The sequence below is a fragment of the Macaca fascicularis genome, chromosome Y (assembly GCF_037993035.2).
Source record: "Macaca fascicularis isolate 582-1 chromosome Y, T2T-MFA8v1.1".
NCBI classification, from domain to species: domain Eukaryota; kingdom Metazoa; phylum Chordata; class Mammalia; order Primates; family Cercopithecidae; genus Macaca; species Macaca fascicularis.
This window is the reverse complement of record NC_132903.1, coordinates 2,394,496-2,456,335: the sequence shown is the minus strand read 5'-3', so window position 1 is coordinate 2,456,335 and position 61,840 is coordinate 2,394,496. Positions and strand designations below refer to the sequence as shown.

The 61,840-nt window shown below is 42.1% G+C and overlaps 1 protein-coding gene and 1 pseudogene across 3 annotated transcripts; one reads left to right on the top strand and one right to left on the bottom strand.

The window, feature by feature from the left end:
- Positions 1–5,328: 5,328 nt before the first annotated feature.
- LOC141409503 (heat shock transcription factor, Y-linked-like) lies at positions 5,329–7,118 on the top strand (annotated as a pseudogene).
- A 19,231-nt stretch (positions 7,119–26,349) lies between these two features.
- Positions 26,350–51,423, bottom strand: RPS4Y1 (ribosomal protein S4 Y-linked 1). 3 transcript variants are annotated; one of them, XM_074030422.1, is made up of 7 exons: positions 51,282–51,423; positions 50,669–50,746; positions 48,666–48,846; positions 47,216–47,313; positions 38,341–38,512; positions 27,734–27,891; positions 26,350–26,512 (listed from the first exon to the last, which is right to left on the bottom strand). In XM_074030422.1, exons 1-7 carry the CDS (start codon positions 51,282–51,284, stop codon positions 26,411–26,413), a joined length of 792 nt encoding a protein of 263 aa, XP_073886523.1. In that variant the 5' UTR covers positions 51,285–51,423; the 3' UTR covers positions 26,350–26,410. The 3 variants fall into 3 exon arrangements, with proteins under 3 accessions (XP_073886523.1, XP_073886524.1, XP_073886525.1); XM_074030423.1 differs by having other exon boundaries at positions 50,940–51,298; XM_074030424.1 differs by lacking the exon at positions 27,734–27,891 and having other exon boundaries at positions 51,282–51,361.
- Positions 51,424–61,840: the final 10,417 nt, after the last annotated feature.

Below are 61,840 nucleotides of genomic sequence, written 5' to 3'. Positions count from 1 at the left end.
ATAATTACTTGCTTGGTTGGTGAGTTTTTAGGCTCTAAGTTTTTGGGGTGCAATTCAAGTTGGGCTTGTGTATGGAATGAGATCAGGGCCTAATAAAAAGGAGCATCTATACAGGAGCTCAAATGGGCTGTACCCTGTAGCATTCCAAGGAACGGGCTGAATTCTGAGAAGGGAAAGTGGTAAAAGTGTTGTCCAGTCTTTTTTAAATTGGTGACTGAGCTTGCTGAGGTGTTTTTAACAGACCATTATCTGTTTTACCTTTCCTGAAGATTGAGAACGGTAAAGGATATAAAGGTTTCACTGAATACCAAGAGCCTGAAAAACTGCGTGGGTAATTTGACTAGTAAAGGCTGGTCCATTATCAGACTGTATAGAGGTGGAAGGTCAAACCGAGGAACTGTGTCTGACAGAAGGGAAGATATGACCATGGTGACCTTCTCAGACCCTGTGGGAAGGGCCTCTACCTATCCATTGAAAGTGTCTACCTAGACCAAGAGGTATTTTAGTTTCCTGACTAAAGGCATGTGAGTAAAGTCAATTTGCCCATCCTGGGCTGGGGGCAAAACCTCCAGTTTGATGTGTAGGGAAGGGAGGGGGCCTGAGAAATTCCTGAGTAGTAGTAGAATAGCAGATGGAACACTGAGAAGTGATTTCCTTGAGGATAGATTTCTACTATGGAAAGGAAATGAGAGGTTCTACAAGGTGGGCTAGCAGCTTATAACTTACATGCAAGAGGTTATGAAATGACGACAGAATAGAATGGGCCTGTGAGGCTGGAAGGAGATATTTTCCTTGGTCCAAGAACCATTTGCCTTGTGTGGGAAGAGATTGATAGGTGGAAGTTTCAGATGGGGAGTAGGTGGGAGTGACCGATGTGAAGGAGGAAAACTGCCATGAGGAATACAAGTTGGAATGCTAGCTGCTTTTTTAGCTAACTTATCAGCATAAGCATTGTCCTCAGCGATGGGATCTGATGCCTTTTGATGGCTGCTTTTTTAGCTAATTTATCAGAAAAAGCGTTGTCTTGAGGGTGGGGGAAAGAAAATAGATTTTGGAAGTTATGAGAACTGTAGAGAGTGAGTTGAGCATAGCTTGTGATTTTTTAGAGACTCTAACAGTATTAAAGCAGGGGCAGCTGCTGCACGCAGACATGAGGGCTAGGCTAACACAGGAAGGTCAAGTTATTTGGAGAGAAAGGCTACAGGACATGGTCCCAGCTCTTGTGTAAGAATTCTGACCGCACTAACCATGCCTAGGAATTGGAAAGTTGTTGTTTTGTAGAAGAGATTGGGGTTTGGGAGATTAGCCAGACATGATCAGCAGGGACATGTGTTTTTATGAGAATTATGTCGAGGGATAGGTAACAGATAAGGAAGAAATCTGGGCTTGACTGAAGTAATGGGGGCTGTCTGAAACTTTGTGGCATGTGACTGATGTGAAGGAGGAAAACTGCCATGAGGAATAGAAGTTGGAACGCTAGCTGCTTTTTTAGCTAACTTTTAGTAATAGGGGTTGTCTGAAGCCTAAAAGCATGTGAGTAAAGTCAATTTGCCCATCCTGGGCCAGGGGCAAAACCTCCAGCAGTACAGCCCAGGTAATTTGCTGAGCCTGTTGGGTGCCAGGGTCAGTCCAAGTGAAAGTGAAGATAGGATGAAGGGTGCAAAGGAATAGTAAAGAAAAGTATGTTTAAGATCTAGAACAGAATAATGGGTTGTGGAGGGAGATATGGAGGGTAGGAGAGTATATGGCTTTGGCACCCCGGGGTGGATAGGCAAAACAATTTGGTTGATAAGGTGCAGATCCTGAACTAACTTGCAAGCCTTGTCTGGTTTTAGGACAGGTGGGGGAATTGTAAAAGGAGTTTACAGGCTTTAAAAGGCCATGGTCTAACAGGTTGGTGATAACAGGCTTTAATCCTTTTAAATCCTGCTGTGGGATGGGATATTGGCATTGATGGGGTAAGGGTGATTTTTAATGAGATGGTAAGGGGTAGATGATCAGTCGCCAAGAAGGGAGTAGAGGTATCCTATACTTGTGGGTTAAGGTGGGGGCGATACAAGCGGAGGATACTTTGAACTGGGGGAAAAGGCGACAACGAGGGGGGGCGATACAAGCGGAGGAGGCTTTGAACTGGGGGAAAAGGCGACAACGAGGTGTGCCACGTGAAGGAAGCTTTGAACTGGGGGAAAAGGTGGCGAAGAGGTGTGACTATAGCCTAGGAATCGTCAGGGAAGCAGATAATTTAGCTAAAATGTGTCAGCCTAATAAGGGAATTGGGCAGGTGGGGATAACTAAAATGGAGTGCATTAAGAATGTTGTCAAAGTTGGCACCAGAGTTGGGGAGTTTTAAGAGGTTTAGAACCCTGGCTGTCAATACCCACAACAGTTATAGAGGCAATGGGAAACAGACTCTTGAAAAGAAGGTAATGTGGAGTTGGTAGCCTCCGTATTGATTAAGAAGGGGATGAACTTACTCTCCACTGTGACACTTACCCAGAGCGTCTGTGATGGTCCTGTAGGCTTCCAAGGCAATTGGGCAGTGTCAGCCTTCAGCTGCTAAGCTGAGATCTGGGAAGAAGTCAGTCAAGAGCCTTGGGCCAGAGTTCCAGAGGCTCTGGAAGTGGCTGCCAGGTGAGTTGAACAATCTAATTTTTAGTGGGGTCCCACACAGATGGGACATGGCTTAGGAGGAATCCTGGACTGCAGATATTCCTTGGCCTCATTGCCAGATTTCTGGCACTTGTAGCAAGCTCCTGGGGGAGGCAGTCCTGGAGGAACACCTGGCTGCTGTGGTTCAGGCATTTGGAAGTTCTTGTGCGCTGAAGATGTGGCTGGGGTTTGTCTCACAGTGGAAGCAAGGAATTGCAACTCATAAATACATTGCTACTTGGCTGCCTCTACTTTATTATGGTACACCCTGAAGGCGGGTTAATTAAGTTCTGTTGTGGGTTTGAGGGCCAGAATTTCATTTTGGGGGCTTTATTTAATGTCAGGAGCAGATTGGGTAACAAAATGTACATTAAGATGGCCTTTTGACCTTTTAGGGTCTAGGGCTGTAAAGCGTCTCAGGATTGCCACCAAATGAGCCATGAAATGGGCTGGGTTTTTCATATTTGATGAAAAAGAGCCTAAACGCTAACTGATTTGGGAGAAGTCGGATAAAGAAAAAGGAGCATTAACCTTGACTATGTCTTTAGCTGAAGTCACCTTTTTAAGAGGAAATTGCTGGGCATGTTGGGTAGAGCTAGTCATGGAACAAAACTGGAAGCCAGACTGGGTGTGAGGAGGGAAGGTGATAAAAGGATTATAGGGTGGGGGAGTGGAGGCTGAGGAAAAATTGGGACCTAGCTCGGCCTTTATCATATTTGGGTAGGTAAAGGGAAATTACAGTCAAAGGGGGGTTGTTCTCTGGAGGGCAGGAGTGGGGGGTCACAAGGTGCTCAGTGGGGGAGCTTTCTGTGCCAGGATGAGCCAGGAAAGGGAATTTCACAAGGTAACATCATCACTTAAGGCAAGGACCAGTCATTTTCATTTGTTTTGGGGTGGAATGTCATCAGTTAAGGCAGGGGCAGGGTGTTTTCACCTCTTTTGTGACTCTTCAGTTACTTCAGGCCATCTGGGCCTATACGTGCAAGTCACAGGGGATGCAATGGCTTGGCTTGGGCTCAGAGGCCTGACAGTCAAATCTAAAAGGAGCCAAGAATCAAACCCTAAAATGGGAAAATGTTGTAATTGTGGAAAAACGACATTTTAAAAAGGAATGCCGCCAGACCTCAAGACAGAAAGGATCTTACAATGCATTGTCCCACCCAGCAGAAAAAGTGCCAGGACTTTGTCCTCACTGTAACAAAGGATAACTGGGCTAATCAGTGCCACTCAAGATTTCATCAGAATGGCACCCCGCTGTCGGGAAACGAGATGGGGGCCGGGACCCAGGCCCCTCAAACAATAAGGGCATTCCCAGTTCAGCCCTCAACACTGTTTCAGGCTTGAGTTCCTAAAGGCACATTGATTCCCCCACCCCAGGAACACCAGGAAGTGCAAGATTAGATCTACCCCCCAAGAATCAAGTTAGTTGTGGGATACAAACCCATCAAAGTTCCCACTGGTTTTTGGGGACTTTTACCAACAGGATACACAGGACTAAATTTAGGCAAAAGCCATCTTAACTTACAGGGCATTACTGTAGTCCCAGAAGTTGTTGACTCTGATTATGAAGGAGAAATTCAAGTAGTTTTTTTTTTGCTGTTGTTGTTGTTGTTGAGACGGAGCCTTGCTCTGTCACCCAGGCTGGAGTGCAGTGGTGTGATCTTGGCTCACTGCAAGCTCCACCTCCTGGGTTCACGCCATTCTCCTGCCTTAGCCTCCTGAGTAGCTGGGACTACAGGTGCCCGCCACCACGCCCGGCTAATTTTTTGTTTTTTTTAGTAGAGATGGGGTTTCACTGTGTTAGCCAGGGTGGTCTGGATCTCCTGACCTCGTGATCTGCCTGCCTCAGCCTCCCAAAGTGCTGGGATTACAAGTGTGACTCACTGCACCTGGCCCTTAATTTTTTATAGCAAGTTTCACATAATATAAAATTATTTTAAAGTGTACAATTCAATGGAATTTCATATGCTTATGATGTTGTACAATTATCACCCCACTCTAGTTCTTAAACATTTCTATCACCCAATAGGAAACCTCTTATCTACTAAACAGTTCTTTGTATTCCCCCGCCCCTCCCCAGCAACCGGTAACCTACTTTTTATCTCTAAGGCCATGCATTTTTTTGTTTTGTTGTGTTGTGTTTTGTTTTGAGAGTCTTGCTCTGTCACCAGGCTGGAGTGCAGTGGTGTGATCTTGGCTCACCAGTCTCCACCTCCCAGGTTCAAGCGATTCCCCTGCCTTAGCCACCTGAGTGCATGCCACCATGCTCAGCTAATTTTTTGTATCTTAGTAGAGACAGGATTTTTAACATATAGGTTCTACACTGCATCAATTTCCAATCCAACATGCCAAACTGACACACCTTTTAAATCTTTGTTATTGTTGTTTTTTTGCATTGTCCAATTACCAGGCCCTACACTCCTGGCACCAATATAGTATGAGTGTGTGTGTAACGAAGAAAATCACTTTTATTTCAGGGATTGAGGACATTATTCATTTATTTCCTTGTTTACTTAAAAGATTCTGCAGGAATGAGATTCTGGAGATCACATTGTGTAAGTAGTAAGTTCACATTTTGTTTTTACTGGATACATTTCTGGGAAGAATTTTCATTTCTCATACTTGGCTGAATTTTTTACATATGTTACTAGGAGACCAAAGTCCTCTTGTGATGTCATTGCTACTCAGATTAGGAACCACTGTGATGATATAGATTACTTTACCTGCCTAGGCCTTCTGAAGCAGCTTTGGAAGCTGCAGTCTTGAAAACCATGCGGCCTGGAAGAGTAGCTAAAGAAATATTTACTTGAGATGGCACGTGTTTCCTCAGAAACTCCCAAAGATGAATTAACTGGTTCAGAAGCCTCCCCTAGGTCTCCATTGTGTGAAAACACATTCCCTGGCGACTCAGACTTAAGGTCAATGATTGAAGAAAATGCTTGTCAGGTTTTGTCACAAGGATCCTTGATAAAAAGGCCACGTTGCACAGTTTGTGTCTCTGAGCCAGATAAAGATAATGATTTTCTTTCCCTGACGTTTCCCAAAAAACTTTGGAAAATAATTGAAAGTGACCAATTCAAGTCTATTTCATAAGATGAGAATGGAACTTGCATGTGATTAATGAAGAACTCTTCAAGAAAGAAATTTTGGAAAGAAGAGCTCCTTACAGAATATTGGAAACTGACAGTATGAAAAGTTTAGTTCAACAGCTCAACCTCTATGTATTTAGTAAAATTCGACAGAATTTTCAAACTTCTGCTTCTTTGGCCAACTTTCTGAAGAAGAAAAACAAGTCTCTGTTTCAAGCAAGGTATTCAAAATATTTTCAGTTACCACTTTATGTAGAGTATATATATGATTTTATTTTATACATCAGTAAACACACTAATATATGCAGTAAGACCCGATTTCAAAAATTATGTGAAATATTAAGGTTAAAATTATTTAATTTTTTGAAATCATTGAGGGCAGCTTAAGCATTAAACTTTCAGCGTGTGAAAAAACTTTGCCAACAACTTTGAATCTTATCAGTGAACTACAAATAAAGATACCAAAGCCACTAGTGAAATGTCACTGTCAATCTATAACGTGTTTTCACTTGAGGGCTTTACTAATTGAATGCTTTTTTCCCAAAAAGTGCATTCTTAAAAATAGTCAACAATGTGCATTTATTAGTTGATAACATTAACTTTGTGTGGTACAACAGAAATCTGAGACTTTACACGTCAGATTTGTGATAGTCGCTTGCCTCTTGGTTAAAATGGCACTAAATCAACTTCTCCTTTGGTTTTAGTTACAGTTCTCATAATCCAAATTTCAAACGTGACTGTCCCCAACTTTCAGTAAGAATGAAAAGTTGGGATTAAAAATCCTTCTCCTGTGTCTACTTTATTTGCTGAAGATTTCAACAAGAAGCACTTCAGGGCAGGGGGTAACATGGGTAATTGTAATTCTGGCTTAGCTGCTAAACCTAGTGAAGAAAGTTTATTTCCACCCTCTACAAATTTAAATATGCCTCTAACAAGGAAATATTGTGTCAGCTAGAGAACTGCTAGTTCAACTGACCCAATCAGAAGCGGTTTTCCTCCTCCATCTTCAACTTCAGTTGGACTGTCAGACCAAATTGCCACAGATCAACATTTAAATCAATTGACCAACATTCATATGCACTCTCATAGCACCTACATGCAAACAAATGGACATATGTGAATTTTGTTATCACCACCACTTCTCAATACCATATCACACCTCCCTTACAGAATAGTTTTTGGGGGCTGACCGTGGAACCATCTATTTTTCCAACCAGATATTTTGAGGTATCAGTCAGTGAGGCTCCTTATCCTAACCTGCTACCAGCAGGCAACCAGTGGTTCCAAATGCCTATGACATTTGATACATCGGCTGCCTGTCTTTCCAGGCCATCTCATCAATCATCTTCACTGGACAAACATCACCCTAATTACAACTGATCTTCCACCAAAGAGGTAACAGATTAGGCAGGACAACAGGGACTGAAATTTGCATTGATAAAAAATTTTTAGGCCGGGCGCGGTGGCTCAAGCCTGTAATCCCAGCACTTTGGGAGGCCGAGACGGGCGGATCACGAGGTCAGGAGATCGAGACCATCCTGGTTAACACGGTGAAACCCCGTCTCTACTAAAACATACAAAAAACTAGCCGGCGGAGGTGGCGGACGCCTGTAGTCCCAGCTACTCGGGAGGCGGAGGCAGGAGAATGGCGTGAACCCAGGAGGCGGAGCTTGCAGTGAGCTGAGATCCGGCCACTGCACTCCAGCCTGGGTGACAGCGCGAGACTCCGTCTCAAAAAAAAAATTTTTTTTTAAATTCCTGTAATTCTATTAAACAATAAAATTACATATTTACATTTATGGTTGCTTTTCCCTTATTTCTAAAAACTAGGTGAAGAGGAAAATGGTGCTTTATTTCAGTGGTGGGCTATTGTACAATTTTTAAAACCTATATGGCCTTTTTGATCATTTGACAGGAAATCTGACATGTCTCTTTGTAAGTTTATTTAGTTCTCTAAAGACGAAAAAAAAAATAAAGTGCTTTAGTCCATTCACTGCTGCAACAACAGAATACCATTGACTGGGTAATTTGTAAAAAGACTCATTATACTCATGTTTCTGGAGGCTGGGGAAGTCCAAGGGGCTGCATCTGGTGAGGCCTTCTTTCTATGTTACAACATGGCAGGAGCGCATCATATGGTAAAAGACGTGAAAAACAGAAAATAAGGGCCAAACTCATCCTTTGATCCAAAGTCCACTCGCACAATAACTTATTCTCAACATAATGCCATCAATCCAGTCATGATAGGTTGCACCCTCACAGCTAGTCATTTCTTAAAGGTCCCATCTCCCAACACTATTACAATGGCCACAGAATTTCAGTGTGATATGTGGAGGGGGCATTCAAAACCATGGCATTGAGCAAAGGCAAAAAAAGGAAGTGGAGTTAGGAAAAGGTAATAAGCAACTTCTCAAAATCTGGCCTAAATCAAATGAGGGTCTAAATTAGGATGGCACAAAGGAGGGAACAGATGCACACACACACCTACACACACATGCACATACAAAAACTCCAGAGAAAGGTTAATACATATTATTTACTCAGTATTTTCTGTTACATTTCCCTAGTTATTTTAAACTTGGATTTTAGATGGCAAAGATCATCTTCATTATAGTTCGTACCTAGCCAGCTCAGTAAATGTATCACCATTATTTGTGTCATCACTTGAGTAACAAACTTCACATATTATACTCATGGACTGCATCACTGTCAGGACATGCTGGAATTTCACAGCTGGCATCAGCAATAGCCATTTTTGACGTTCTGTCAAAGCATTCCAGCAGGTTTGTGCCTTTAATTACCTCCCGCAAGAGGCCACCTTTCACATTTTCCAATGCACATTTTATTTTATTTTTATTTATTTATTTTTTGAGATAGTCTCACGGTGTCATCAGGCCAGAGTGCACTGGAGTGATCTCAGTTCACTGCATCCTCCACCTCTGGGTTCAAGTGATTCTCATGCCTCAGCCTCCCAAGTAGCTAGGGTTACAGAGGTGCAGAACTATGCTGGGCTAATTTTTGTATTTTTATTAGAGATGGGGTTTTGCCATGTTGGCCAGGCTCTCCTGACCTTAGGTGATCCACTCGCCTTTGCCTCCCAAAGTGCTGTGATAACAGCCATGAATCACCACACCTAGCCTCTAATGCACACTTTCATCACACTGGTTTCATGCTCCACCCAAATACTCAATTTCTTGGGTTGGCATTTAATACCTTCTAGATTCTAAGCCCAGGTCCTCAGGATGGCTGAATAAATCACTTCAACATCTGACATTCAGCTTCATGTCTTTCTGTTTTTCTGTAGCAAGATTCAAACAAACCACTTTCAGCCACGCCCTTTCCCATATTGTACCTTTTGCCCCATTTCTTTCCTGGACATAAAAGGCCCTCTCTCTCTTTGCCTACTTAAGACTCCTAGAGCACAGATATCACTCCTTCCAGGAGATGTTTCTTATCTATCACATTAATTTTCTTATCCGTCTTGGACACCCAGCAGAGACCTAACAGTGTCTGATATATGTATGTATGTTTATATATGTGTGTGTGTGTAAATCAGTTAATATTGACTATGGACTGAAACCCATTAAAATCTACTTTCATTGTCAAAAACAAACATTCATGGTGTTCAGGCATTAATTTTCCTCGTTGCTCTTCTCCACAACCTTTAAGGGGTAGGCCAAAGCAGTTTTCACTAGAGTTGGAACAATTTTGACTTACTGAAACTACTGTCACTGGTTATCAATTCCACTATCATGCTTTCTTTTTAGCTTCCAGTTATCTGACCACTATGCAAATCTGCATACTTTCAGCAATACCACCATAAAGGCTTCTTTCCTTTTATCTCACTGAAATGTGCTGATTTCCCCCTGCCTCTTCTAAAATTTCTTTTCTATCGTCTGCTTTAACTGCCAGATCCTTGCCTGAAAGAACTAGCTGCATACTTACCATGTCTTCCTTTATTTGCGGCAGGGATTCCCAGTTGTTGTGCTGAAATGGATTACACTGGGGATCCCAGCTATGCAACAGTTCAGAAGCAGAATTCACAGTAGATTTTGTATACTATAAATCTGCTGGTGTCACAAGCTAAAACCTGACAAGATTCATCACTCAGTTTTCTGGGAAAGCTGAAGTTGAGATGGTGTATGGATTTGTAGAGTCAGATTTCTCAGGCTGGAAACTTACTGCTGCCACTTGACCATGTACATATATTTTCAAATTGTGCCTAAGTAGGAAAAGTTTGGAATGAATAATCCATGATCTATACAGGGAATCCTGATTCCTTATGCTGGCATACTATGACACAAAACAATGGCCATTTCACCTATGTCCACATGCCATTAAAACATAATACCACTTTTTAGTTTTCTTTTTTGTTATTTTTTTTTTTTTTTGAGATGTGTAGCAGGACATGCAGCACACAAAACTCCTCAGACATCAAGTTAAAGAAGGAAGGGATTTATTTGGACGGGGACATCGGCAAGACTTCTGTCTCAAGAGCTGAGCTCCCCTAGTGGGCAATTCCTGTCCCTTTTAATGGCTCACAACTCTTAAGAGGGTGCGTGTGAGAGGGTCGTGATTGACTGAGCAAGCAGGGAGTACCTGAATGGGGGCTGCATGCACCGGTAATTAGATCAGAACAAAACAAGATAGGGATTTTCACAGTGCATTTCTATACGATGTCTATAATCTATAGATAACATAACCCATTAGGTCAGGGGTCGATCTTTAACTACCAGGCCCAGGGTGTGGCGCTGGACTGTCTGCTTGTGGATTTCATTTCTGCCTTTTAGTTTTTACTTCTTCTTTCTTTGGAGGCAGAAATTGGGCATAAGATGATATAAAGGGTGGTCTCCTCCCTTATTCCCCCCTTTTGAGGCTCTCACTCATTAGTGGGAGTTCTCACTTTCATCCTCACTACCCATGTCTTCTTGTATGAGAGATCAATAGTGATTCATATAGTACACTTGTGCTAAGCATTTTGGTGAACTAAGGTAGCGATGAAGCTTTTAATTGTTTGAAGAAGTACAGGTAGCAAACAAGGGAGTAGTAGGCAGGTTCCTATTACTATTATAACTCTTTTTATAAGAGTTTTAAATTCTCCTAACGCTAGGAACCATTTTCTAAACATGGCCCCAGGATCAAATCCATGCCACACTTGCACGGGCACATGTGCCAGTTTTGTCATATCTCTGTCTTCAACTACTTGCCCTTGATTATCTATGTGTAGGCAGCTATTAGTAAGGTTAAATTTCCTACAGACCTCTTCTTCAGCTGCTATCAAGTAGTTGAGACCTAATCTATTTTGATAGAATTTCTCATCTGACTTTCTTCCTGGGCCAGAATAGTCAAGGCTCTGCTGGTTTTATTAGTGATTCTTTTTTTTTTTTTTTAAGACGGAGTCTTGCTCTGTGCCCCAGGCTGCAGTGCAGTGGCGCAATCTCGGCTCACTGCAAGCTCCGCCCCCCAGGTTCACGTCATTCTCCTGCCTCAGCCTCCTGAGTAGCTGGGACTACAGGCGCCCACCACCATGCCCGGTTAGTGTTTTGTATTTTTTAGTAGAGACGGCGTTTCACGGTGTTAGCCAGGATGGTCTCGATCTCCTGACCTCGTGATCCGCCCGCCTCGGCCTCCCAAAGTGCTGGGATTACAGGCTTGGGCCACTGCGCCTGGCCCATTAGTGATTATTTCTAAGACAGCTTGTAACCGTGTGATTCGGTTGATCATGTAAATGGCGGTCCAGTATCCCCACGAGCCGTCTTGTGCCTAAGCAGCAGGCCTATAATTTGTATGATTCTCTCAGGGGGCTATTTATCATTTTTTCAATTTCTTATAGCTATACTTCTCTTTTTGCGGGAAGCATAGACAGGGAAGCCCAGGAGTTCGCCTGCTTTTATGGGCAGTGGGAAGAAAGATGGTTTAACAGTGCCAATAACACAATGACCTGCCCACTGGTCAGGTAATTTGGCATAAGCTCTATGCCCACATATCCAGTATAATCCAGTGAGGGCTGTCCAGTCCCGGTGGAAGTCCAGGTGGGTCCACATTTGGAGTGGGACAACCTTGGGAATTTACTAAATGGATTCCTCTCTGTGATTTGAACTCCACCAAGTGACTGTTTTTGTGGTACCATTATACAGTTTCTGTCTCAGACAACTAAGTCATCCTACGGGGTGAGTGAATTATTTTCCTTCGCTAGCTATGCAATATTGTCCAATAATTGAGGCTTTTAGGACCCAGAAATTATCAGGGTGATTCTTCTGAGCCAGGAATTCATCAGGAACTGGATCCATAGGTACTAATTCTTGGCCTTCCCATGGCCGTTGATCTCCCATTACAATTCCTCCACATACATAACAGGAAGTGACATTGAGAGACTAGGCTACATGCTCGATTAATTGCAAAAACAAATTTCTTGATTTTCCTGGAATTTCTGGTACTGGCACTTTTAGTTTATCATAGAAGGTTTGAAATACTGGCTCAGGAGAGCATTTATAAACTTTTTCTCAAACCACGACATTTACTTGAAGATCCAGTCTCGCTCCATCAATTTTTAGGGTCACACGTTCCCCTTTTTTTCCAGTGAGGATCAAGGGGATTGGTTATTACTAGCTCTAAGGGGCTACACTGTCCCTTAGTATAAGAATGGCCATTTTTTTCCTTTCTGAAGGTGGACTGGATCCTTTCCTTTTTTTTTTTTTTTTAATCCAAGTGGCCTAAATCACACAAGATCAGTATTTACATTTATTTCCACACAGTCTTAATTTATGACAGATGTACTTATTTTCTGCCATATAGCCTCTTTTCTAATTAAGAGAACTACACCTTATTCCTAACTTATTACTATTAATGACAGCACACGCATCAAATTTTAAGGTCACTTGTTTGGGAACCCCTTTTTCTTCTGTTTTGGCTAACACTTTACTCGTATCGTTTATGAGCCCCCACCAGTCCTCAGTCCTTAATCTTATTTTAAAAACTGTGGTCATGGGAGGCTCAGATGGGTCATAACACACATCGGGTTGGTCATTTCCTGGGCTACATACCTTGTATAGAATAACATTATACAAAAAGTTCTTTTTAGAATTCCAGTACATTTATAATAACCATAAAATAATAGGACCGTAGCAACCTTTCGTCCTACCTCAGTGACTTGACGTATACACTGGGAACAGCCCACAGTCTGAGGAAGGTCAGTTGAAGTCCTTACTGCACAAGTCCAAATTTTAAGAAAAATGAGTCCCATGATGAGTTTCCTCATGCTTCGGCTGTGCATGCTCCAGTCAGCTTCCGGATGTGACTGGAGCAGGGCTTGTCATCTTCTTCAGAGTCACTTTGCAAGGACTGGTGAAGCTGCTCCCATCCACATACTACTCACAACCTACTGATGTTTAAGGATGGTATTAGAGGTTGGGCCTGCTAGAATAAACTGAGTCCAACACCTCTACATAGTTATGTTCAATTGGGCTCTCTGATACCAGGAGCAAGTTCGTGGGGTTTAGGATGTTGCAAACTTTAGTGGTTATGTGGGGATTTTCACATAGCAAGCTTTAGTACTCGGTTAATCTAGCATTTGTTAACCAATGATGTCCTCTGGTATTTATTAAAGTTACCACAGCATAGGGGGGCTTTATATTCAGTTTTGCCTAGGGTTAGTTTACCTGCTTCTTGTGCTAACAGGGTCATTGCTGCCAGGGCCCTTAGACCTAGGGGCCAGTCTTTGGAAACCCTGTCTAGTTGTTTTGAGAGATAGGCCACTAGCCTTGGCCAGGATCCCACAGTCTGGGTTAAAACTTCAACTGCCATTTTTTTCTTTCTGACACACAGAGTGTAAAGAGTTTTGTGAGGTCAGCTAGCCTCAGGGCTGGGGCCAACATGAGTTTTTCTTTTAACTCATGAAAAGCTCGTTGCTGTTGGTTGTAATAGATGTAGTTTATTTAATCTACATTTTTATTGTCACCCACCAAAATAATTGACTTACATCCTGCAGCTATTTGATTTCCAGCTTTAAATTGATCTGGTATTCCTTGTGGGACTCCAATTGCATCTAAATAGACATGAGAGTCGAAAGACCCATAAGGGGCTTCCCTCACTTTATGATTTATTTTTTCTCCTTCCGGTTGATGAAATGCCAGGGTGAAAAGGATAGCCAATTGGACTAAAGTACAAGTGCCACTCCAGTTATTCAGCAGAGTGCCCAGTAAAGGTCCACCACAATACCACCACACATCCGCTCAGGGATGAACAAGGGCTAATTGATAAGCTCTTAAAAATTCTTAAGCTCACTGAATTCTTTCAGGTCTCCAAGGAATGCTAAGTTTCCTCCCTGTTGTGAGAGACACAAAGTGAACTTACTGTTGGGAGACAGAAGCTGGATGGCCGTCGGGGACTGACCCGCAGGGACTTTGGGATATAGCAGAGAGAACTTGGCATGACTTGTTACTCCAGGCTATAGAATCCTGGAAAAGAGCTACCATGCAGCCTACGCCTGGTCGACTGGAGGACCACCCTAGTGGAAGAGGGACAATCTAGGCCTCTGGCCTGCCATGTGCACAAGCATAACAATTGCTTTTTTTTAAACGTGCAGATGGAACATTTGATCTATTTTAACCAGGTATTTGCATCTTGGTATCCTGTCTTAATTGCTAAACTTTAAGTCTTTAATTTCTATGATCCTCTAGTAAAATGAATGTATGGTTTTAGGAAATTACAAAAACCGGTTGGGGCAGTCCATCCTCTCTCTGTAGTGGTCCACAGAATGTTGGCCCAACTATGGCATGAAAGCTGTACGTCAGGGGGCAACACTCCTGGTTGGCACTGGGGTCTTTATCAAAATCGCCCTGGATTAAATGGTTCTAGTTTGCTAATGCCCAGTCTGAGGAGAGTCAGGAGGGACAAAAGTACTTTTGAAGTAGAAAGCTTATCTTTGACTTGGCAAGTCCCCGCACGGTTTAACAAGGCAAGCATTAAATGCAATAGTTTGAGGCGAAATTGACTTGGTTATATTAATAACTAGATGGTCAGCAACAGAACAACGAAAGAAGAAAGAGTAACAGAATAGATTAAAAGTGTTAAATTTTTCTTAGCTTTAGTTTGGTAGGGTTTTCCCCTGGGACTATGGCCCATGACTCTGGAGGGGGTGGCGTTTTCTTGACTTGGGTGTGATGAGTCCATCCCTTTTTTTGCTGTACTAACAGCAGTCTTAGTGGTTAGCAGTATAAGGTAGGGTCCTTCCCAGGCTGGCTCAAGTTTTTCTTTCCACCTTTCGATGAGAACGTGGTCTTCAGGCTGGTGCTGCTTTACTGCAAATTTTAGGGGTGGTACATGTGCTAAAAGATTTTTAGTTGTTGTTTTCTTTTTTTTTTTTTTGCGAGAAAGGAAAGTGGAAGATAAACCAAGTATATAATTTTTAAGAAACTGACCTTTTGTTTTAAATGTGGGGACCTTGGCAGTGGACTTTATAGTCCTTAGTGCCTTTTCACTGAGAAATTTCCTTTAGCACCTATTTTTATTAGTTTTTAAACCAAAGAAAGCCAAATACCATTTTAGATTTAACAATGCTTCTCGTATGATTTTTATACAAGATAAGCTAAATGTTATCTTAATATTAGTGTGTTATTAATGTAAACCTAATTTTAACAAAACCATGTAGATATATTTAATTTTTAATGTCTGACCATTAGATAAGATTTTATAGACTCTTTTTAACCTTTTACAGTTTTTGCTAAAGAGCAGGTTGGTGCTTTAAGAAAAACCTGTTATGCTTTTACTTTAATGTCCAGTTCACAGAAAAACTGGATGATACTTCTTTAACTTTAGCTAATATGTTTACACACAGAATGTTCTTTACAAATTAACATTTTTAAAAATTGCTGAAACCTTCAAAACAATAATTTTTAACTTTTTAATGTAGGTAAAAATGTAGTCTTATGCCTCCTTATAATCTTTTTACCAAAGGTATATTTTGCTTTTCTTATACACTTTGCATATAAACTGGCTTTTTTTAATAGTTTTACATTCAAGAGGCCTAGTTACTTTTAAATTATACAACATTTTTTGCATAAATTCTTTTTTTAACACACTTTTTAAAAAATCTTTTTTATTTTTCTTCCACAACTTTTACAGGCAATTTTTCGACATGCCTTAACTTTCTGACTTATTACAAACATTTCTTTCTTTAAACAACCAGTTAATTTATTTCAGGACAAGAATTTACCATATAACACTCTTTTGATAAAAATTCCGCCCCCCTTTTTTTTTTCGTTCTTTTTTTTCGAAGATGATAACCATTCTTTTCCAAAGCGAACCTTTCTTTATGTCTGTGGACTAGACTGTCTAAGTCCACAAGAATAGAAGTTACTATTGGCCAGGCGCGGTGGCTCAAGCCTGTAATCCCAGCACTTTGGGAGGCCGCGACGGGCGGATCACTAGGTCAGGAGATCGAGACCATCCTGGCTAACACGGTGAAACCCCGTCTCTACTAAAAAATACAAAAAACTAGCCGGGCGAGGTGGCGGGCGCCTGTAGTCCCAGCTACTCGGGAGGCTGAGGCAGGAGAATGGCCCGAACCCGGGAGGCGGAGCTTGCAGTGAGCCGAGATCCGGCCACTGCACTCCAGCCTGGGCGACAGAGCGAGACTCCGTCTCAAAAAAAAAAAAAAAAAAGTACAATGCCTAAAAGGATGAAAAGTGAACAGACTAACTTGGGTAAATACTAGGGGAACAAAGGAAAAAGAAAATTAAATTTTAGAAAAAGCAGGAAAAAGTAACGAGAGGATGGAAAAAGGTTAAATGTGGAATACAACATTGTAAAGTTAAGGCCAAAATAAGGCAAGTGTCACACAAACAACAAGAGCAACAACGAAACAAATGCAGGGAGGGGAAGACAGAGGGGGAAGGAGCAAGGAGTAAACAAATGCAAAAAATAAAGTGGTCAACATGATTAGAATATGTGTCCCCACGCTCTGCAAACTCTTTATGTTCTGAGCAACTTAACCTAGAAACTATCCTAGCTTCCTCTAAGATTCAAAGACACTGTACCTCTTTTTTTTTTTTTTTTTTTTTTTTTTTTTGAGATGGAGTCTTGCTCTGTCATCCAGGCTGGAGTTTAGTGGTGTGATCCTGTCTCACTGCAACCTCCACCTCCCAGGTTCAAGTGATTCTCCTGCCTCAACTTCCCGAATAGCTGGGATTACAGGTCTGCACCACAATGGCCAGTTAATTTTTTTGTGTGTGTATTTTTAGTAGAGATGGGATTTCACCATGTTGACCCGGCTGGTCTCAACATGACCATGACCTTGAGTGATCCACCTGCCTCGGCCTCCCAAACTGCTGGGATTAGAGCCATGACCCACTGTGCCCAACTGACACTGTACCTTGTAAAGTAGTCTGTCTCTATTGAGGTTAAATTAGTTGAAAACGTTTTGATGCAAAAATTACTTTGAATTTTCTGCCCAAAAGGAGTACAAATGTTCTGCAAAAATGTAAATAGGCACAGACAAAAATGTTCTCCCAAGCCCGCCTTCTCTAGCCACAGGGTTAGGAAAAAGACATCTTACTAAGACAAAAAGCTTTTATACAACAGTCACCCTACTTTAGCCAAACAACACAACACAAAACTGTCAGGCCTCTTGAGCCCAAGCCAAGCCATCGCTTCCCCTGTGACTTGCACATATACATCCAGATGGCCTGAAGTAATTGAAGAACCACAAAAGAAGTGCAAATGCCCTGCCTCCCCTTAACCGATGATATTCCACCACAAAAGAAGTGAAAATGGCCGGTCCTTGCCTTAAGCGATATTATCTTGTGAAATTCCTTTTCCTGGCTCATCCTGGCTCAAAAACTGCCCCACTGAGCACCTTGTGACCCCCACTCCTGCCTGCCAAAGAACAACCCCCCTTTGACTGTAATTTTCCCTTACCTACCCAAATCCTATAAAACGGCCCCACCCTTACCTCCCTTCGCTGACTCTGTTTTCGGACTCAGCCCACCTGCACCCAGGTGAAATAAACAGCCATGTTGCTCACACAAAGCCTGTTTGGTGGTCTCTTCACATGACATGCATGACAAAAACAAGGCAGAACAAAAAACCTACCCAGGTCAACAAAGTCCAAGTGTGAGCATCCATTGTATAGAGAGTAATGAAGCACTCCAATCCTCTGCTGGAGTGGAATCAGAGAAGGCAGAGTAGGCAGCTAGAGTTTTCATGTGTTAACAAGACACCCTTCCCTAGGAGGTGCAAGTAAGGCTTTGTGTGACACTGGAAACTACATATTTATTTATCAGTAATGAGGAGCCCTGCCTTGGGTGTCAAAGGAAATGTAGAAGGGAATTTGGAATTGTGCCCCTACTAGACAAGCACACCCCTTCCTCTATTAGGGTGGTATTAGACAAAGCCAGATAAAAATGAACATCATAATAAGGTCCAGAGTCTCCTAACAGTCCCTTAAAAGTTCAAATTTCATTTCAAATAAAAATCAAGCAATAGGAAGGCCTCCACCTCAAAGAAACAACACGATGTCAATACAGAAATGTCAATGTTATCAGGAATATCGGAGAAAGATTCCTAAACTGCCATCATAAAAATAATTAAATGAAGAATTATGAACATGCTTAAAACTAATAAGTATAAAGCATAAAAATTACGGGTTTCAACAAAGAAAATGAAATTTTAAAACTAAAATCCATAACAAAAATTATGTAACAGTCTGAGATCATCCTAAATCTATGTAGAGAAAATATATAAGACAAGTATAAAAAGGGAAATTAAAAGGGACTAACAGGAGGTAAGGTAAAATTATGTCAGTAGACTGTGACAAATTATGTTTATAGAATGTAACACCAAAAAGACAACCAAAAAAGGCGTATCTTTATATCTCTTCAGGTACACTGAAAAAGATAACAAATACGTCAAAATGAGTATCTCAAATCTCTTCAAATAACCCGCCCAAAGGACAAAAAATAAAACCCGGAAGAAAAAAAACAACCAGCAGAGAGAAAATGAATGGTTATTATGGCATGACAGTTCTTACACAGGCCTGTGCAACAACCTAGTTACAGACAAATTTCCACAGCGCTGCCTTAACATTGAGCAAAGTTAAACCTACAGAAATCAGTGTCCAGACATCAAAGCTAGAAATGAAACATGGTCATCAAGAGCCTTGCATGGGTCTCTCCCTAACCTGGAGCCAACCAAAATAATAGAGACAGCCTTACATTCCTAGTGCCAGGACCCATCTCGGGTCAACAAAACCTGAGAAGAGTCAAGGTAACAGAGGCAGCTGTTTGAATGGATTCATTGGAGAGTCAAAGGCAGCTCTCCAGATCAAGCTCTAAAGGACATAAGCTACAAGTAATCACTGCTATATCACAGTAGACAGCCCTTGAAGGCACCGGGGCCCTTTGAATCGGACTTAACAAGCCTTTTTTTCTTTTAGCCTCTGACCTAGGTGAAACAAAATAAGCTGCCAATAGACTTAGGCAAAAGGTGTACTGCATGTAGGCACATAAGCCCAACCTATATAACCACCAAAAAATTTTAACACTTTCAGTTGGTCTCCTGGAAGTATCTCTAGTCTTCTCCCTGTATCTAGTTACAGCAATAAATTCCCTTCTTATGTAGTTTGTCTGCTTCTAGTTATTAGGTCATGAGAAAATGCAGCCAGACCTTGCTTGGTTCCAAGTACACTATGAACATATCAAAAATTAATACTAAATGTAAACACTAAATAGTTTAAATGCACCAACTAAAATATGGAGACTAGCAGTGTAGATTTAACAACCTGCCCCACATATTTACAACAAGAAATTCATATAAAAGTACAGACTTTCATATAAAAGTACAGACAGGCTGAAAGTTCAAAAGTGAAAAGGAAAACAGAAGTGGATAGATATATTACTAGATAAAGTAAACGAGAGAAGATAAAATTACCAGCTATGTAAAGGATATTATAATGCTAAATGAACAATTAATCTAGAAGAGCAGTCTGAACTGTCCATGCAGAAAGAAACAAAACTGAAAATATGTCAAGCAAAACCTAAAAATATAAAAGAAAAATACAAATCTATTACAGTTTGAAAGGCCAACATCCTTTGACAGGACAACTAGAAAGAAAATCAACAAAGAGACCTCTCAGTAACACCATCAACCAAAACAATCTAATGAACATTTATGGAACACTCTGCTAAATGCAAAATACATATTATTTTCAAGGTTCCTGTGTGATCAAACAAAATTCAACAAATAAAAAAGAATTACAATAATCCAGTGTGCTCCCAAACCACAAAAGAATGAAAGTAGAAATCAATAAGAAAACGATAACAGGAAAATCTCCATACACTGGGAAGATCATCGCTGGGTCAAGCAAGAATACTTCAAATAATCAGAGGGTTAAAGGAAAAGTGTCAACAAAAAATTAAATAATACATTGAGCTGGATAAATGTGAAAATACATTTCAGATCAGATGAAGGTAAAAGGAGAAGGAGTGCTGACAGGTAAAATTATGGCATTAAATTAAAACATGAGAAAAGATAATACCTTTCAATAATGTACACTTCCATTTTAGTAACTTGTACAGAGAAGGGCAAAAATAACCCAAAGCAAGCAAAAGGAAAAAAACAATAAAGTACACAAATCCATCAAATAGAAAAGAGAAACAATAGATAAAAATCAATGAAACAGGCTGGGCATGGTGGGTCACACCTGCAACCGTAGCACTTTGATCCAACGCAAGTGGATCACTTGAGTTCAGGAGTTCAAGGCTAGCCTGCTCAACATGGTGAAACCCCATCTCTACTAAAAATAAATACAAAAATTAGCTGGGGTGAAGGTGGGCACCTATAATCCCAGCTACTCGGGAGGCTGAAGCAGGAGAATCACTTGAACCGGGGACGCGGAGGTTGCAGTGAGCCAAGAATGTGCCACTGCACTGCAGCCAGAGTGAGATCATCTTTTTTAAAAAAAAAGTCAGTGAAACAAAGAATGGTTCTGTGTAAAGATCGACAAAATTAACCAACCTTTTTCTAGTAAGACTGACAAAAAGAAAAAATAAATTATCATGATCAGGATAAAACAGGGTATTCTGTTTTACAGACCCTTACACCTTACACACACATACATACACACACAATAAGGAATACTATAAACAATTATACACACATAAATTTGAATCTTTGACAAAATGGACAAATTTCTCAGAAAACACACAACTGCCGGGCACAGTGGCTCACCCTTGTAACCCCAACACCTTGGGAGGCTGAGGCAGGACTGCTTCAGTCCAGTTCAAAACCAGCCTGGGCAAAATGGTGAGACACCATCTCTACAAATAACTTAAAAAAAAATTAGCCTGGCATGGTGGTGCGTGGCTGTGGTCCCAGCTACTCCGGCGACTGAGACAGGAAGCTCACTTGAGATCAGGAATTTGAGGCTATTGAGAGCCATGACTGTACCACCACAGTTCAGACTGAATGACAGACTGAGACTTTGTCTCAAAACAAAACAAAAACCAACAACAGACACAGCACTTCAACCCATCGATATAAAATACTTTAAATTGTCCCGTAACTATTCACAGAATTAAATGTATAATGCAAAATTTTGACACCTAAAAAAAAAAACTCGACTCAAAAGATACCATCTAAAGAAATAACATCAATTCTACCTAATTCTATAAAAAATAGAAGAGAATCTACCTCATATCTTTAAGAACATAATCAGTTCTACATAATCTCTTTGAGAAAACAAGAGTTACAGCAAACACATTCCTAAGAGGGAATTCCATAGCAATGAAGGCACATCAAAAAAACAAGGCCGAGTGCAGTGGCTCACACCTGGGTATCACAGGTGTTATGTTCTTGGGTAACATATAAATTAGAACTTTTTGAGTTATATTCTTTTCCTCTAAACCACTTAGTGATACTCTTTTATGTTGCTCAGTGTTTTAGAAGTGCTTTCCTTTTTATTGCTTGTGTCGTTTGTTTATGCCATATCATACCCTTTAAACTACCTCTCTTGATTTTCTCATATATACTGTTAGATCTGCCTGATTGTATTCAGAACATATCCATATATGTAACTATATGGATACACACACACAAATTCTTCATAAGTGACATTGTGCACTGGTAGGTATGTTATTTGGTTGACTTTCTTACTAGAAAACGAACTATTGAAGATCATCAATTTATAGGAGTTTCCAATGCCTGTTTCAACATAGCCATCCCTAAAATCAAGGTCCCAGGACTCTTTCCAGGAATACTTAAAAAGTCACAATTATTTTCACATGCAAACATTATCTGCCCTTTTCACCATGCTGATGTTTGCATTGAAAATGCAAAGGCAGTGGTGGTTGAGACTCCTGGCTTCCTACCACGAATGGATCAAGGCAGTAGTACCAAACTGAAGTCATTTGTAATCTTCAAGACCATACAAGCTCCCCTAAAAGTAAATAGCGCCGGGCGTGGTGGCTCACACCTGTAATCCTAGCACTTTGGGAGGCCGAGGTGGGCGGATCACGACGTCAGGAGATTGAAACTATCCTGGCTGACAGATGAAACCCCGTTACTAAAAACACAAAAAATTAGCGCGGGCAGTGGCGGGCGCCTGTAGTCTCAGCTACTCCGGAGGCTGAGGCAGGAAAATGGCGTGAGCCCGGGAGGCGGAGCTTGCAGTGAGTGGAGACCATGTCATCGCACTGCAGCCTGGGCGACAGAACCAGACTGTCTCAAAACAGAACAAAACAAAACAAGTTTAAGTTTCACTTAAGTGTATCTCCAGCACACAGGGAGAATGCCATGTGAAGGCTAGTTATGCTGCGACAAGCCAAGGAACTACCAGAAATAGGAGAGGCCTAGAACAGATCCCTCCTATCCATTGAGGGAGCATGGTCCTGTCAAGAATTAGGAGACTTCTTGCGTCTAGAATTAGGAGACAACTAATTTCTGTATTTATTTTTGAGATGGAGTCTTGCTCTGTTGCCCAGGCTAGAGTGCAGTGGCATGATCTCGGCTCACTGCAACCTCTCCCTCGCGGGTTCAAGCGATTTTCAGGCGATTTTCCTGCCTTAGCCTCCCAAGTAGCTGGGATTACAGGTGCCTGCCACCATGCCTGGCTAATTTTTTTGGTTTTTAATAGCGATGGAGTTTCATCATGTTGACCAGACTGGTCTTGAACTCCTGGCCTCATGATCCACCCACCTTTGCCTCCCAAAGTGCTGGGATGACAAGTGTCACCACACCGGTCCTTCATTTGTCTTACCCATTTCGTGGCTCAGCAAACTAATACAAATGGGAAGCATGCATCTACTTTTTTTTATAGAGGAAATCTATCAATGTGCCTTTAATTTGCATTATTGGTCGACTCTTTATTCTACTGACTCACAAATGTCAATGCTCAGAGAGGCCTTGTGGACTGCCTCAAGAGGTCTCTATCCCAATTCCATTTTATTCATTCACAGACTTGTCACTGACACAACCTTGCTTAGTTTTGCTAACTTTTTAAATCATCAATTTCCCACACCTGAGTTCAAGCTTTAGTGTTTTCTGTCTATTCTGTTCAGCGCATGTCAAACAGTAGGTACTCAAAAAATATCTCAAGGATATGAGAAAGTAATGTTTAATTCAGGAATACAGATTTTTTTGTATGGTCAAGTGTTTTTGACACTGATGGTGCTCACTCCTTTCTTATTCCACTTTTCCTCCCTTCTTCCCTTTCATCTGTCTCTTAGGGCTGTGATTAAGTATTTGGACTTACTGCATGAAGAGTCATGGGACTGAGTTCTTTCCCAGATACTGATGAGTGTGTTTTTGTTTCAGTTTGTCTCAGTTGCCAGAAGGTGAGTTCTTATTCCTGCTCTACCACCCCTCCAGCTAGGAAAGAGTTGGGAGGAAAATTAGACCTTCAAAGCCTGAGCACGAGGGCCTGAGGGCTTAATCTCTGACAGAAAGAGGCTGTCAGGTGCTGGGCCTGTGTAAGGCAAAGGTAAGGACCAATGCGCAGCCATGTACTTGAGAGTTTAAGATACCAAATAACCAAGGAGCAGTATTTTGTGAGGGCAAGACTTCCTGCCTTTGAGCCCCAGGGCAAACCTGAAAGAGGCTCAGAAACAAAGTCAGGGATTCACACTGTAGCTCTTTGAGCTCACCACCTAGTTAAATACAGGAAGACCAAACTCAAGTAACAGGCAGTGGTTGGAGGAGGAGAAGTCAGAGAAATATTTCTGGGATAAAATCCTCCCGAGGAGTGACAGTGGCAATGGATAGAAAGAGAGTTACACCAGCTGGTAATGTTTGGTGGCTGATTAGTTTTACTAACATGATTTAAAATTCACCCACTTACAGAAAGGATTTGAGGGAGATGATGACATGAAGGTGAGGAATAAGATAACAATAACCGTAGGTTCTCAAGTGTGATGAGGAATAAGATGTCCTTACATCAGGGAGGAAGGGCTGGTAAGAGAAAACATTTTTGAGCATCATACTCAGTTTTGCATTAGTCAGTCATAAGGAGATGAAGGGACACTGAAATAGATGTGTCTATGAGACTACAATAAACACAGTACTCAAGGGAATTATTATCCCACTTCTTTCCAGTGTAGTATCTTTGCTGTACTTGAGCCAAAATTTTGCTTATCAGCCAGGCACAACGGCTCATGCCTGTAATCCCAGTACTTTGGGAAGCCAAAATGGGTGGATCACTTGAGGTCAGGAGTTTTGAGACCACACTGGCCAATTTTGTATACTAAAAATACAAAAATCAGCCAGGCATGGTGGTATGTGCCTGTAGTCCCAGTTACCTGGGAGGTTGAGAGGTACAAGAATCGCTTGAAACCAAGAAAGGGAGGTTGCAGTAAGCCAAGATCACACTACTGCACTGCAGCCTGGGAAAGGGTGAGACTCCGCCTAAAAAAAAAAAATCTGATTATCACAGGTGTATGCACACATATACCTGGCTCTGCCATGGCCTCCTAAGGCTGTGTCTCTGGGGCCCAAGGGGTGACCATCAAGCAATGGTGATCCGCTCCTGGAGGCACCCTGGTCCCCCTACACCCCCACTCCCCTCCAGGGTCAGGGGCCTGTCACAGGGGAGGACTGGAGCTACAGAACAACTTGCCAGATATATCACCCCTGCTGCCAACACTGTCTCTGCACTCTGCAACCTTGGGGGCCTCGGAAGGCACCCCCGGTCCCCAGAATCAGGGTGTCTGCTCCCACTGACCTCTCCTGGCTCCCAGAGCCTGCTCCAATCTTGGGTGAGGACTGAAGTTGCCCGTGGGTCTCCTCTGAGCTGTCTTGTTGCTCAATAAAGCTCCTCTTTGTCTTCCTCACCCTCCACTTGTCCACGTACCTCATTCTTCCTGGACACAGGACAAGCACTCAGGACCCACCGAATGTGAATTCTAAAATACCTGTAACACAAAAAGGGCTGATACATTCCCCTTGGTTGCCACATTGCAGGTGATGAGGGAAGAAGCCCTGCAGTACTTCAGGGAGCCAAGACCTGGGAGCTCCCTGAGCCAGGGCTGAGCTCCCCATTTGAGGCCGTGCAGTTCCTGGCATCTCCAAGTTTCTGAGTGCTACCGTTTTCCCCAGAGCCAGCTGTGGAAGCTGTTGCGGTGCACCAGCTGGAGCTCTGCAGAGAGCCAGCGCCCATCCTGGCACCTAGAGCTGCCTGCCCTGCGGCAGCAGCCAGCATGTGGGACTGCACAATGGCCAGACCCCATGCTTGCTCATACACCCCTAACTGTTCCACGCCTGACTTGCCCTTGGCAGGCATGGGATCTAAGATAATATTATAGACCAAGCTTAGCCTGCCATGCCAAGTGGGCAGAACGAGCCCAGCAAGCCAAAATAAAACTCAGGCAAAGGCGCCACCAGCCATAGAGGTTTCTGGTAAGAAAAGCAGTATCCAAAGATCCTATAAATATGACATTAAAGTGACAATCCATGAGAATAAGAGGTTACTCTAATGGGGCCTTAAGTGGAGAAACATTCCTGACTGGGTCAAAGACCAAACACTCTGTACATGAAGGACCTGACCTGCCACTGCTGACTTTGAACAAGATGGAGAAATGGGACCATTAGGCAAAGAATGCACATGGCCTCCAGAAGCTGAGAAAAGCCCTCAGATTGCCAGTCAGCAAGGAAAAAGGGACCTCAGTCCTACAGCCATAGGATTTAATTTCTGCCAATAATGTGAACAAGCAAGGAAACTAAGACCATCGCCCACAGCTTCCACAAAAGAATGCCATCCTTTCTGAGACAGGCTGGACTTCTGACCTAAAGAACTGGGGTGGGGGAGGGGGAGGTACGGAAAGCATGTCCCTGGTAAAGAAAAATTAAACTCCCTAATTTACAAACACTTGTTTCTTCTAAGATTTCGACTAATGCTCATTCTCTGAGGCACCAGAAACGTCATATGCTTTTTGTACTTGGTTTGTAATGCTACTCCATCACTCTGCCCACAGAGATGGTGTGGGTAACATGTATGAGGGAAGTAAAGGTTTACTTACTGGAGGGTCAGAGAAAGTATAGGTGGTATTCCTAGAGATCTTAAGATAGTGCCAAAACCATGAGCAAATTCAAACCCTACTATTATCCACAAGGGGGAAAAAACACATTAGGAAACAAGAATTCACTGTTTATTTTGGCAAAGAAAAAAGATACACTGCTACTGCAATTTAGCCACTGCTCTGTTTGGTGGCCAGCCTCTTGTCTCTCTCTTCAGCAATAGTAAGTCGAACGCCCTTTCCCCTGGGCAGAGAAATCCAAGGTTTATTGCCCTGTAATTGAGAAGGAGATAAAATAAGTACAGAAAGAGAGGGAAGAGAGAAAAACAACATCCCACCAAAACACACACGCCTCATACCTTCCTTTACATTAAGAGCCAGCTAACAGAACACCACCAAACAAAATTTGAAACAAAATAAAAGATTTCCTTATACCTGTCTCCTGAGAGGTTATCTGCCTCTCACATTCCCTCCCACTCCTCACTGCTGAGCTGCTAAATAAAGGTCTTCCTGCTTCTATTTTATATGAAGCAACCAGCCAACAAGTTTTTCATAAGCATCTTTAAAGGCAAGGACACTAACTTCAGGTTCTCATAGTTTGGAAGTCATGAACTGTCAGCACCCCATCATCAGCTTTAAAGAACTTTTACATGCATTTACTCACTTCCCTGATCCCTTGCTTTCAAAGATATAAACTGAGGTGTCATAATTCAATACCGAGAAAAGGAATGGACCAACTATAGAGCTGCTGAGTGGCATAGCCAAAAAAACAACAGCAGGCTTCGCCTCTGTACCACCTCTCAAATATTCTAAGGACTGCCAGGGTACAAGTGAAAGATGCTGCTCCCAGGGCTGAATAGCTTGATGAAAAGCTTTTCAATTACGTCCCTTGCCCTTTCCTTAAGTCTTGGGGTAACTGACTCCCATGTAAGGATACTGCATGACTTTAGAGGTGCTCCTTCACTGAAAAGGTCTCAAAAGATCCGAGAGCAAGATCATCTTGAACAAGTAAAGGAAACTAACGAGTGTTATATGCCTTGTAAATGCTCTTATTCTCAAATTAGGAACTCATTCATAGCCCCCTTGCATCAAATTCCACCATGTTCACTGATGAGCTATATCATGGGAGTCTCAGAGGGGTTTAGCAGACTTAGTTACAAAAGTAAGGGGGCATGGTACTACCAGGATTGCAGCCAGTGGCCTTAATCCAGCCCATACCACTGGTGTAGCCCTGCAAAAGTTGCAAGGCTGAGTTTAACTTAATTTACTGCATGACACTGCTGGCATCTCACATAGACCACCTGAAGAGGCAGGCGTAAGGCTCTAGATCTAATCTTGTTTCTTCTCTGAGACTCTAAATAGAAAGCTTGCTGCACTCTGTGAACCTTAACACAAGAACAACAACAGACAGACAAACACCAGTAGCGGATGCAGGTCTTTATGCTTTTTAGGGTGAGTCTTCTTAGAAAGAAGTAAAGAGAGTGTAAGTCTTACATTGCCAATGACAAAAATGTTGGAAAGCCTCGTGGCAAAGCTGTTGCCATTGGCATCCTTCACATGCACCACATCAAAAGAACCAGGATGTCTTTCCCTGTTTGTGATCACACCAACACGACCGAGGTTGGCTCCACCAATCACCATACACACATTGCCTAGAGGGAAAGGAAAATAAACAGGAGAGGAGTCATTTTAAAACCAGACAGAAGCCTGCTGCCTTTAAAACCAATTAAAACAGATGGGCTCACCAGGCAACAAAAATGGAGCATCATCCCAAAATTGTAATTTCAAGAACTCTTGTCACTGTAAATGAATGCTATTTGTGAATTACACTGCAGTCATCATTTAAAGGCAAGCCCCTAAGGATTTTTCAAATCATAAGCTTCCCCTGCATTGTTTGTCCAACAATAATTCTTCAAAGGTTGAATAAATAATCATTTTGGGGTTGACAAAGACAGCATAGAGCAGCACTGGGTAGGTGGATGGGTGGAGAGATAATGAGGATGACTGAGAGGGAGGGAGAACTGGAGAAATTCAGGCTATAAGAAAGGCACTAGACAACAACGAAAGGCCTTTAACTGGATGGCTAGCTAATCCAGTCTTTCGAGGAGGAATCTTCCAACGTTCTAAGGGCTCTCAGGCGGCCCCAGGAAGAATACATTTGTTTCAGATATCTAGAGTTATTTTTGTGGGACATAACCATCTATTATAAGCATACTATATAGGGCGCCGGCTACCTTGTCTTGACCACATACTATTCTTGTATGTGTCAGTACTTTACATGTAGTATCTAGCATGGAAGGAACTAAGACATCATGATAAAGACCACCACCCTCAACACAGAATCAAACCAAATGCAGAACTTGTAACTGTCCTGAAAGGGTCTACAAGGGTAAGAGCAAAAACAAAACATAATAAAACTAACACAAATCAACAAGAAGCCCACCTTTGCAGAGTAACCTACTGGATTCGAAAATCAAACAAATAATGAAAAATGTGGTTACCAAAATTAAGAATGGAAAGGAAAGGGTTTAAAGAAACATGTCTACAGTTGGTTGAAGAGAGAATGAGAAAAACAGAAGGTGCTGAAAAGAACTGTTCATGATGCACTATAGAAAGATAAAAAGATGATAAACAGAGAAGACTGGACGAGTGGGTCTACTGTGAAAAGCTCTAATACAAGTCCCAAACACTGAAGTGAGATGAAGGTTATGAACAAAGCAGTATGTGAAAACAACATGTTCTACTGCAATGGATCACAGCTAGGCATGGTGGCACACACCTGGTAACCCCAGCTACTTGGGAGGCTGAAGTAGAATGCTTGAACCTCAGAGGCAGGGGTTGCAATGAGCCGAGATCATGCCGCTGCTCTCCAGCCTGGGTGACAGAGCAAAACTCTTGTCTCGGAAAAAAAAAAAAAAGCCAGGCATGGTGGCTCATGCCTGTAATCCTAGCATTTTGGGAGGCCAAGGCAGGCAGATCACCTGAGGTCAGGAGTTCAACACCAGCCTGACTAACATGATGAAACTGTCCCTACTACAAATTACAAAAATTGGCAGGCACTGTGGCTCACGCCTGTAATCCCAGCACTTTGGAAGGCTGAGGTGGGAGGATCACCTGAGGTTGGGAGTTCAAGACCAGCCTGACCAATATGGAGAAATCCCATCTCTACTAAAAGTACAAAATTAGCCAGGCATGGTGGCACATGCCTATAATCCCAGCTACTCAGGAGGCTGAGGCAGGAGAATCGCTTCAACCTGAAAGGCGACAGTTGCAGTGAGCTGAGATGACACCATTGCAGTACTGCCCAGGCAACAAGAATGAAACCCCATCTCAAAAAAAAAAAAAAAAAAAAAAGACATGCAGGGATTGGGGTGGGAGCTGGGTTTTACAAGACAGTTTTTACAATAGCAGAGAGGCCATAGTATCACAGACAGGCATCAGGCAAAGCAAGATGTTAGGGGCTTCAGAAAAGCACAGCCAAGGAAGTACACATGCAAGCCCTGAGTTGAGATCCCTAAAACCTCTAGCCTGGCTGAGTGGTGAAGGTTATACTCCCTGTATGAAGATACTTGGTGAAGACTGGAAGAGGTGACTATATTTCTTTAGAAAAATGAGCCTGAAGAAATGATTACCAAAGAATTCAAACTAACCATCTTTTTTTTTTTTTTTTTTGAGACGGAGTCTTGCTCTGTCACCCAGGCTGGAGTGCAGTGGCCGGATCTCAGCTCACTGCAAGCTCCGCCTCCCGGGTTTACGCCATTCTCCTGCCTCAGCCTCCCGAGTAGCTGGGACTACAGGCGCCCGCCACCTCGCCCGGCTATTTTTTTTCTATTTTTTAGTAGAGACGGGGTTTCACCGTGTTAGCCAGGATCGTCTCTCGATCTCCTGACCTCGTGATCCGCCCGTCTCGGCCTCCCAAAGTGCTGGAATTACAGGCTTGAGCCACCGCGCCCGGCCTCAAACTAACCATCTTAAAGATGCACATCAAACTAAGGAAACACAGATACAAACAAAATCAGAAAACAACCCATAAACAACGTAAGAATTATCAACAATGTAAAGGAAACCCACAAAAAAAGGATCGAACTCTGGAGCTGAATACGACTGAACTGAATTTAAAAATTCACAGATCCAGAAAGAATCTGCAAACTTGAAGACAGGCCATTGAAATTAACAAGTCAGAGGCGCAAAAAGGAAAAAGTAATAATAAAGGTAAGCCTAAGACAGGGAGGAGGAGACACTATCAAGAGGAACAATATACAAATTACAAGAGTCCTAGAAAGAGAATAGACAGAAACAGAGAAAATGAGAACGGGATTTGGGGGGAAGACAGGGAGGGGCAAAAAGCCTACTAGAAAAGAATAATGGCCCAAGCTCCCCAATTGTGAGAAAGAAGACAGACATACAAATTCAAGAAGCTGAACTCCAACTAGGACAAGCCCAAAGAGATACACATCAAGAGACAATATAATCAAACTGTCAAGAGTCACAAAGAAAGCATCTTAGAAGCAGCAGGTAAAAAGTGACTCATGATTTACGGGGGAACTCCTGCTAGATAAGCTGTAACTCTGCAATCCAGAGGACAGTGGGATGACATATTCAACGTGCTCAAAGGAACAAACTGTCAACCAAGTGACAACTAAAAGAGGCTAACTATCAAACAGCCAAATATGAGTCATCATGGCCCATGACACAACCCTTAGGAGGAGGCCCTGAGAACATGTAACCAAGGTGGTCAGGGCACACAGCTTGGTTTTATACATTTTAGAGAAGCATGAGGCATCAATCAAATACATTTAAGAAATACACTGGTTTGGTCCAGAAAAAACAGGGTTGTGGGGGTTATCGGGTCTAGTCTATTGGTGAATTTAAATATTTTTCTCGTTGAAGTTTGAGTTTGCCTGGGATTGGTAAGAAGGGAAACGGAATGCTCAGGTTAAGATAAAAGATGATGTAGACCAAAGTTCTTCTGAAGTCTTAAAGTGGCTGCCCTTAGAGACAATAGATGATCAATGTTTCTTATTCAGATTTTAGTTTCTCTCTTTAGGATTGGGAGGGTCTGGAAGAAAAAGATGTAACAATTTTAACAGAGATTCTTTACAGATGCAGATTTCCCCCATTCCCACAAAGAAGAGCTTCGCAGGGTCATTTCAAAATACAGCAAACAAAAATGTTTTGGAGTAAAATATTTTTATTTTCTTCATTGTCTCGTAATGTTATCCCAGAGTCAGACTGGAAAGTCAGTCGTGAAATATAGGGTTAAATAAAACTCATCTGATGATTAGTCATGCTCATTTGTAGGGCATAACTCCCAGATCCTTTAGATAGGGATTGGGACAAGATAATAATCAGTGTTTAGTCCTCACAAGAACACCATCTTTCAAAATTAAAGAAAAAGATAAGACCTTCCGAGGTAAGCAAAGCCACTAGGCTTGCCCTGCAAGAAATGCGGAAAGAAGTCCTACAAGATGAAACAAAAGGATGTCAGACACAAAACCATATGAAAATATAAAGTTTGGCTGGGCATGGTGGCTTACGCCTATAATCCTAGCATTTTGAGAGGGGACTGCCTGAGCTCAGGAGTTCGAGACCAGCCTGGGCAACAGTGAAAACCCGTCTCTACTAAAATACAAAAAAATTGGTCAGGTGTGGCGGCATATGCCTGTAGTCCCAGTCACTAGGGAGGCTGAGGCAGGAAAACTGCTAGAATCCGGGAGGCCTAGGTTGCAGTGAGCTGAGATGGTGTCACTGTACTCTAGCCTGGGCGACACAGCGAGACCCCTTCTCTAAAAAAAAGAAAAAAAAAAAAAGAAAACATAAAGCTTTCTGATAAAAGTAAATATACAAAGAAATAAAGAGAATCCTGGATCACAAAGGTATATAAATCACTTTTAAATCTGGTATAGAACTTAAATCACAAAAGCATGTATATAACCATAAACCAATGTAAAAGGATACACAATAAAAAAAATTCATGTATGCCATCAATAACAAAATTGGTCTGAGAGAATATGGCAATGCAACTGCAGGTAACAGTTGAAAACAGACTGTTTTCACTTTAAGATAATTTATGTAATCCCCTTGGTAACTACAAAGAAAAAAACCATGGAAGACACACAAAACAAAAACAGAAAGAATTCAAAGCATTATTTTATTCCTTGTCACTACAAAAAGTAAAGAGCAGCAAAACACAAAAAGGCAGGTAATTAAGGGAGAAAAAATAGGTATAAAATAGCTACAGAACATACTGAAAATAATTAACAGAGCTATACTAACACCTTCCTTAACAGTTAACTATTTTGACTGTAAAATAGATTAACTCCTCACCCCAATCTAAGGAATAAAACCATATAACCAACCAAACAAGTTATAACTATATGCTGTTAACAAAAGACTAGTTTCAGATTTAAGGACACATACAGGCTGAAAGTGAAAGGCTGAAGTTGATGTTCCAAGCAAATGGTAACCAAAAGACAGCAGGGCTGACCAAACTTGGGTCAGACAAAACAAACTGTAAGTCAAAAATTTTCACACAAGACAAGGCAGCTCAAAAATGCTTATGTTACAAAAGAAGAATGACCTCAAATGAATAGCCTAACTACACTACAAGAAACTAGAAAAACAGAATAAACTCAAGGTTGGCAGAAGGAAGGAAATTAAATAAAGACCGGAGCAGACATAAGAAAAAACAGTAAGAAAAAAGAAAAAAAACTAAGGGTTGATTTCTTAAAACAGATTAACAAAACTGACAAAACCGAAGTTGAGCGTGGTTGACTCTGCTTTGGTAGGCAAAAGCAAACAGGATCGCTTTATCCCAGGAGCTCAAGATCAGCCTAAGCAACATGGTGAAACCCCATCTCTATAAAAAATTACAAAGATTAGCCAGGTGTGGTGGTGCGTGCCTGTGATCCCAGCTACTCGGGACGGTAAGGCAGGAAGATTATCCAAGCCCAAGGTGGTTGAGCTGCAGTAAGCAGTGATCACACCACTGCATTCCAGGCTGGATGACAGAGTGAGGCCCTGTTCCCAAAAAAAACAAAACAAGAACCTTGACAAAAGTTTAGCCAAATTAAGAAACAGATTCAAAAAAATTAAAATCAGAAATGAAAGAGAAGATATTACAACCAATGTCATAGACATAAAAGTATCATAAGAATACCATGAGTACACCAACAAATTGGGAGAACCTAGAAGAAACTGAGGAAAATTCCTAAAAACATACAACGGACCAAGACTGACTCGTGAAGAAGTAAAAAAAAATTGAGGCCGAGCACAGTGGCTCGCTCACACCTGTAATCTGAGTACTTCAGGAGGCAAGGCTGGCAGATCAACTGAGGTCAGGAGTTCAACACCGGCCTGGCCAACAGGGTGAAATGAAACCCTGTCTCTAACAAAAACACAAAAATTAGCCAGGCGTGGTGGCACTGCCGTCTAATCCCAGCAACTCGGGATGCTGAGGCAGGAGAATCGCTCGAACCTGGGAGGCAGAGGTTGCAGTGAGCCAAGATCTAGAGTCTGAGCGACAGAGTCAGACTGTCTCAAAAGTAAAAAAAAAAACAAAAATTTAAAACTTTAAAAAAATCTGAACAGATCTATAGCTAGACTTGCAGTTTGAATCAGTAACCAAAAACCTCACCATAAATAAAAGCCCAGGACCTGACAACATCAGAATAATAATTACCACCAATCCTCCTGAAAAGGCTGGGAAGGAAGTAACACTTTCAAGTACATTCTGTGAGGCCAGCATCAACCTGATATAAAACCTAGACAAGGATACCACAATGAAAACTACATGCCACTGTCCTTAATAAATACAATGCAGAAATTGTGACCAAAATGCTGGCAAATCAAATTCAACAGCAATACATCACCACAATCAAGTAGGATTTACTCCTGGAATGCAAGGAATGATGAAACATAAAAAAATCAGTGTTACATTAACAGAATAAAAGACCAAAACCACTCAGTCATCTCCACTGATGCAGAAACTTAGTATCTTTTAGAAGTCCATATAACCCAAAGCAACCTATAGATTTAATGTAATCACCATCAAAATACCAATAGCATTTTTTCTTTTTGCAGAAATAAAAAAATCACACTAAAATTCATATGGAATCTCAAGGGACACACCTCCTCTACAAGCACCAAAGACAGCCAAAACAATTCTGAAAAATAAACACAAACTTGGATAACACACTTCCTAATTTGAAAACGAAATACAAAATGACAGCAATCCAACAGTGTGATACTGGCATAAAACACGGGCAAACAGACCAAAGGAAGAAAACAGAGCCCAGAAATAAACCCAAGTGTATATGCCAAATGATCTTTAACAAGGGTGCCCAGACCTCTCAATGGAGAAAAGACAGTCACTTCAACAAGTGGTGTTGGTAAAACTAGGTCCCCACATAAATGAACAACAAGGAGAATACCTTACATTACACCATATACAAAAACCAGCTCTAAACAGATTAAAAGTAAGGCCTCAAACTGTAAAGCTCCCAAGACACACACAGAAACCACAAGTGACATAAGAGATACGATTTCCTAGACATGACAGCAAAAGCAAAAACAGACAAATTTTAAAAAGCCTGTCAACCAAAAGAAACAATCAGTAACGGTGAAAAGGCAACCTATGGAATGGGGAAAAACATCCACAAATCTTACATGTGATACAATCTAAAGATGTCCTACAACTCAACAATACCAGAAACAACCTGGCTAAATACTGGACAAAGGACATAAGACCTTTCTCCAAAAACATACAAGCACTCAAAAAGATGTTCAATGTCTCTACTCATCACAGAACTCCAAATTAAAAAAATAATAATGAGATATGACCTCATACCTATCAGGATAGCCACAAGAAAAAAAAGAAAAAATATAAAAAGCAAACAACAGCAAAGTGTGGGAAGGAATGTGAAGAAACTGAAATTCTTCTGCACTGTTGGTGAGAATGTAAAACGGCAAGGCTGCTATAAAAAAAACAGCACAAAGGTTTCTCAAAAATTTCAAAACTATCACATATGGTCCAGCAATGCCACTTCTGAGTATGTACACAGAAATATCCAGCAGGATCTGGGAGAGCTGTCTGCACAGCCGTGTTCCTAGCAGCACTACTCACAATAGGCAAGAAGTAGAGACAACCTAAACGTCCATCCACAGAGAAATGGATAAACAAAATGTGGTATATATACACAACTGAGTATTACTCCGCCTTTAAAGAGGAAGGAAACACTGGCCAAGTGCAGTGGCTCACGCCCATAATACCAGCACTTTGGGAGGTTAAAGCAGGTGGATCACCTAAGGCCAAGAGTTTTGAGTCCAGCCTGGCCAACATGGCGAAACCCCATCTCTACTAAAAATACAAAAATTAATTGGGTGTTGTGACGGGTGCCAGAAATCTCAACTACTCAGGAGGCTGAGGCAGGAGAATCACTTGAAACCAGCAGATGGCAGTAAGTGGAGATAGCATCACTGCATGCCAGCCTGGGCGACAAGAGTGAAACTGTCTCAAAAAAAGAAGAAATACTTTCACATGCCACAACATGCATGAAGCCTGAGGACATTAGGCCAAGTAAAGTTAACTGGTCAAAAAGGACAAACACTATCATTTCCACTTATTAAGAAACCACCCACTGTAATCCCAGCACTTTGGGAGGCCAAGACAGGTGGATCACGAGGTCAGGAGATCAAGACCATCCTGGCTAACAAGGTGAAACCCCGTCTCTACTAAAAAATACAAAAAACTAGCCGGGCGAGGTGGCGGGCGCCTGTAGTCCCAGCTACTCGGGAGGCTGAGCCAGGAGAATGGCGTGAACCCGGGGGTGGAGCTTGCAGTGAGCTGAGATCTGGCCACTGCACTCCAGCCTGGGCAACAGAGAGAGACTCCGTCTCAAAAAAAAAAAAGAAAAAGAAAAAAAGAAACCACCCAAAAAAGTCAAATTCACAGAAGCAAAGAGTGATATGGTGGTTGTCAGAGGTTACAGAAAGAAGAAAGTGGCGGAGCTGGTTAAAGCAGATGAGGGAGTTCTGGAGATCTGCCACACAAAAATGTGAATATAGTTAACAACACTAATGAACTGTACACTTAAAAACGGTTAAGGTGCTAAATTTCGGAAGTTATCTTGTTTTTTGTTTTTAAACCACAATTAAAAATTCGTTAAGCATTTAAAACCAAACAAACCAAGAACCACACAGAAACCTTTGCCCTCACTTGGTTTCTTGTTACTAGGAATATTGGCTTTGTCATTCTGAGATTTTATGTAAACTCCCAGGAGTAAACTAAGTAAACTAATAAACAAGTAATAAGCAAATAAGCAAACAAATTAATACCAAGCATGTTTGTGTAAGAAAAAGGGATACATATTTCAAATAAACAAAGTCAGGGCCAAGGGCAATGGCTCACGCCTGTAATCCCAGCACTGTGGGAAGCCAAGGCAGTGGATCACCTGAGGTCAGAAGTTTGAAACCAGCCTGGTCAACATGGTGAAACCCTGTCTATACCTGGGAGGCTGAGGCAGGAGAATCACTTGAACCCAGGAGGCAGAGCTTGCAGTCAGCTGAGACTACACCACTGCACATCAGCCTGGGCAATGGGGCAAGACTCTTGTCTCAAAACAAAACAAAACCCCCCCCCAAAAAAACAAAACAAAAACAAGTTAGGTGGGGGAGAAAAAAATCTGTTTAATTTTAACTTAGAATTTGATTTAATGAGAAACAACATTATCATTTAATTGGAGATAAGAAGTCCACACCCATTTAAAAAATTATTCTCAAAGGTATGCAAAAGTTGGGACACAAGCACAATATGATCCTAGCTACACTCTCCAGCTTCGTAACATTTTTAAACTCCTGCAGTCCTTCGCTGGATCACTTAGAAACAAATGGCCAGTACCAAATCATTTGAATCTGAAATATCTGGCAAGCCACTCGAAAATCTAAGTAACTCTGCAAATTATTTCTAGGTGTCTTAAGTGTTTTCCAATATATACATGCTTTCCTTTGTCCCTTTATCCAAGTTTGTCTTGATTCTTTCACAAGAATATTTCCTGAATGGAAGTATCCCTGCTATTACTTCCTGCTATTACTAGGAGATGCAAGATGTCTAGTTCTCTCTTTTGTGGTCACAATGACATCAAACAACAGGTTTAGGTATCACAAGCATGACACATCCCGTTAAATATCCCCTCTCTCAATGTTTTCCCCTAATGAGAAGGCCTCTCAACTTTCACAGCCAAGAAACATTCTTGGCTAAAATTTCCAGGTCAACAGTAAATAACAGCAGTGCAGGCAGCGCAGGTACAAGATCATAGTGGTCAAACAATCAGACAACCCCAGCCTGTGCAGTACTGAATTCAAGACAGCCAGCCTGGGCTCAAACACCAAGGCAACTTGAGGACTCTGGCTAGGTCTTAAATCACGGTCCAAGTGGGGACTGTGGGGGTGCCATAAGCAGGTAAACAGGGAGGGCAGATAGGCAACATAACAAAATGCAAAGTCACTGAAGGTTGGCACAAAAGGAGTTGCCACTGTTTGTTGTCCCTGTCCTGTTTTTTCAGTGTTTCTGCATTTCTAGAAATTTCTGTTAAAACAAGTAGAGCAAAATATTTTACTTCCTTAGCTGATCAGGTATTACCAAGCACTTGGGTGTACACCTGTCAGGAGACGGAGCCTGTGGTGTAGAGAGAAGAAACAAAGCTGTAGACACGTTTTCCTCGTAACTAGTTTAAGGTTATCTGGACAACTTCAGCCCTTCACCTCAAGGAACACACCTAAAGTTTATCTCATTTAAAACAAAGTTCCCCTCTGGTGACAGAATGGACACAGAGTTTACACAGCTATGCTTTACATTCTTGAATGAGGCTAGGCTATTGCAGATAGCTCAAAGGGACATCACACCCCTACTCAACATCAAGAACCCACTGCAAACCCAGGAGACCATGACACCATATGCTCTCTCTTAGGGAGAAACAAATGCGTTTTATTTAGTTCTCTCTAATCATAATGGTTGTACAGACAAAATAGAATAAAATAGAAAGATAGAAAAAGAAAAGACAAGGAGGGAGGTAGCAGACAACACAAGGGAAAAAAAAACTTACCCGTCTCAAATTTGATAAAGTTGATTATCTTGCCAGTCCCTAAATCAATTTGCACAGTATCATTCACCTTAATGAGAGGATCTGGGTAGCGGATGGTACGAGCATCATGAGTCACCAGGTGAGGGATTCCCTTCATTCCCATAGTGATCTTCCTCACTTTGCACAACTTGTACTATAAACACAGCAAGGAAAACCAATTTAATATGTAAACACAAAGCCAGCCTAAAGCAGTCACTCAAATATTTCCTATCCCATCGATTTCCAGCATGTCCTCAGACAGAGGAATGCTCCTGGGAAAAACTACATTAACCAGTCACAGAGCTGATGATCTCCCATACTGATTTAGTAATTTAGACATCTGGGAAATCTCACCAAGGGGGAATCTGTTTCAGAACTCTCTAGTGGCTACTGGAAGAGTGCTCAGCTGAACTAACCTCTGGTCCTTTATCACACCCTAAAAGCTTGTTGCCTGTGTATCTGAGTGGTAACTCACAGTCAACTGGTATATCATTTTCACCTCAGGGACATATTTCCAATTGATAGTTCTCATCCAGCAACTCTGGAGCGGTGGTAATAAAGAGCCCCAGAGACAAACCTAACTCTACCACTACTAAGAACTGCTAAGAGCATGTGTGGCTTTTGCTGGGCGCAGTGGCTCAGGCCTGTAATCCCAGCACTTTGGGAGACCAAGGCAGGCGGACCACCTAAGGTTGAGAGTTCAAGACCAGCCTGACCAACATGTAGAAACCCTGTCTCTACTAAAAATACTAAATTAGCCAGGGTAGTGGCGCACGTCTGTAATCTCAGCTACTCGGGAGGCTGAGGCAGGAGAATTGCTTAAACCTGGGAAGTGGAGGTTGCGGTGAGCCACGATTGCGCCACTGCACTCCAGCCTGGGCAACAAGAGCGAAACTCTGTCTCAAAGGAAAAAAAAAGAAAAGAAAAACATGAGGTTTTTATGACCAGGTTAGGTAAAAACAGCTGTGCCAGCCAGCTATATGCTTTCAGTACACAATGCTGCTCTTCCTCATCTCACTTTTAAATGGCACAACCCATTATATACTTGCTTTATTTCCTTGTTAACATTTACCACTCTGGTGTTGCTTGTGACATCTACCAGCAGGAGCAGTTCAAAATGTCTCATACCAAATACAAGTATCAGCCCAAGAGTTATCCAAGCCCCATTTTGTTATAGAAGCAATTTTCAGGAGCTTCAAATGGTACACTATGTAATCTCAAACAAACATAATCCATTTGTGGTTGCCAATGCTCATCCTACGTACCAGGCTCCCCACATCCAGGCTCCCCACAGAGTGTCACTGCTCAGAAGTGACAAAGTCGGTTTTCTTTCAGTTTTGTTGGAAGAAAAGGCTTATAGAAAGTTAAAAGATATTAAAAACCCCACACTTAAACTGAGTACAGTCCTCTGAAGTCTCAGGACAAACTCTCTGGGTAAATGTAAAAATAACAAGGACAAATGCAGACTGCCAGATGACAGAAAGAGCCCCCTGAAGATGACAGAAACAGTCCAAAAACTGTACAATGAATGAACTCGAGGAGCCACTGTTTTTTGTTTTTTTTTTAATCAGCTCCTGCATTTCCTCTACAGATATTTCAACTCTCTCCCCTATATTTGGGCTCGGACTAACTAGGTTTGCCAGCTTCTCTCTATCACTGCTTTTGACCTGCCTAGGAGTGGAAAGAGAAGCAAAGTAAAGTAACCAGAGCTTGGGCTCACTCTTCTATAAAAAAGGCACAAGTTGAAATACTGTCCCCTTAGGCTTCACAGGTGTAGGATGGGAATAATTATTGCACACTACTACATCTAATGTTTATGAGATAATGGAACATAAAGGACCTGGCAAAGCACTGAATGTCACCTAATATTATTCCTGCTGCTACTATAGATCCAACGCCATTCAAGGTGCTATGGAGATGTGAAGCCATTTAATATAAGCCAGCAGTCCAAGAAGGTGACAAAAGACTTTTATTCCACATGTGGAACTTAGGCCACATTAACTCCATCAGTTAAAGTAAATCTGGAATTCACCAGCCTGGCATATCCAACCCCACTTATCCATGTTAAGGCCTAGAACCTATGCAGTCAATCTAATGAGAGCACTCTCTTCAACTCAAAACTTCACAGTTGACACATTCCTCCAGGCATTCTTCAGTTGAGTGTTCAGTTTGTTTACCACCACCACTTCACATTTACCACCACTACAAATACAAACTCAAGATCATTTCCAGCTTTCCTGGCCAGTGAATTAAGCAAAGAATCAAAAGCTGCCTAGCTCCCCAATCAGAGCTGCCTACTGGACCAACCAACTGAAAACCTTAGAGACTGTAATACAGAAGTCACACATAAATGTAGAAATTTAAGAAACACCCAGATGCTGCATGCAAACATACCAATTGAAGCTCTTAAAGAAAAGTCGGAAGCACTCCAAGGGACAATGAGGCTGATTGAGCCCTCTTACTTCAAAAGGAAAAGGAAAACCACATTCTCCTTTCCTGCTGCCCTGCCAGTGTGTGCACCACGCCCAAATTAACTTTAGGAATGCCTTTGGGTCCAGAACTTGGCCCTAAAGGACAAGACATCAGAAACCTGCTTGCACACACACACAAAGGCTGCAGTGTTTAAAACTTTTGTTTTACTGCCTGTCACAGCAAGGCACAGCAGGACAGAAGCCCTCTGAACATATGGATGGGACTTGGAAAGAACGAATGGTGGCAGAAGGAAAGCAAAACAAACACAGTGCAAACCAAGGTGACTACAGGAATGGCCCCACCACCCAGGGATGTAAGTACTTGGCCATCCATAAGCAAGTGTAATGAAGGTAATGTGTGCAGAGGCAGGGTAGGGGGTGCTGTCATTAAGATACTGAATACAACTTGGCACATTCCTTCCAACCAGGTATAAATATCCCCATAAGAGAAGACAGATCCAATAAACAACCAAATTCAGCTGATAAGATTATGTGCCAGAACAGAAAATCATCAAGCTATTGTGTTACAGGAGGCAAAATACTTAAGTGTGATGAGGCAGAGGGAGAATATGGACACAGACACAGAGTGTCCAGGGTACTGAAAGGAGGTCTTTGAGGTTCACTGAGGAGCCAAGCAGAATTGCCTCAGACAATAAATGGTATACCACGGGCACAGAGGGTTACTAACCTGCCGAACTTCAGGGTGAATACATGTGGATGAGGTATAATATGACTATCAAAGTCCATTCTTCTCTTCGCCCTCTATTCCAAAGTGGAAAACTACCAAGCTACAGTCCATAAGCACTAAAGCAGTGGGTGAAGAATCTAGGCTTGTTTCAGTCCAGGGTAAGTAAAGCTGGGTATGCAGACAGAGAAAACACTTTTTCCCCTTATACCTCCAAAGGCCCTGGGACCAAACCATAAGAAAGATTACAACACACAGCATACATTCTGCAACCAGTGGAGCCAGACTTGAAAACAATCTGTTGACTTCACTCTTCCATCCCCATTTAGAAGTGCAACTTGCACTTCACCTTTAAAATGTACTATTCAATCCAGTACCAACCCACTGACTACTTACTAATGCAGTGTTACTTTAATCAACCTAAGGCTACTAGGGGAATTTTTAATCTCTCCAGCTCTCCTCCATGCTAGATTTAAGAAACCCACTGTCCTTGATAACCAGAGGAAGAACTGAAATGCAAGCTCCAGTTCTGAAATGGCTCTACACACAGTTTCTGAGGTCACTATTACTGACACCCCTATTACAATCACTGCTCCCTGTTCAGAATAAAATCTGGCCCTCTCTACCTCTGCCCCTCCAACTTCACAAGGCAAGTCTTTGCATCATGGCCTGCTGAATGCATTCTTGCCACCCAACTGTCCTCACATTTTTTGTACATGACATCCTAAACCTTCTTGGGTGATTCTAAAATGTTCCCAGTCAAAGTTAACCCTTCCCCTTTCCACCCTTGCTCATTAGCCCCAAATATCCCAGGTAAGACAAGTCCAACTAAGTTCTATGGCTACGAACTCACAGAAAGCCTATTCACACCTCAAAGCCTACCTGCTGCCCTCTACTTTTCACATACATCCTGGGCAGTGTACTGTCTCAGCTGAGATGAGAATGGTGCTAAGGGAGTCACAATAGTCATCAGGTACTGCTGACAGTCAGGAGAAAGGAAAGAAAGCAACAACAAAACAAGTAAAAACATTTTATTTTCCTGTATCCTCTACAGATCCTCTCACTAACCAAGTATCTACATAGACAGCAACAGCACCATGCTGTTCACTGCTACATCACAGCAACAAACTTGAACCCTTGGGCCCAAAGGTCCTTTGCCTTTAACTGCACACATGAAACACCCTCTGAAAAAGACATGGCCTCTCCGGGTGCCTCCACTTCCAAGGGGCCTCCCCCTCCATCCTGTCAGATGGTTCCCTCTGGAACCATTAACCCAAACTTCACGATGCACGTCTGTTCCTGAAGGATCCAGAGATGACTGTGAAATAGAGATGACAGAGAGCAACTATCCACGAGTGAGCGAAATGCCTGTAAGCATGCTAGCACATTAACAGGTAACAGTTCCATGTCTAATCTCTATACAGAGCTGCCTGACCAGGTTTGCGGTGCTTCAAGACCAGGACTAAAGTAGGCTCAAAACTTTTAAACACTTTTATTAGGCGGAGAGCTCCTGCAAAAGCCAACCTCAGCACGCTTTCCTCATATCCACCTCAAACGACTTTTATTACCTGTGCACCAAACCTTTATGTGGCCAAAACAGCTCAGGATTTAGATCTTGGGTACTCTTGCTTGGTAGAGGCCCATCCTGTGAGAAAACTAGAGGTTCACTAAGGGTAAGGCTGGCGGTATTATGAGGGGAACTTCCAGTTGAGCTAAACCTCTTACCACAGGGGTAGCTCAACATCTGTGGAAAACCAATTATTTTTCCTTTGTCCCACGGCTGAAAAGACTGACTTCAGATTTTAAAGATGTGATACCCCCATCACCTTCTGTCCTCCAGCCCCAAGACTTCCCTCCAGCCCCAACGACTGTAGGGTCCTCTGGGTCACCACTGGCCAGTGAGAAAAGCACAACAATGACAGCAAACAGGAGACTGCTCTGGGTTCAATCCTCAGTTCCTAGCATGGGGCTCAGCCTCTGTGTGGCACGATTCCAGAACAGGAATCAGAGGTCGGATTGAGTCCTCCAAGGAGGCAGCCTAAAAGCCATGAAGGCAAGGATATAATGGATGAAAACAAGACAGTATGAGCTGGAGTACAACAACCAACTGCTTATAATAAAATGTCTAAGACAAATGGAAATGTCTGACAGAAAAGGACAGGCGTGGGAGCCAGGGAAATAAAAAGCAGTTGAGCCTAGGTATATGTAAGCCACGGGCATATCTAAGCAAAATGCTTAGACAGGGTAGTCTCCAGAACGTGTCAGTTTCTGAGCACTCACAGAGACAGACATTTGGAGAAAAACAGCCATTGAAAGGAACAAAATAATGTCTTTTGCAGCAACCTGAAGGGACCGGGAAGCCATTATTCAAAGTGAAATAACACAGAGTGGAAAACCAAAACCCCTATGTTCTCACTTGTAAGTGGGAGCCAGGCTATGAGTATGCAAACACATACAGAGTGATATAACGGGCTTCAAATACTCAGATACTTCAGATACTCTCGAGTATCTGAAGGTTGGGAGGGGGCCAGAGATAAAAATAATACATATTAGGTACAATGTACACTATTACAGTGATGGGTGCACTACAATCTCAGAATTAACCACCAGATAATTCATCCATGTAACCCAAAAAACACTTGTATCCAAAAAGTTACTGAATATTTTCAAATTTCTTTTTTTTAAAGGAAGAACTACAGAGAAAAAGAGTTTATTCTTAACTGTTGAATAGCGCTCTAGCACAAGAAAACCTCAACTCTGCCTTCTCTCTGCTCAGCAATCTTGACTCCCAGTCATAACTTGTAATCACATCACCACCTACTACAACATGCCTGCCCCACTGACACCCTTTCCATACAATCTTGACTGCAAGGTGACGCTTCCTGACATTCTCCAAAAAAATGAATGTCAAATGTGAGGCTCCACTGAGGAGCATTCTACCCTGTCCCTCTCGAACCAAGATTAACTCTTCGCTTCACGTTTCCACTGCCCTTTGTACAACACATACACAAACCAATATGAAATCTTTCTCAGCTGGCCTCCCTTAGAAATAAATCTAACTGCCCAGGTTCCATCTTTTCTGAAACTTAAACTTCAACTGCCTATTCCCTCCCACATTTCTTCCTTGCCCACCAAAAAAAGCACTAGTCTCCACACTCATGGTCTTGAACACCTCCTTTTGCACTAGTCTCCAATTTTCTAAAACAAATGAGCAAACATTACCCACTATCTTAAAAGAAACTCCCTCTTTCTGCCTCTTTCTAGCCACTGTCCTGTATCTTCTACTTTGAGAATAACGGTCACCTTTATGAGATTCAGTCTTCTCAACATTCAAGAATGGTAATACATAAACCCAAGTCTCTGGCTGGTTGGTTACTCTCTGATTTCCTGTTTTCGATTTCTTTAACCAGTGTTTTCCACTTTTCAGGAAAAAGAACCTGCACCACCTAGATCCTGTTCATAAACCTTCTGCAATACAAAATCTCCCTCTCCTTATGCACACCTATCACTGAACACAAGCTGCCCAACATCAATGAGGATACTGTGCCAACTATTCAGACAGCATCTACTGTAACTCCTTTGAGCAGTGTTTCAGTCCTCTATTTCAGTCAGCTCCTACTTTTTTCTGTCTTATTATGTACTTGCAAGCTACAAGGCAAGCTGAACCCAAAGCATTATGGTACTGTCCTTCCATCTACAACTCTCTCAAGCATCCATGTATTTCGTCAAGATCTGGAGCTACCATCTCCTTATCCTACCACCAAATATTCAATCACCCTGTTCCACATGTGCTTCCTCCATACCACAGCAGGGGATATATATCTTAAACCCCCGTCTTCTTTGCATCTCCCAGGTGATACTTGTGCTCTCTACCCCTACTCGCAATGGGAACAGGCACTGCCTTAGTTCCCATTATTCTTGTGCAGGCTCATCATGGGCTCACCCAAAATCTTTCTTTTTCTCCCATCCACTGTAGTGGCAATCACCCACAGAAACAGATGTAATCTCCCACTCCTAAATCCAGTGACTTCTATTTCCTTGGTCTTCAACAAATACCAAGTTGTTAAAGGGAAAAATTATGTCTGAAATCCATCGGGCTGTTTTCCCAAGACCCACAAAATACCCCTTTTCTGTCTTATTTTCAAGGGTGGAGGGCTATTTGGATGTTCTGTCTCTCCACTAACCTATGCTACCTGGTGAACTAATAAACTACGAAAAGGCTCCCTGGTGTGTCCCTGACACAATTGACAACCAGGAGCCTGTGATTCTCCACTGTGAACTCACTGTGTCCTTCAACTCTTGGCTCAAGCCAAGCTAACCTGGGTTTGTAATAAGGAATGCTCCCTTCCAAGTGCTCAAAGAAACAATTAGCAAACAAATAAGCTCAACTAAAACTTCCCCAAGTCTCTCACCTGTTATACAAGGGTAAGGCCCGTACCCTAACCCAGGGTAACCATTTTCACACAGTGGCTGGCCAATCCATTAGGGCAAGTACTAGGTATGACAACACTCCTTGTCCCACAAGTATCTCCTTGTCCCACTCCACCTCTCCCTACTTAAAAATTCACAGGGACTACCAATGTGCGTTGTCTCTTGAGATCCAAATTCCTTACAAAAGCAGAAACCGGTCATCAGATTTAAGATTTCCCCCGTGCTTTGTAGCTTTTATGTACAACAGAACGTGACAGCCTGCACGACTGAACACCCTGCAGGATTCAAGGCCTACTACTACCATCTAAAACAAAGCACCGCCTGTGGGAGCAATCCACAAAAACAGGATAGACTCTATCAAGGGACATGACCAAAGAAGTCAGAAACAACCAAACAACTGATCAATTAAGTAACTATTCAGAGATGAAAGTATTTGTCAATTCCTGTAGGGACTCTTATGTGTTCCAAAGAAGTATACAGAGAAAAATGCAAGCCGGTTAAACTAAGTGGAAACAACATCCAATAAAACATGTTGTGATTCACTTACAGAATGTATCTCATATTCAGATGGCATCTAGTCACTGTAAAGGTGATTTGGTTATGTGAAAAACAAAGTCATCCCACGACCCTAAATTCAGGAAAAAGAGGAATAGATGACTGAGGGGTGACTGTGGTTTCCAGAGGTCTTCCCTACACAGAAAAATGGAAAGTCCTGTACACACAGAAAGGAGCTCCTGTGAAAGTTTCCTTGAAACTTCAGCCATTAAATCTGGGGAGGGAAGAGGGAGTTTTAAGGGCTGAGGCAGACATTAGGGAGTCAATAATCTTCTACGTCTAGTAAGTGCGAGGCAGCACTACTACTAACATAGTCACAGACAGCTGGCAAGAAAGCGTTATTACCACTGTTTACAAAGAAAACAAAAGACTTAAAAAAGGTTCTATGGACTATTGCCTGCAGTTACATAATGAATGAATGACAAGGGTCTGGATTTGTACCCAGGCCTTCCTGGTTCCAATACCACAGACCCTTCCTGTACAGAAACACCTTGTCCTTCAGAGAACTGCTTACTCGTATCCTGCTTCTAAAACAGTCTCATGTGAAAAATCCATTACCTTCCATCAGTGGCACCTACGTGCCTGGATTAAAAAAACAGATGAACAAGCAGAGATAGGAAATACTCCCAGAATCTGGCCTAAACACCCTCTGACAACCGTGGTAACAGACCTACCGTCTGGAAATTACAAACCTCACTTAATTTGCACAACATACCTTTGCCTCTTCCACTGTGATGCGGTGAACAGCAAAACGGCCCTTGGTGTCATAGACCAGGCGGAAATGTTCACCTGTCTTCTCGATGCTGATGACATCTGATCACAAAGAGGTATACAGAACATTGTTAACACAAACTTTCTTTTGCCTGCACAGCAGGAACACTCTATGCCAGGTTGAACCTGAGAACATTTTAGCAGGCTAGGAGTACCCAGCACTTGATGGGGGTGCTTGAACAAAACCAAAGCCTGCTCCTGTCCCAATACATGTCATCCAGCAAAAGAAAGTGAATACAAATAAGGCTGCTCTACCGCTTCCTATGTTCTTATGCAATGGCTACTTGAGACTGTGTTCTGGGTTAATGCACTTAGGATCCTGAGGAGAAAACACACATGAGCACACCCACACATACCAGGAAACCAAATGAACAAGCAGAACTCACATTTAAGCAAGCAAGACTCAAGGGTCAGCAGTCAATGGCCTGGCCCCCTTTACTCCCTCTATGACTTATCAGGAGTCCTGCCTCACTCGGGATTTGGGGTTTTGAGGAAGAAAGCAAGATGGGGGGGAAAAAAAAGAAGGAAGGAAAGTAAGAAAAGGAAGGTCTGTCTTTTCTAATTCAGTGGCTGCATCCTGGGAAAGTCTGGCCTGGAACCCCATCCACTTGGTAGCATCCACATCTGATAAACTAATTATCCCCCTGCTTTTGGAACAATACTAGGCTAAATTGAGCCTTTCACCATTAAAAGGGTGAACTAACCACTAGGTCAGAATTCCTTAGCGCCTTTCCCTACCTCCCCTCTCAGTACACTTTTTCCCTAGAGGTGTGTGACCCTTCTGCCCCTCCTCCACTCCCCCCCCCCAAACCAAGCTGCAAATCCATCCTTGGAGATGCAGAATAGTTAAGTCATCAACAAAGTGGGAAGACAGAGCCAAAACTCTGTTGACTGACAAAGAGTCTCTCCTCGACCAATCATTAGCCAGATTCCTCTGGGCCCTCTTCTTGGCTAAGCTTCAACCTTGGCCTATGAAGACCTCAACACTAACATGGCTTCTAAAAGCTCAAGAGGAGCCCAATCCCCCTCAAAGTGCCTACCTGAGAAAACTCAAGGCTGCCACAAGAATTTACTGTTTGTTCCAGCCAACACCTAAGGACAGCTGCTCTGTCTCCCAACCTCTGACGCGAGGGTAGGAGCCTAACTTTGATAACACACCAGCTAGCAGCCACTGCTTGTCTCATCCCATTTACAGTGACCACCCCTTTCCTGCTTTTCACTTCAGCCTTGCCACTCCTCTCCCTATCCCTCATTCTCCTTCTGAAAGGACCAGCAGTAACTTCTGTACAAATCAAAAGTTCAGTGTCTGGTTTTATCACTGGCAACATGAAAGCCCTACACCTTGTCTTTCTCTCAACCCATTCCTTCTTCAAAATAAAGAGCTCTTTCCTTACCCATGAATCCAGCAGGGTATGTGACATCCACTCGAACCTTGCCATCAATTTTGATGAAGCGTTGCATACATATCTTCTTTACCTCATCTCCAGTCAACGCATACTTGAGTCTATTCCTGAGGAAGATGATCAGGGGAAGACATTCCCTCAGCTTGTGGGGACCTGTCGATGGACGAGGTGCCTGTAGAAAACAAGGGCAGGTAACCTGATCTATGTAACCAGGTCCTTATGGAATCAGATCTTAGCTCTGCATAAGTTCAGCTGAACTTAACTTGTCGCGGGGAAGAGGAATACAAGAGGGCAATTATTTCATCAATTTAGAGAGGTCTGTCTTGTTAGGAAGGTCATGTCTCCAATCATGGAAATTCCATTTCATGCCCCTTCCTTCCCCAAATCCAGCCTCACAACAATCTCCCCATTTTGCCCTGCCCCAAGCACCACTGCCACTGGTACTGCCTCCTCAAACCTCCCTTGAACACAACACTACACCCCATGTATCTCGAGTGTAGCTTATACTTTACCCAAAACCCTACGAAGACGTATTCTACTACTCTCTCACCATTCCAGGCTTCAAAGTTCCACACAAGTCCTGCCGATGTTGCTAGACTACCCCATAACACCCAATATGCGTTCTTCCTTTCTTGGCTGCTTGCTGGCTTCAGTGTCATCAAAATCATACTGCAACAAATCCTGTAACCTATAATCTTGCAATTTCAGTGTTATACTGTCCTTTGGATATCTACTGACAGTACCTACAAAAGCCTCAATCAAGGTCTGTCTTGAACATCACTCCCCAATTATCTCTTAAGCTTGGATCACACAGGAATCCCTTCTAATGGAGACTGTTCTTCAAGCTGCTTCTACAGATCCCTCTTTAGTTTTGTCCCTCTTAAAAGGGACTAGCAATCATTAACCACACACATTCATCAATGCCAAGGGGAAAACGAGAGGAGCCCACAAAACTAAGGGACTAAGTTCCCAACAAGTCTTCTTAAAGTGCCTTGCTCATCCACATAACAATAGAGAAAACAATGGCCCAACCAGGGAGGTCAGATAGTAGTGGACAGTAGCAGAGGCAGCACTTGGAAGCAGAAACTGACAAGGACAGGTTGCAAATCCAGGTCCCCAGCCAACACATGGCCTAGGTTGTCTCCGAAAATATCAGGACAAGGAAGACAAGCCTCTACTACTGTGTTCAGAGTTCAAACTGTACGAAGAAGAGGCCAAATCAAGCTAGTTACCAAGTGCCTCCTATATGGCTGTAGACCCTCAGGGGAAGATACAGTCTCTTAAGGATGCCCCACATTTATTCCCAATCAAAAAAACCGTTGGCATCTTAGGCACCTCGGTTCTGTCTTCTTCACACTGACTCCTCTCAGTCTCAGAAGACCAAGACTTTATGGCTTCAACCACTCTCTCCCAATGTCACCACACCACCAATGTGGAAATTGCCTAGTCTCCTTGTGAGATGTTTGCCTCCCGTGCATCTAAGTATACTGCCCTCATCCTGCCAGGTCTTCACGTTCACTTCAAGAGCATCCAGCGTTTCTCACACAATTTCTTGCCCTTGTTTCGGGGGCTCCTGTAGCCTTTACTGCTAAACCAGTACCTCGCGCTCAACGTAAAAAGCAGTTACTCCACTCTCTAAAATCAAGGGTAACTTTAAATTAAACATTTATTAATGGGGACTCAGTGGACTCTCACTGAACTCCTTTCTTACGTGAAATTGGACACATTCATTAACCCACCCGGCTCTGGCCTCAGCAAGTGCCCTCTAAAGTGGGGAGCTCAAACAGCAAAGGAGACCATCAGGACGTGATATGCTGGCCCTTTGTTGCACAGAAAAGTGCAAGGACAAGTTCCGGGTGCAGGAAGTCTTTACCAACGAAAATTCCACATAACAAATAAGCAAACCCCGCTCCCAAGAAATACCAAGCCACAGGTATTTAGCATGTACTCGAGTAAAAAAAAAAAAAAAAAAAAAAAAATGAAGTTATACTCACATATACACCTGTTAGTTTGTCAAGCATCCAATGCTTCGGCGCTGCAACACGCTTCAAGTGCTTCTTGGGGCCCCGGGCCTGAAAAGGACACCAAACTCAGAGAAATTCGTCTCCGCTGACAGTAAAACGTCCTCATTTTCAGCTGCAGGAACCGCTAACGGGTAATACCTCATCCAAGGAGAAAAGATCGCCCAGCCCATACTCACGCCCCGTTTTGAGCCAATATTACTTCCTGCCAGACCCCAGAACCGAGACCGCGTAAAGTACAGACCTTTGAAAACCGCGCGTCTCCCTATCACACGTCGAAAACATCCACAGTGCCCTCCAAGCGAATCTCAGACTGCTTCAACGTGTGGAAATAAGCTAATACGGGTAAAAAGCCACTGCCGGGCTGCGTCAAGGAAGGACTCTTGTGCCGGCCCCCAGGCCGAGGACAACTAGACGCACACTTCTGAGACCTCCGCTCTCCAAATTGGGTTTCCTGAAGCAGTACCAGCACCGTTCCCACCCACCAAGTAGGGGCGATCAAAAAGCGAAACACTGCCAAGGTGGAACGGCCCTTTTTCAAAGGATGGAGGCAGATATATTCGGAGTTTGGGCGTATCAGTCTTACCATGGCGAAAGCCTGCGACGGAAGAGAACCTCTTCCTTTCCGGTGCAACGAAACTCTGTGGTCGTAACCCGCAGGAAGTCAGATGAGTGAGAAGTTCAGTTCCGGTTTCTTATTCTTCCGCTATAGAGTTCACAGCCTGGAACTGAATTTTTTAGTATTTTAAGTTTCTGATACTGATTTACAGGTGTCAGTTATGCCGCAGGACTTTTTGTTGTGCCTCCCCTGCGTCAGGTCGGCTGAGTTGGGAGGACGCAGTTTGCACTCTTTAACTTATCTGTCACCGACCTTCAAAATATTTAGCAAAAGCCCTGAAAGAGCACGATTTAGGAGCCTTAAAAAAATGCCAATGCTAAGAAATAACGTATGTGAGTCCTTGTGACTGTGACATGCTGCGACTGCAAAATCATGATTTGGGTCAGAGACAAATCATTCGTTGTTCTGGATTGGGGCCAGTTTCACAGGTTTGGGAATGTACTAAAATCGTCTGTTTTGTAAACATTGAAATGATAGATTTTATGGCATGTGAATTTTAAGTTGAATACCTTGCTTTGGATTAGCTCGTCATGATGGATGCACAGCTCTGTGCATGTCGTAAAACCTCCAAAACAATTCACAGTCGGCTATGTAAGTTGCACTGCGCACGCGTGTGTGTAGTCACAGCTTTATTGAGGTGGAATTTTTCACGCGCCTCCGCCTGACAGAATTGATATACAAAACACAACCTGCCAAGCCGGAAGCTGTGGCTCACGCCTGTAATCCCAGCACTTTGGGAGGCAGAGGCGGGCAGATCATGAAGTCAGGAGATCAAGACCATCCTGGCTAACACTAAAAACACAAGAAAATTAGCCGGGCGTGGTGGCGGGCGCCTGTAGTCCCAGCTACTCGGGAGGCTGAGGCAGTAGAATAGCGTGAACCCGGGAGGCGGAGTTTGCCATGAGCCGAAATCGCACCACTGCACTCCAACCTGGGTGACAGAGTGAGACTCCTTCTCAATAATAATAATAATAATAAATAAAATTTTAAAACAGCCAAATGAAGCTGCATTTCCTCAATGTGTACAATTTGACGAGTTTGGACGTAGGCGTAAAACCCACGATACCACCATCAATCGAGGTAATGAACATCTCCATCACCTCCAAAAGTTTCTTGTGTTCCTTTCTGAGTGTTTCTTTTCTTTTTCCTTTTCTTTTCTTTCTTTTCTTGTCTTTTTGAATGAGGCAAGGTCTCCCTCTGTCGCCCAGCTTCCCTGCAGCCTCGACTTCCCGGGGCTCGAGGGAATTCTCCCACCTCAGCCTCCCACAGTGCTGGGACTGTCATCACTTCCTGGCTTTGCTTTTCCTTTAACTGTTGCAAGAACACAACATAAGATCCATCGTCTTTACCAATTTGTAAGCACATAACAGTACCTGAAGTGTTTTTTTGTTTTGTTTTGCTTGTTTTTGCATTCAATTCCTTGACTCAAGGCTTCAGGTAGTGTATGTGCCAGCTGTCCTGAGAGCAGGCTGGAATAGATTTGGACTCCATACTATTTGTGCTGTAACAGGATTCACCTCTTCTATTCCAAAATTCCTAGATTCCTTTTGCCATTTCTCAGGTCTCCTTGCTGATTTCAGTTCTTGTTCTGGACAGCCCAAGGAGAGCCCTTACACTTAATTGGGCTGGTTCCTTCCACTCTTGGTAGCAGACAGCTCCACACTCAGTTTTCTATTCTTTTCCATTCTTGTTGTTCTCCCAAATAATGCATTCACTCATCCAGATAGAATAGTGCAGAATACTGCTTTCTGACTAATACAGACTTTTCTGACTGGATCATTTTCAGAAGATTCTTAGTCAAATACATATGTGGGCATGGGGATAGATGAAGTGTCTCAGACGACGGTGAGTTTTCATAGATATATGTATGAAATCCTCTCTATCCAGGCTTACACCAAACTCTACTGTGAGAATTTGTTTACACTTCTGTTAAACAGAGAGGGTTCCTGACTGTCTGCTGCTCCTCGGAGCTTTTGAGAATGAGAAGGCTTTGAACACTTAGTAGGAGTAAGTTAAATATATTAACCCAGTTTGCTTTGTGTCTCTGGTGAACTCAAAGTACCTGACACAGGTCTCAATTTAGAAAGCTTATTTTGCAAGGTTAAAGATGCCACACCAGGTCCTGACAAAATGTGCCTAAGGTGGCCGGTGCACAGGTTGATTTCATACATTTTAGGAAGACAAGAGACTTCAGTGAATGTATGCAAGATGTATATGGTGCAGGAGTTTGGGGTGGGTTGGTGGGGGGTTGGGGCAGTGGGGAGGTAGAGTTTGATGTCGTAAGAGATGAATGGTTGCATTCTTTTGGGTCTCTGATCAGTCTTTCACTAAATACACAATTTAAGTGTAAGAGAAAGGGTAGACGCCGGGTAGGTGGCTCACACCTGTAATCCCAGCACTTTGGGAAGCCAAGGCAGATGGATCACCTGAGGTTGGGAGTTCGAGACCAGCCTGACCAACATGGAGAAACCCTTTTTCTACTAAAAATGCAAAAATTAGCCCAGCATGGTGGCATATGCTTGTAATCCCAGCTACTCAGGAGGCTGAGGCAGGAGAATCACTTGGAAAACTCTGTCTCAAAAAAAAAAAAAAAACAAAAAAAAAAACACAGGAGGGGTAGAGGAATACTCAGTTACTATCATAGTCTGGCTCAGTGAGTCTGCATTTTTACATAAACAGTGTAGCAGAGGAAGCAATGAGATATGCATTTGCTGCAGATGTGAAGATGGAGGACTTTCTGTCCTACATCTATGAAGATGAGCTACATTGCCAGGGTGAAATTAAACAGAACTGCTTTGGAGTAAAGATCTTGAGGTGCATGGCTGGGCATGGTGGCTCATGCCTGTAATCCCAGCACTTTGGGAAAATTCTAAGAAGGGCTTAGTACTAGACCTCAGAACCTCTGCCCTTTCCAATATGAGACCCTTGGTGGGCAGCGCCTAAACACAGAGTCAACTGCAGGTTTCTGGCTGTGGGCAGTGAAACTAGGGGTTTCCCTGTGGAGGCACCAAATCACCACTGCTCAGTTTGTTTAAGGTATCTGGGTCTTTTTCAGATTTTTTTTCCTTTTCTTTTTTCAGTCTTTCAGTGGCTGTTTCCTAGTAGCTCCTTGGAAATTGAGGGCAATTGGCTAGGATCACTCCCTGGTGTTACCTGAATGCCAAGGAGTGAATGGGAATAATTGTACTGCCCAGAAGGGGGAAGGACTTTTTTTTTTAATTTGTTCCAGGTGTGGTCTCTGATTCCTACGTGTGATGCAGCTCAAAGCAGACTTGCGCATGTTTCAGAAGGCGTAAACCTTTTCTTATTCTCCCGTTATCCTACTGAACCAGCTAAGGACAAAAACCCAACCCAGCCTCCAGTTCATCATTAAAGTTCATGGAATGGGAAGCGTGGGAAATCATGGCCTTATCAAATTATAAGGATGCTAGCAGTCAAGGCCTTCATGTAGTGACAAAAATGAAAGCTCATAGTAGAGGCTGGCAGATCATGAGGTCAGGAGATCGAGACAATCCTGGCTAACACGGTGAAACCCTGTCTCTACTGAAAATACAAAAAAAGTAGCCAGGCATGGTGGCACACGCCTGTAGTCACAGCTACTCAGGAGGCTGAGGCAGGATGATTGTTTGAACGTGGGAGGTAGAGGTTGCAGTGAGCCAAGATCACAACACTGCACTCCAGCCTGGGTGACAGAGCAAGACTCCGTCTCAGAAAAAAAGACTTTGAGGTCCACAATGAATTTCTCTTTTGGCACAAATGTGAGGAATCTATGTAGCTTTTTTTTTTTTTTTTTTTTTTTTGAGACTGTCTGTCTTGCTCTGTCACCCAGGCTGGAGTGCAGTGGTACGATCTTGGCTCACTGCAAGATCCGCCTCCCGGGTTCACGCCACTCTCCTTCCTCAGCCTCCCAAATAGCTGGGACTACAGGCACCGCCACTTTGCCTGGCTAATTTTTTTTTTTTTTTTTTTTTTGGTATTTTTAGTAGAGACGGGGTTTTATCATGTTAGCCAGGATGGTCTCAATCTCCCCACCTCGTGATCCACCCATCTCAGCCTCCCAAAGTGCTGGGATTACAGGCGTGAGCCACTGCACCCAGCCCTATGTAGCCGTTTTTTAGCTTTGTAACTGTCTTATTCTCATCTCAGGTTTGCCTGCCACAGTTCCCAGCTTGACGTTTCCCTTTGGCCTAGTGATTTGGGGGTTCCAACATTTATTTTTCCTTTCACACTCTCTTAGTTGAATAATGCCATATGCATAATTTCAAAATGATCAAGGTATAAGAAAATGTAACAACTTGGCAATAAATGCTTTTACCTTAAATCAGATATTGGATGATAAAGCTTCCTTCCAAACAGTAACAAATTGATGTGTTTACTGAGCACTTATTCTGTGCCAGGCATGCGTTTTCACTTTTCACGTGGCCTCAGTGTGTTGAAAGAGCCTTAGCCAAACAGGCTAAGGGGTGTGGTAATGTGGCAGGCCAGGTCTCACTAATGCAGGCCTCTATAACCACACTTTCAGCACTGACTGAGGGGTTAAGTTAAATATTAAAAGCTGAAAAAACCAATGTCCTTATACAAAGGCTGGAATGCAACAAAAGTCCACCAAGAGTTTTTCCCAGGCCTTTCCTGAACCTTAAAAGCATAATTAAACAGGTTTTAATGGGAGTCTGAAGAAACTCCTCAGGCCTCCACAAACAAGTTTATTAGGGGGTCTGAAGGATCTTCCCAAACCTTTATGATTTAGCAGGAAACAAGTGTAATCACCCCAGCACCTATACCCACTGAGATTAAGTAAACTTGCTGAGACTCCAGAGGAAGGTCTTCAGGACTCAGACCTTGCTTATAGATTAAAAGAAGTAATCATGTGTATCTTTAGATGACTGCACACTTACATTTAGATATAGAGCTTAGAAGCTATCAAAGCTCTGGAAAACTTTGTAATTTTGAGTTGGCCTGGCAATAATTTCCAGGCCTTCTCCTTATAACTGGTTGTAGAAATAAAAACTCTTCCTCCCTCGCTCTAAAGGGAAAACATGCAACTGGCACTGGTATACTCCTAAGGTCAGAGACGTCTGACTCTAAGATTGGAGCCCCCTGGGGAATGCACAGGCAGGGGAATTCTTCAGACCTCAACATCTCCAAAGGAGAGACTCTTGGCAGAGTACTAGAGAGGTCTAGTACTAAGCCCTCCTTAAAATTTTCTGAGTTGCGATACTGCTTGTCCCCAATATTGTTTGGAACCTGGAGCTCACAGTTGAATGGGAAAGTGGGATGACATTGCATGTATCCAGGCTTTTGTACTGCTGTCTTAAGCAAGGTGCCTGGTTAATGTGTGACACTCTCATTTGGTGTTGTTTGGCCCCAGTATTCTTTGAAGTCTGGGGAGGTTTGGCCTTTAAAAATCTGCCATGGAGACTCCTTTACCAGAAATATTGGTTCACAGACTTCACTGAATTATCTGTTAGGGCAAACAGAGTAAAATCAGCAAGCTTATGTCGCTATCTCATGGCTAATGTTCTAAGCTATTGGATCTTTGTTTATGTGTGTATATACAGGTCTAATGTGTTAATCAGTATATACACTTATCATTATATGGTGTGTCTGCCAAACTGGTTTATAAGTAAAAAGAGTGCTCATAAATTAAGTAAATAAGTATAAGCAATTTTCAAGTTCATGTGACTCAAGTATAACTTTACTGAACAAGCTGGTTTTCAAATTATTGGTAGAATAAAAATAGAAATGCTTTCTGAATTGTCAGCATACATTTTGTCTGAATTTTATGTTTGTCTTTGCTAGATATTTTGACATGTCAGTGTTTGGCATAGAAGGTTATAAAACTATAAACTCAGCCAGAACAAAATGGTCTTTGGTTTGCATGCTTTCTGTTGATGAAGGAGAATAACTTACAAAAGGAAAATATTTTGGGCTCCCCAAAATCACTAAGTTGAAAAGAAAATTCAAGCTAGGAATGCTTAGGGCAAACCTGCCTTCCATTCTATTCAAACTCACCCCTCTCCTCACTAAGATAAATATATATCTGATTGCCTCCCTCAGAAAGGCTACTCAGAAACTCAAAAAAATGCAACCATTTGTTTCCCACCTGCCTGTGACCTGGAAGTTCTCAACCCCTCTCCCCACTTTGAGTTGTCCTGCCTTTCCACATGGAACCAATTTCATTTTACATGTGTTAATTCACGTCCCAAGTCTCCGCTGATAAAAGTGTAACATTTGGGAGGCCAAAGCAGGCGGATCACGAGGTCAGGAGATCGAGATCATCCTGGCTAATAAGGTGAAATCCCATCTCTACTAAAAATACTAAAAATTAGCCAGGCATGGTGGCAGACACCTGTAATCCCAGCTACTTGGGTAGCTGAGGAAGGTAAATCACTTGAACCTGGGAGGCAGAAGTTGTAGTGAGCCAAGATCACACCACTGAACTGCAGCCTGGGTGACAGAGTGAGACTCTGTCTCAAGAAAATGATGATGGCCGGGCGCGGTGGCTCAAGCCTGTAATCCCAGCACTCTGGGAGGCCGAGGCGGGCGGATCACGAGGTCAGGAAATCGAGACCATCCTGGCTAACACGGTGAAACCCCGTCTCTACTAAAAAAAATACAAAAAACTAGCCGGGCGAGGTGTCGGGCGCCTGTAGTCCCAGCTACTCGGGAGGCTGAGGCAGGAGAATGGCGTAAACCCGGGAGGCGGAGCTTGCAGTGAGCTGAGATCCGGCCACTGCACTCCAGCCCGGGCGACAGAGCGAGACTCCGTCTCAAAAAAAAAAAAAAAAAAAAAAGAAAATGATGATGATGATAATAATAATGACAATAAACTGTAACAACTGAGTACAATGAAAGGAATAAATGTTTTAGGTAAACTTTTTGTGTAAATTAATATCTTAAAAGTTATTTTTGATGCTCATCTCATATCTGGGTCATTTCCAATTAAGAAAGGGTTATAATGTGGGGAAATATGTTCTAAAATTGTGGAATTGTTCTTATTTCTAAACGCCCATATCTGATAGTTCAGAATTTCTTACATTTTAGGGTTTCATTAAGTTTTAGCATTTTAGGGTTTCATTAAGTTTTAGGGTAAGAATTCTAGTTAACATGTAATTCTATATACAAAATGTGCCAGGAAAGGTTATGTTATTAGGATTATGTTATTAGTACCTCCCCAGACTCCAAAGAGACCAAAAAAAAAAAAAAATTGTCTAATAGTTATCCAAAAGGTAGTTCAAATTACAGATTTGAAAAGGTTATTTGTGAAACAATTGGTAATGAACCATTCAGTAGGGGAGAAAAATGTGGAAAAATTATATAATAAAATATTCTTTAAAACCTGATAAAGAATTGGACACATTTGGCTAATTAACATTTTCATTGTTAAAGCTGTTAGTCTTGATTAAAGTAACAAGTATTGTAAAAAAATGCATTGGCAGTTTGACGGTTCTTTTTTTTTTTCACATATAGTTAAGCCTGAAGCTGGATTTAGTGTGGAGCCAAGTTTCAACAAACATGCTTGCATTGCTTTACACTATGTTTACTATTTTATGTGGATAGTGCCAGTACTGGAGTCCTTATTGGTCATGTTGACAGAACAGAAGTATCGCCATCATGAACAAGCACCTCATTTCAAAATTCACCAAGATCAGCCTAACGGCAAAGGTCAGCATGACCATAAACCACAAATAACATCTCCAACAAGAAACATTCCAAACTTCTCCCAATCCAGAGATATGCTAGCCCAGAGAAAACACCCTACTGCCGGAAAGATGTCAGCCCCAAGATAACCTCCCCTGCTCCCAGAGACATTCCAAACCTGCCATAAACTTCTCCCCCATACAGAAACATTCCTAACTTGTAATAAACCCCCTTACCCTAAGACCAATATATACTTTTATAGTCTGTAAGATAAAGTCCTCCTGACCAAAATCAGCCAGAAGCCCCTCTCAGGTTTATTTTTAAAAAAAACTGTCTTTGACTGTTAAACTGCATTTCATGTTTCTTTCCTCTTTCTTTAACTCTTCCAAATGTGTCTAAAGTGAATTTCTGAATTGTGCAGGATGAATGATGATATTAATAAACTTGAGGACATTTAGTTGTGTATCAGCAATAAAATATTATGCATGGTTTTTTGAGGGGGTTCTGGGTAACACTGTAGCCTCCAGGGAAGATTAAACATAAAAAACTTAGGGTTGATTTTCTGTTTGATTTTGCTTCTAGTTTTCATTTGTTTGCTGTTTCCTCTGGATTTTGCTTATGTATGCATATATATATATAGTATGCATTTGTATATATACATATATATATAAAAAAACATGGTTTTATTTTAGTTTTCTGTGGAAGGCTCTTATTTTGTTCTTTGAATAGTTATTTTCTGTTGCATTTCTATCAAGTCACCCTTTTTTCCATTTATCTGGAATTCCTAAGCTGTCTTGGTCAGGCTTACAAGAATTAATGGAGCACACTAGCCTTTTAACCTTAAACTAATTTTTTGGATTTTAGGCTTCTTGATACTTTAATCATGTTGAATGTACTTTTGTAAATAGAATTTGAAGTTAAGAATTTCTTACCAATCAATCTCTGGCCTCTTCCTCTTTGTGCAAACTAAAGTCACTGTTTATCTCCTCTGTAATGTTTTAATTACTACAAAGAGCTTTAATTAATTAGTTTAATAATGAGCTTACATCAAATATTTTGTTTTAAATAAGTAAAAAGCGTAATGCCTTTTAGTTCACATAACTTTAGTAATCTTATAAACAGTTTTAAAAATTATTGGTAAAACACAAATGTCTTCAGAATGTAAACATGTGGTCTAAATTATGTCCAAATATTAGGTGTGCTAAATGCTTTAAGGTTATAAGCTGCTTCTTTGGTTTTGAGAATTGTTTAACTTGCCTGCTTTCCAGCTAGGTAAGTCCTGGGGACATGTGGAGTTGGCCACATCCCTAGCTATGCTGGAAACAATAAGAGCTTATTACCTAGCACATAATTAACATAATTTACCAGGTTTTATATTAAAGTTAAATTGTTAAGAATCAACATTGTAACAAGCAATTAAGACTATAGAAACAGTTTTATATGCAAGGTGTGTAAGAACAGTAAGTTTTTTTAAAATAAAATGTTTTGCTTCTTTAACATTTCTGAGTCATCATTTTGGCAAAATAATTTATGGTAATCTGGAATTCCAAAATCAAACTGCAGTTTCAAAATCGTCTTTCCTAATGCCTGACTTTTTGGAAGGATCAGAGGGCCCCTGAAAACATCCAGAAAACAGGTTAACAGGATTATGTGACATGCTTAGGTAGTTGGGATTGTCAAAATGATGTTCAATCTTTATATTTTGGTGAATAATACTAATATACATTTCAAAATTGTATGGAATTTCTAAAATTCTAATGTCTAAATATATGCTATCCATTATAATTATGGTTATTCTGGTTTTTTTTTTAATATATATATATTTTTGTTTTTTGAGTCTCGCTCTGTTGCCTAGGCTGGAGTGCAGTGGCACAACTTTGGCTCACTGCAACCTCCACTTCCCGGGTTCAAGCAATTCTCCTGCTTCAGCCTCCCTAATAGCTTGGATTAAAGGTGCCTGCCACCATGTCCAGTTAATTTTTGTGTTTTTAGTAGATATGGGGTTTCATCATGTTGGCCAGGCTGCTCTCAAACTTCTGACCTTAGGTGATCTGCCCACCTCAGTCTCCCAAAGTGGTGCAATTACAGGCATTAGCCACTGCACCCAGCCTTATGTTAAGTTATTTTGAGGAAAGAAAAAGACCCTCTCACATTGGTTTATATTGTTTTATACTCGGTACCTGTTTTAAGAAAAAAATAAGGAAGAAAACCAAAGACAGGCAGCCCAGCACCAGGCCCGAAACCAGGCCTGGGTCTGCCTGGCCTAAACCCAGTAGTTAAAAATCAACTCATAATGTAGAAACCAATGTTATTCATAGATTCCAGACATTGTATAGAAGAACATTGTGAAACTCGCTGCCCTGTTCTGTTTCTGTCAGTGCATGAAACCCCTGTCATGTATCCCCTAGATTGCTCAATCAATCACGTCCCTTTCATATGATATCTTTAGTGTTGTGAGCCCTTAAAAGGGACAGAAATTGTGCACTTGGGGAGCTCGGATTTTGAGACAGTAGCTTGCTGATGCTCACAGCTGAATAAAGCCCTTCCTTCTACAACTTAGTGTCTGAGAGGTTTTGTCTGTGGCCCGTCCTGCTACAATTTGAAATCACAGAATAACCAAATTTGGTTATATAAACCTACTAACTCAAGTAGAACAAAAAATTAAATACCAAGAAAATACTTTGTCAGATTTTCATGTTAAACCAGCTGATACTGAAATTGTTTAAATACACAATTTGAATAAACTCCACAGTCTCAGTCGCATTACCTATGATAACCCCATTAATTATCAGTGCTAATGATAAATCCATTAGTTATCAGTGCTATGCACCTAATTTGGAAAATCAACTGGTATTTAAGAGGCTGTAATGTTAATTAGGCATATG

Excerpts from the sequence above, each read along its gene's own strand:
- RPS4Y1 (XM_074030422.1), bottom strand. Across the intron at positions 27,892-38,340 it reads CTTTATCAAATTTGAGACGG|GCAATGTGTGTATGGTGATT; the intron begins GTAAGTTTTTTT and ends CTTTCCCTCTAG. Across the intron at positions 26,513-27,733 it reads ACATTTTTGTCATTGGCAAT|GGCAATAAACCTTGGATTTC; the intron begins GTAAGACTTACA and ends TCTCAATTACAG.